This window comes from Asparagus officinalis, chromosome 1, assembly GCF_001876935.1.
Source record: "Asparagus officinalis chromosome 1, Aspof.V1, whole genome shotgun sequence".
In the NCBI taxonomy this organism is placed as follows: domain Eukaryota; kingdom Viridiplantae; phylum Streptophyta; class Magnoliopsida; order Asparagales; family Asparagaceae; genus Asparagus; species Asparagus officinalis.
In genome coordinates this window covers 3,128,484-3,200,572 of record NC_033794.1, presented here as the reverse complement: position 1 = coordinate 3,200,572, position 72,089 = coordinate 3,128,484, and the positions used below count along the sequence as shown (strand labels likewise).

The 72,089-nt window shown below is 38.1% G+C and overlaps 4 protein-coding genes across 14 annotated transcripts in view; 2 read left to right on the top strand and 2 right to left on the bottom strand.

Moving 5' to 3' along the window:
- LOC109846508 (DNA topoisomerase 6 subunit B) overlaps positions 1 to 1,391 on the bottom strand; it is a 7,181-nt gene extending 5,790 nt beyond the window's left edge. Inside the window, exons 1-6 of the mRNA XM_020415783.1 lie at positions 1,296 to 1,391; positions 1,148 to 1,200; positions 659 to 756; positions 467 to 572; positions 193 to 330; positions 1 to 6 (exon numbers count right to left, since the gene is read on the bottom strand). The exon at positions 1 to 6 is cut by the window's left edge and continues 46 nt beyond it. Coding sequence (XP_020271372.1) covers positions 1 to 6; positions 193 to 330; positions 467 to 572; positions 659 to 756; positions 1,148 to 1,200; positions 1,296 to 1,389 — 495 coding nt within the window. The 5' untranslated portion in view covers positions 1,390 to 1,391. The remainder of the gene's footprint in view (positions 7 to 192; positions 331 to 466; positions 573 to 658; positions 757 to 1,147; positions 1,201 to 1,295) is intronic.
- On the top strand, positions 2,491 to 7,531 carry LOC109846497 (30S ribosomal protein 2, chloroplastic-like). Of its 2 annotated transcripts, none has more exons than XM_020415770.1 (4): positions 2,491 to 2,922; positions 6,303 to 6,404; positions 6,499 to 6,795; positions 7,171 to 7,531. In XM_020415770.1, the coding sequence occupies exons 1-4, from the start codon at positions 2,605 to 2,607 to the stop codon at positions 7,207 to 7,209; spliced, it is 756 nt and encodes a 251-aa protein (XP_020271359.1). In that variant the 5' UTR covers positions 2,491 to 2,604; the 3' UTR covers positions 7,210 to 7,531. The 2 variants fall into 2 exon arrangements, with proteins under 2 accessions (XP_020271359.1, XP_020271351.1); XM_020415762.1 differs by lacking the exon at positions 2,491 to 2,922 and adding an exon at positions 4,673 to 5,103.
- On the bottom strand, positions 33,194 to 36,732 carry LOC109846471 (F-box/kelch-repeat protein At1g57790-like). Of its 6 annotated transcripts, none has more exons than XM_020415715.1 (3): positions 36,421 to 36,732; positions 35,289 to 35,605; positions 33,194 to 34,378 (listed from the first exon to the last, which is right to left on the bottom strand). In XM_020415715.1, the coding sequence occupies exon 3, from the start codon at positions 34,295 to 34,297 to the stop codon at positions 33,272 to 33,274; it is 1,026 nt and encodes a 341-aa protein (XP_020271304.1). In that variant the 5' UTR covers positions 34,298 to 34,378; positions 35,289 to 35,605; positions 36,421 to 36,732; the 3' UTR covers positions 33,194 to 33,271. The 6 variants fall into 6 exon arrangements, with proteins under 6 accessions (XP_020271304.1, XP_020271311.1, XP_020271316.1 ...); XM_020415722.1 differs by having other exon boundaries at positions 33,194 to 35,420; positions 35,536 to 35,605; XM_020415727.1 differs by having other exon boundaries at positions 33,194 to 35,420; positions 35,569 to 35,605.
- LOC109846441 (linoleate 13S-lipoxygenase 2-1, chloroplastic-like) lies at positions 44,120 to 64,605 on the top strand. 5 transcript variants are annotated; one of them, XM_020415685.1, is made up of 11 exons: positions 44,120 to 44,589; positions 46,638 to 46,912; positions 51,836 to 52,076; positions 52,704 to 53,027; positions 53,269 to 53,354; positions 53,818 to 53,928; positions 59,682 to 59,983; positions 60,664 to 60,930; positions 62,791 to 63,274; positions 63,547 to 63,863; positions 64,577 to 64,605. In XM_020415685.1, the coding sequence occupies exons 1-10, from the start codon at positions 44,220 to 44,222 to the stop codon at positions 63,838 to 63,840; spliced, it is 2,754 nt and encodes a 917-aa protein (XP_020271274.1). In that variant the 5' UTR covers positions 44,120 to 44,219; the 3' UTR covers positions 63,841 to 63,863; positions 64,577 to 64,605. The 5 variants fall into 5 exon arrangements, with proteins under 5 accessions (XP_020271274.1, XP_020271291.1, XP_020271280.1 ...); XM_020415702.1 differs by lacking the exon at positions 64,577 to 64,605 and having other exon boundaries at positions 44,121 to 44,589; positions 51,839 to 52,076; positions 62,791 to 63,256; positions 63,547 to 63,947; XM_020415691.1 differs by lacking the exon at positions 64,577 to 64,605 and having other exon boundaries at positions 44,121 to 44,589; positions 51,839 to 52,076; positions 63,547 to 63,947.

Genomic DNA, 72,089 nt, shown 5'->3' with positions numbered 1-72,089 from the left:
ATTATCCTGCAGCAAATAATAATTAGGACAGTTAGTTGAGAAGGATATTTGGCTTTTGTGTCTGGTAAAGTTGTGTCATTCGTGGAATAAGAATGGTAGAATCAACCACACATTTGACAGCAATAACAAGAAGAATACGAAAAGGCATAAGAGAAAGTAATAGGAATAACTCAGATGGACAAAAATGTACACCTTGCAGGTAACCCTGAAGAATGATGCTTCACCTCTTCCTTTTGCTCCCTTTGATGATGCTGGCTCTTTGAGCTTCTTACCAAGGGCAGCATTCTTAGCTTGAATTTCTTGATTGCGGGCTTCTTTAGCAAGCCGTTTCTAAATGCCATAAATAGTACAATCAAGATGGTTGTTTTCAGAATATCTGAATTCTAAAGGTGAATATACATAAATTAAAAAAAAATGAAGCATGAATCTTTACTTTGATTCATATAAAAAATACTGAACTACACACCTCACGAGCCTTAGCTGACTCAAAGTCATCATACAGTTCTTCATCAACGCGCTCCCGATCGATGAGACCTATCATTGTATTGAACTTGCTTTTACTTATCTCCTCTCTGCAATGCAATCCAACCGAAGAACTCAAACAATCATAATGCTTATGATCCAAGCACAACAAATGGTCAAAATTATTAGGTCTTACATTGTTATTTCAATGACTGGGAGTTCGGAAATAGACTCTGCTGAATCCAGAGAATTTTCAACAAGCTCTCGAACTGTTGTGTACAGAGATTTTCCAGGCTACATATAACAAAAATCAAATTTCAATCAACAAATCTTCCAAACTCCAATAAACATCAACATTTCAGTAGCAGCACGCGTTAGACTTCACTTTGCTAATATTCCTACAATAGTTGCTCAAAATGCTGGCCGCCCGCGACAAAATACATGGGAAATATCAGCTTAATAAGAAGCTTCTAAGCTATCAGTCTCAACAAAACACTCATTTTCTACCCTCCGAATGCACTTCAAGAAACTCAAGCATGTCTAATGTCCATTTCTACAGGTACTAGATTTTCAAAGAACATTGGTCATCAATATTAGCTCAATTTGCACTGAGCAACATCCAAGCATTCAACAAAACTTCTACTACTAGTTTCAAAATGGACAATAACACTAGAGAGGAGCTCACATTATCGAATCCAGCAATGTTTTTGTTCTCGGCGAAGAACTCCGCCGGGGATTCTACAAGACAAACAAGTTCACCCTCAAATCACTTACAAGTCACAGATCGATTGAAGAGAGACGAGTAGAAAAATGAATGCTGAGGAGGAAATTACTTTGCTTTAGCACGCTCTCCTTGGTCTTTTTGGGCGCCTTCGATCGGCCTTTCTTTGGCTCCTCCGGGCTCCCGCTGCTGCCATTGAAATCCATCCAGATCCAGAGATCGACCGCCAATAATATGATTGAGGATCTAGGGTTTGGGCGGAGATCGCCGGCGGCAGTTAGGGTTAGGGTTTTGGCAGTGGATCGAGGGGAAGAAAGTTAGGGCTTGGAGAGCGGAGAAATGGCGGGCTGGGTTTTTTTCATGTTTTAGGAAAAGGGGCACGTTGTAATTAAATGGGTTCTTTTATTTTTTTTTAAGGTGGCCGCCCCAAATTTGTAACCGCTTACACATTACCACTCTTAATTATCCGAGTTTCATAAAGCCACTTTTATGTGCCATTTCGTTAACATATAGGGGCTGTTTGGTTCCAACTTTTTTAGTGTGAAAACAGGGGAAAGCCTGCCACAGTGTCCCATCTGTGGCAGGTTTCACCCCAAAATCGCGCCAAAAAAAGCTGTTTTGGGTGATTTCTGACAAGTTTCTGACAGTATGGCAGGGATTCAACAGAAAAAAATGAGAACCAAACGCACCCTGAGCCACCTGTGTCCTGTTTCGTCCTTTTTTTTCTGTTAATATTATGAAACACACTGATGACGTCCTCTAGCTGAAATTGTTGGTGCAAGAAAATAAGTTTTTCTTCATTTTGTTACCTGAGTCCTGTTTCGTCTATTTTTTCCGTTAATATTATAAAACATACTGATCACGTCCTCTAGCTAAAATTGTTGGTGCAAGAAAATAAGTTCCTCTTCATTTTGTTGTTTTTTGCAGCCTTTGTTATGAAGTCTTAAATCGAAGGACTATAGTAAATGTTTGTTTTCTTTATCATGGTGACCTTTAATAAATATATGTATTATGTATGTGTTACTTATGATTGAATGCTTGTTCGAGATGCCAAAATATTTACGGTTACCATATCTGCATTTTCATTTGACTCCTTTTTTTTTCATGTCAGCCCTCAACGTGCGTATTGTACACATAGAGGTAAAATCGCCAAACAGAAGTATATTAAGGGTGGTTTTGCGAAACATAGTTATTAAGGGTGGTAATGTGCAGTATGGTCTAAAGTTGGGGGTGCTCGCCGAGGAAAAACACCCAAAATTTGTTCCCAAATTATTCTCTAAAATCCTCCGCGGGAGAGCAGAACGGAACCCGACTTATTTCTCCGTCCCGGGTCGTTTTTAAAGGATAACGCTCTCCTCTATCCAATCCTTCACTCTGAAAACCCCAAATTTCCCCCCAGAAACCCTAATTTTCGATCGAAAATGACAACAATCTCTTCTCTATTTCCCCCCAATCTCTTCTACAACTCCAAAACCCTAACCAAAACCCCGAACGCATTGGTATCTACATGGTGTCCGAGCGCTCTAGCTTCCTCTAGAAACCCTCGACCTTCAAATTCTTCAGTTTCATGCTCAAGCCCTAGAAGAAACAAGCTGGTGGTTTTGGCGGCAACCGCGGAAGCGACGGCTCAGGATTCTGAGGTGCAGAGGAGGCTGTATATTGGGAATATTCCAAGGGATGTTGATAATGAGCAGTTGGCTAAGATTTTTGGGGAGCATGGATCAGTGGAGAAAGCTGAGGTATTATCTCTTTTTGAATTCTTTTTGTTGTTTTTTTTTTGTTGAATTAGAAAGTTGCACTTTTTTTTCCTAGTGTGCGTTTTTGTTTGAGGAGGGAGTGTTATGAAAATGAATTTGTTTCCTACTTTTTTTTTTATCATGGGGGTTTGGGAGTTCCAATGCTAGCTTGACGAATCAACCATAGACTTTTTTCTATTTTACATTTGATAACTGTACCATGGTTGCTTGAGTGGAGATGGAGGATATGATCTACCTTTATTTACTACTATGTTCTCTTTGGTAGAAGTGTGAGGTGAAACTGGATATTCTTTTCTACACTAAAAGATGATTACTTTAAGCTTCGAGGAAATTTATTCTATGTTGAATGAATTGTGAATGTTTAGTAGGACATAAGACCTGTGATCTAATCCTAAAGACAAATTTTGAAAGCCCCTTTACTTAACTGGCTGGCCTGAGGTCGTAGATGACTTGAACATGGCATCCTATATCTATATTAAAAATGATTGAAATAACATCATTTTTTGGCGCAACCTTTGTCTAGTGGAAGTATCAACCCTCACAAAGCCGCGAACTCGCGGGTATCGTGGTGGGGCTGAAAAGAAAACCTTTCATGTTTTAGGAAAAGGGGCACGTTGTAATTAAATGGGTTCTTTTATTTTTTTTTAAGGTGGCCGCCCCAAATTTGTAACCGCTTACACATTACCACTCTTAATTATCCGAGTTTCATAAAGCCACTCCCACCATAAGGCTGTGGCTCGTGCGTTTCGCGGGTATCGTGGTGGGGCTGAAAAGAAAACCTTTCATGTTTTAGGAAAAGGGGCACGTTGTAATTAAATGGGTTCTTTTATTTTTTTTTAAGGTGGCCGCCCCAAATTTGTAACCGCTTACACATTACCACTCTTAATTATCCGAGTTTCATAAAGCCACTTTTATGTGCCATTTCGTTAACATATAGGGGCTGTTTGGTTCCAACTTTTTTAGTGTGAAAACAGGGGAAAGCCTGCCACAGTGTCCCATCTGTGGCAGGTTTCACCCCAAAATCGCGCCAAAAAAAGCTGTTTTGGGTGATTTCTGACAAGTTTCTGACAGTATGGCAGGGATTCAACAGAAAAAAATGAGAACCAAACGCACCCTGAGCCACCTGTGTCCTGTTTCGTCCTTTTTTTTCTGTTAATATTATGAAACACACTGATGACGTCCTCTAGCTGAAATTGTTGGTGCAAGAAAATAAGTTTTTCTTCATTTTGTTACCTGAGTCCTGTTTCGTCTATTTTTTCCGTTAATATTATAAAACATACTGATCACGTCCTCTAGCTAAAATTGTTGGTGCAAGAAAATAAGTTCCTCTTCATTTTGTTGTTTTTTGCAGCCTTTGTTATGAAGTCTTAAATCGAAGGACTATAGTAAATGTTTGTTTTCTTTATCATGGTGACCTTTAATAAATATATGTATTATGTATGTGTTACTTATGATTGAATGCTTGTTCGAGATGCCAAAATATTTACGGTTACCATATCTGCATTTTCATTTGACTCCTTTTTTTTTCATGTCAGCCCTCAACGTGCGTATTGTACACATAGAGGTAAAATCGCCAAACAGAAGTATATTAAGGGTGGTTTTGCGAAACATAGTTATTAAGGGTGGTAATGTGCAGTATGGTCTAAAGTTGGGGGTGCTCGCCGAGGAAAAACACCCAAAATTTGTTCCCAAATTATTCTCTAAAATCCTCCGCGGGAGAGCAGAACGGAACCCGACTTATTTCTCCGTCCCGGGTCGTTTTTAAAGGATAACGCTCTCCTCTATCCAATCCTTCACTCTGAAAACCCCAAATTTCCCCCCAGAAACCCTAATTTTCGATCGAAAATGACAACAATCTCTTCTCTATTTCCCCCCAATCTCTTCTACAACTCCAAAACCCTAACCAAAACCCCGAACGCATTGGTATCTACATGGTGTCCGAGCGCTCTAGCTTCCTCTAGAAACCCTCGACCTTCAAATTCTTCAGTTTCATGCTCAAGCCCTAGAAGAAACAAGCTGGTGGTTTTGGCGGCAACCGCGGAAGCGACGGCTCAGGATTCTGAGGTGCAGAGGAGGCTGTATATTGGGAATATTCCAAGGGATGTTGATAATGAGCAGTTGGCTAAGATTTTTGGGGAGCATGGATCAGTGGAGAAAGCTGAGGTATTATCTCTTTTTGAATTCTTTTTGTTGTTTTTTTTTTGTTGAATTAGAAAGTTGCACTTTTTTTTCCTAGTGTGCGTTTTTGTTTGAGGAGGGAGTGTTATGAAAATGAATTTGTTTCCTACTTTTTTTTTTATCATGGGGGTTTGGGAGTTCCAATGCTAGCTTGACGAATCAACCATAGACTTTTTTCTATTTTACATTTGATAACTGTACCATGGTTGCTTGAGTGGAGATGGAGGATATGATCTACCTTTATTTACTACTATGTTCTCTTTGGTAGAAGTGTGAGGTGAAACTGGATATTCTTTTCTACACTAAAAGATGATTACTTTAAGCTTCGAGGAAATTTATTCTATGTTGAATGAATTGTGAATGTTTAGTAGGACATAAGACCTGTGATCTAATCCTAAAGACAAATTTTGAAAGCCCCTTTACTTAACTGGCTGGCCTGAGGTCGTAGATGACTTGAACATGGCATCCTATATCTATATTAAAAATGATTGAAATAACATCATTTTTTGGCGCAACCTTTGTCTAGTGGAAGTATCAACCCTCACAAAGCCGCGAACCGTATCAATTGCATATATTTTAGCTCTCATGAAAATTCTTTCTTCATCATTTGTTCATTGTAGTGCAAAAAAGTTTCACTAGGGGTAATCAGTCTGTAGCCATTGAGGGCTAATGTTTCTTTTGAAGGATAATGCCACATGAACATGATCATGCTGGAAATCATTCTTGAAATGAGATGGAGGTGACTACTTTTAGAGTTTTCAGTAAACTGGATATTCATGTCCAACCGTAGGAGTGGTATTTCCGTGGCTGTCCCTCCAAATAATTGGTGCTTCATTTTGATGTATTATGATTTTATGTTTTTCATGCACTTGCACTCAAACTTCTTGTGGGCAATTGCAACTGACGTGCCTTTGATTGTTACTCCTTGTTTGTAGATTGTAGTAGACACAAGTGAAGTTAGATTAGTAATTGGTCCCTGTGTAACTTCAGAGACCCAAATGACGAAAATCACACTAAAAAAGTTTATCTAACCTGGACCGTAATTCATTGCAAACTTTTGTCTTTTCCTCCCATATTTTTCCATTTGTTCATAAGTTTAGTTTTAGTGCGTTCTTCCTTTATTGTTCCTCCTCTAGTTCTTTTTGGTGGCTTTGAGAAATGACGTGGTACTTTATCTTTCATAGGTTATGTATGATAAATACTCTGGCAGGAGTCGGCGCTTTGCTTTTGTCACAATGAGCACAATAGAGGATGCCAATGCTGCTATTGAGAAGCTTAATGACACTGTTAGTTTCAATTAACTTTTTTATGCATGTTCATTTTTGTTCAGCGCCTTGGTTTAAGGAACATGCCTAAAATAGTGGTATCACGTACCAACAGGAAATTGGAGGCAGGAAAATCAAAGTGAACGTGACAGAAAAACCCTTGCAGCCTGTTGATTTGTCGCTTCTTCAACCTGATGATGAATTTACTGACAGTCCTTACAAGGTTTATGTGGGAAATCTTGCAAAGACAGTTACCTCTGAAATCCTTAGCAAATTCTTCTCTGAGAAGGGAAATGTTCTCGGTGCAAAAGTGTCCCGGGTGCCTGGAACCTCAAAATCTAGTGGCTTTGGCTTTGTCTCATTCTCCTCTGAGGAGGAAGTTGAAGCTGCTATATCATCATGTAACAATGCCGTAAGTTCTGAACCTCTGTACCACATTTATACATTCATGATTGATAGGAATTTTCATACACGCTTCATGTATGACTAGTATTAATCATGACAATCAGAAGATAAAGAACCATTGATTGGTATGCATTCGTTTCGTACATGTTTCATTTATGACTAGTACTAGGTCCATGTACCTTTGCCTTAGTAGTAGAAGCTTACAAACCATTCCGCCCTTGCATTTATCACTATCAGTGATGAAATTTCACCACATTGTTACATGTTTTTGCGTCATTTTGCCTTGCAACAACTATGAAATGTGTAAAATTGGCAAATTGCAGTTACGACACCACATAGCGACATCGTAGTTTACCTTTCTAATATTTATCTATTTTTTCAGTTTTTGGAAGGGCAACGGATCCGTGTCAACAAAGCCTAATGCTGATGAAGCTTTGGAAGTCTTCAAAATGCCTGTATTTTTGTATATTAGGATAGGCTTTGATGGAATTTCCAAAGACTTATTTTCTCAGAAGCAACAAATATGAACAGGATTGCAGCTGATGCATCTTTTGGAATCAGTTTATATGTGCGACCCCTTTTTGGGACTGTCAGCTTGTTCATTTTGCATTGCTAAAATGTGGGCAGAACTCCACTTCTGTGCTTTTGCTTGCCACTTCGTCGTGATGTATTTATTTTGAGTAACAGTGCATTGTTGTGGAGAATGAGAAATGAGAAACACATTTTGTTCTCATCATTTTTTTCTCTTTTGTTCTTCGCCGGCTTTTTTCTGTTCTTCTGTTTCTCTGGCTGATCAGTATGATCTATGAGAAGGACAGCGAAGCCTCAGAGGATCCTTGTGTTATGACTTTTCTAGTCTTAAGCATTTCCATTGAATCGAGCAATTAAGTTGCAACTTTATCCGCGTCCAAGAAGATGAAATTGCTTGTTATAACCTAGTCCCGTCAAGGTCTAGAAAATGTTTTCTATTTTGTACATAGTAATTGCACCAGTACAAGTAACCGGAGCATCCAAGTATTCAAGTAGTAAATGTACAAAATAATTATCGAATATGACTGAATAGTTATTTAAACAATTATCGAACTATTTGTTAATTATTTGGTTCATTTATATCCCTAGACGTGTTAGCAATTTACATAATTTGTTGGACTGCTTTTAAAATATTATAGATTTGATGGACTAATATTAAAATAATTCTTAGTTTTTTGTGGGGGCCACTCATTAACATTGAGATAATCAATTACTAATGTTAAATTTTTTACGATGGGCACATTAGCATTGGCGACGGATCAAATCCGTCGTCAATACTTATTGGCGACGGATTCAATCCGTCACCAATGTTCTCCCGTCGCAAATAAGTATTGGCGACGGGAAACATTGGCGACGGATTTGATCCGTCGCTAATAAGTATTGGCGACGGATTTGATTCGTCGCCAATAAGTATTGGTGACGGGATTGTTCTCGTCGCCAATGCCCAGTTTTTTACTAGTGTTGATGAGTGAGCGATTTTCATATGTGCCCCTTATACTATCATATATCGCCGACCCTCCCAACTAGATAGATGAGCTATGTGCGTACGTACCCCTTACATTACTATATATCACCAAACCTCCTAGACTATAAAAATAATTTGCAGCAGGCTGAATGACTGTAAATTAATATCTCCAGCTGTGCATTAATTTTACGCGATGGAAGAAAAAATTAAGGGAAGAACAAATTAAGAGTGAGTGAGTTAGTTTACAGCCAGCCCCCTCTACAGATCAGTCCCTGCTCTCTGAAGCAGGAATCATCCATACGGGCGTGGCCTCTCCGCACAAATCGCCCTCCAGGCACCGAAGGTGCGCCGAAACAAACCCTTCCTCCAGGTCGAAACAATACACGCACCCGTCGTCGTCGTCTTCCACGTAGTACAGGCAGTTCCCTTTGATGCCGAGTTCAGGCGACGAGCACGAGGCCGTCGAGCGGCCGCTGCACCCCAGCAGAAAGACGATGGCCGCCGATGCTGTCGACTGCAGCCCATTCTTGCTCTCTGAAGTCCCTCTTCATGATGGAAATATGGACTGTTTTCCCCGTGTGATCATAAAACCGTTCGATGAAAAACAACTCGCCACAGGATTGCAGCACGTATATCTGGAAACTACCATCCACTCCAAAAGGATACTCGGTATTATCGGCTCCAAAATATTTACTCCGGGGTTAGGAGGACAATCGATCGTTGCGAAGTTCCCTTCGCGCGTTACGCCGCAGAACTTGTCGTCATCAAAAGCAGTAATACAATGGATCGGGTTATTGCAGCCGAGGTCGTATTTGTACTCCGTCCATTGCTGCTCATGATCTGAAGGTCGGCAGAATAAGAACGTGCACTCCCGTTTGTTGGCAACTAATACCCTGCACTCTGGACTCGTTGGTGATGAAGAGGACAGGATGCAGTCACAGTCTTCGAGATCCCATGTCGGTGGTCGAGGCAGTACTACCTTGGTCGCCGTCATCAGATCTCGTAAATAACAAGAGTCGTCGTGAGGGTTCATGGTTAAAAGCCATCCTTGAGGAGTTGGGATGAAAATATCATCTTGAGCCTGGGAAATATTTTTAATGCAAGATCTTTCTCCTGTCAAGCTGTAGAAATATTGTTCTTCTATTCCGTCTGGACTCTCACAGAAGATGTTGGGCGCAGAGTCACGCCCACCGCCGCGGAAGCGATATCACCTGAGAGAGAGTCCTGACTTTTGTTTGCACAAAGTACAAGTCAACCTCGAAATCTGTGTTTCGCGAAGGAAACCTAGACTCAGTAGCGAAATATCTCAGCGAAGTGAGATATCCACTCTTCCTCTCATCAGCGCAAGACCGAATTTTGAGGGATCCTACAAGCAATAGCCAACAACCCAGAAAAACAGTAAAAATACACGAGATTTACGTGGTTCGGCAAACTAGCCTACGTCCACGGGAGGGGGTTTCACTATGAGGAGAATACCAAACTTAATACAAGTTTTATCTCAACTCTCTTTTCTTTTCTCTCTAAGAAAACTCACAAACCTAATTGTTTTCTCCACAATTTTCCCACTTAATATTTTTCCCCACACTAAAACACCTCCACCACCTCTCCTATTTATAGGAGAAAACAAAGGGGAGGTGGGGCTGAAGAGTTGGCGGGCTGATGGGGCGGGAGAGAAAACTCCCGCGGGAAAAGTCCCGCGCTCAGGAGCTGCAGCGGGAAAAACTCCCGCGCTCGGGAGCTGGGAGCGGGAAAGATTCCCTAACCGTAGTTCTGCAATCATTCTCCAACATAGTCTCCACCTCACCTCCATCACTGCCCCGCAGGGCCAAACCCTCTTGGGCAAATCAACACGGGCTGATATGAAGCAAGTCCAAGCAATGCTGGAACTTGCTACCTGTGACCACCTTGGTTAACATGTCCGCGGGATTCTCATTTGTATGCACCTTCATGAGAGAAATATCGCCTTCCTCTATGACATCCCGCACAAAATGATACCTGACATCGATATGCTTGGTACGAGCATGGTGAACTTGATTCTTCGCCAAGTGAATCGCACTTTGACTGTCGCACCACAGGTTCCACGCTCTCGATACTGCTCAATCCCCAAGTCCGTCTAGAAACGGTTGTCCCCACAGCCACCAATGCTTACTTCACTCCTCGCGTCCATAGCCATGTACTGCGGCGCTCTGTTGTAGAAAGTGTGCCACTGTAGGGCCTGCAAGCAGATGATGCGCGAGACACGTAACTGGAGCTTCCAATGTATGCCTGAATAATAGCCCAGTAGTAGATAAGACGTCTATGCTAGATGCGCCCGCATAATCTGAGTCTACATACTCCGTCGACCTGAACATGTATCTGCCACCAAAACAGCAGACGCCGTATCCGCGGTAGCCTTTCAAGTACCTCAGGACCCATTTCAAACCGCCTTCCCAGTTGCGCACTTTTCCAGGATTCGCCATGAAAATCTGCTGACCAAGACTAACACGCCTGTGAAATATCCTGGGCGTGTACACACATTGCCGTAATCAAACTGCCAACTGCAGCCTAGCATAGGGAAGTACGCTCCATGTGTGCCTTATCTTCCGCTGTAGTGGGAGATTGTTTACCTGAAAGCCTGAAGTGTTGAGCCAATGGAGTCACCACCGACTTAGCACTTTGCATCCCGAACCTCGTGATCACCCGCTCTATGTAGCCCTTCTGACTCAAGAACAATCGCCGATTCGCCCGCTCTCTTCTAATTTTCATACCCAGTATTTTCTTTGCAGCGCCCATGTCCTTCATCTCGAACTCATTGCTAAGTTGAGATTTTAGCTTATCTATCTCCACCTTATTTTTCGATGCAATAAGCATGTCATCCACATATAACAGGAGATAGATATAATCACCTCCACGAAGCTTCCGAATGTAAACACAACAATCATAGTCGCTTCGGGAAAACCCATGCTTCAGCATGAAGGAGTCAAATCGCTTGTACCACTGTCGCGGAGATTGCTTCAATCCGTAAAGTGACTTCCTCTTTTGGACTTTATTTGTTATTTTTAACATATTTTTAAAAGTCTCAAAAACTGTTTACAAAAACCTGTAAAAACCCCATGTATCAGTTCGCGGTCGACCACCTGTAGTTCATAATTCATTTTGCCTTTTTATGGATCACGGTCGACCGTGACGGTCGACCGTGGCAAATCCAGAGACTTTCGCGGTCGACCGCCTGCTTTCCATAGCCTTTCTTCAGCTTTTTGTTGCTCGCGGTCGACCGTCACGGTTGATGCGGCATAAACATGTACCAAAAAGGTTGCAAGTGCACAACCGTGTCAAGTTATAGTATTTAAGATATCGATCCCACGAGGAAGGTGTTTTGTAGAAGAAAATATAAAATTGGTTCTTATTTCGTGTACGTGACAAATAGGAGTGATGAGTAAATGTGATTGTGGAGAGATAATGAGAGTGAAAGTGATAGTGTGTGAAACGGCGCAAAATTTAAGTGAGAGTGGATGTGACAAAGAAGGAGTGTGATCAATAAGGTGAGAAGGAAAAAAACTTATTTCGTGTACGTGACAAATAGGAGTGATGAGTAAATGTGATTGTGGAGAGATAATGAGAGTGAAAGTGATAGTGTGTGAAATGGCGCAAAATTTAAGTGAGAGTGGATGTGACAAAGAATGAATATGATCAATAAGGCAAGAAGGAAAAAGAAAATAAAAATCAAGAATAAAGAAAATAAAATTCAAGAATAAAAGAAAATGCAAGAAATTAAAGATGGTGGATTCAATTATAGATATGGGTAATCTACAATTGAACCCACTTCTTAGAAAAGGGTGATTCCCTAGAGGGTTCTAGCCTAAAGGCGAATCAAACAAAATAAAAATAAACAAAAAGAAAAACTAAACCCAAGAGGGTTCTAGCCTCAAGGTGAATAGTATAAGAAATTAAAATCTAACTACAAAATAAATTGCAAAATCTAATTACAAAATAAAATTGCAAGAATTAAATGCAAGAAAATAAATCTACTCTATAAGCATGAAATAAATCTAAGGCAAGAGGGTTCTAGCCTCTTGGCTATTTAACAAGAAAAATAAAATCTAATTACAAGCATGAAAATAAATCTAACTAATAAGCAATAAAAGAGAAATAAAAGAGAAAAAGGAAAGAAATGCAAACCTTCAAATAATTCTCCATCTTCATCTTCATCTTCATCATCCAACAAAGAGAAGAAGAGAAAAATTTAAAGTGGTGAAAAAATTATTATTATTAATTGCAACTAAAGTTACAATTTTGGAAGGCCTTCTCAATTAAGAGTAGCCCTCCTCTCCAAAAGGAGTTTCAAAAATTTTCACACCTCTAACCCCTCACTCTCAACCCCTATTTATAGTAAACATCAGTGAATGAGAGCCATTGGATCAAACTTGAGCCCCAAGACAAGCAAAATCAGCCATTGACGCGCGCTACAGTAATCTGGTATCGATGCAGGCATCGATGCAGGTATCGATGCCAGCATCGATGCCCACATCGATGCCGACATCGATACTCATTATTTCCAAATTCTGATTTCACGGATAGCTTCGTCTCGTCGAGATAGGCGATTTTCATATATTATATGTTAAATTCCGCCTTCCGGATTAGGAGATATCGTCGTTTCTTTGTGGCCAACCATTTTGAATATGATTTCTTTTCATATTGGATTTTTGATTTTCTCCGGCTTCTACAGGCTACACGACTTCATTCTGGGCTTTTGGATAATTTGGAAATTGATTTTCCAATGTGCTTCTTTGCTTCATTTCTTCATTTAATCAAAGTCTTTCCGCGACCCCATTCTGCTGTGGTGTAGATCTAACTGTCCAGTGTCTAGCAATGCCCTCCTGATCACAGAACTCCTTGAAGGCACCATTTGTGTACTTTGTACCGTTGTCAGATCTCAGCGTCTTCAATTTCTTTCCCGTCCTGTTCTCAACCATCGCCTTCCACTTCTTGAATGTCTCAAATACCTCATTCTTATGCTTCAGGAAATAAACCCAAGCATATCTTGAATGATCATCTATGAATGAGACAAAATATCTGGAACCACCCTTGGAAGTTGTCGAAGCCGGACCCCAAACATCCGTGTGCACATAATCTAGTATCCCTCTGCTCTTGTGCTTGCTCCTCAGAAACTGGACCCCGTGTTCCTTTCCATACACATAATCCTCGCAAAAATCCATGCAAGGTTTCTTCAGATTCTTTAGCAAACCCTCTTTACCAAGCAGATCCAGACCCTTCTCTGACATGTGCCCAAGCCGCCTATGCCATAACCGTGTGTGCTCACATGGGTCTCCACCACTTCCTTCAGCTCCAACTGCTGCATCTCCTGTCACCGTCGTACCCGAGAGAGTATATAGATTACCGTGACGAACACCCTTCATCACTGTTAAAGCGAACCCGAACAACCCTCTTCACTTCCGTTCTCTGTTACAATCTGCTAACCCAGAGCCAAAAGCACCGCACTGAGCATGAGATCTCTTCGCAAGCCGGGAACGTGTTCGTACCGTTCCGTTTCAGGGTTCGGAACCACTCCATCAGCATCTTGATTTTGATTATTACCTAGCCCCGACCGTTTTACAAGCATTGGTTGTCCACCATCAATACGCGTGTCACATCAATGCTCCTGAGTAGCTAAACCACTTCCTTTTGGACACATGCTTAAGCAGCAACCAGAATCAAGAATCCACTTTCCCGGAGGTATCCTCGCCATCGTGGAATCTCTCTCTTACCCTTCATCACTGTTAAGGAACCCCGAACAACCCTCTTCACTCCATTCTCTGTTACAATCTTGCAACCCCCGGAGTCCAAAGCACCGACTGAGATGAGATTCTTCCGCAAGCCGGGAACGTGTCGTACGTCCGTCAGGGTTCGAACCACTCCATCATGCATCTTGATTTTGATATTACCTAGCCCCACCGTTTTACAAGCATGGTTGTTCCCCATCAATACGGTTCCACCATCAATGCTCCTGTAGGTAGTAAACCACTTCCTATTTGGACACATATGGTAAGAGCAACCAGAATCAAGAATCCACTTCCCGGAGGTATCCTCGCCATCCGTGACGACATAACATTCCTTATCGCTCCCATCCTCTGAAGCGTAGCTCGCCTCTTCCTTGCCTTCTCGTCTTTCAGTCTTGTTGTTGTTCTTTTTCCCACCTACTCTCTTGTTAGGACAATCGACCTTGAAATGCCCAACTTCACCGCATTTGAAACACGCTCGTCCCGCAAGAGGTCTCGATTTAGATCTAGACTTTTCTCCCTTGCCTTTTCCTCGCTCATTGCCTCTTCCTCTGGCAAACAGTCCCTGTGCTTGTTCTTTGTTACTACCAGTGGTCATATCACTAGTTGCAACTTTTCGAAGATCATCCGCTAGAAGCGCCGCTCTAGTCTCATCCATCGACAAAGTATCACCCACAAGCATCAGTGTTTGCACCAGGTTCTCATAAGACTTCGGCAGAGATAAAAGTAGTAGAAGCGCCTGATCCTCGTCTTCCACTGTCACCTCAATGTCTTTCAAATCCGATATGATCCTATCGAACTTGTTGATGTACTCCCGGATTGACGAGCCTTCCTCCATCTTGCAAGTATACAATTTGGATTTCAAATAGATCCGGTTCGTTAGACTCTTTGTCATGAAGGTGCTTTCTAACTTCAACCACACACCCGCAGCCGTTTCCTCCCCGTCTACCAAGAAAGCTACATCCCTCTCAAGGCATAGGATAATCGACGCTCGTGCTTCCAGATCCAGCTCCTCCCAATCCTCATCAGACATAGTTTTGTGCTTCTCTCTTCCAGCCATCTGAATAAGGGCTCTGATACCAATTGTTGGGCGCAGAGTCACGCCCACCGCCGCGGAAGCGATATCACCTGAGAGAGAGTCCTGACTTTTGTTTGCACAAAGTACAAGTCAACCTCGAAATCTGTGTTTCGCGAAGGAAACCTAGACTCAGTAGCGAAATATCTCAGCGAAGTGAGATATCCACTCTTCCTCTCATCAGCGCAAGACCGAATTTTGAGGGATCCTACAAGCAATAGCCAACAACCCAGAAAAACAGTAAAAATACACGAGATTTACGTGGTTCGGCAAACTAGCCTACGTCCACGGGAGGGGGTTTCACTATGAGGAGAATACCAAACTTAATACAAGTTTTATCTCAACTCTCTTTTCTTTTCTCTCTAAGAAAACTCACAAACCTAATTGTTTTCTCCACAATTTTCCCACTTAATATTTTTCCCCACACTAAAACACCTCCACCACCTCTCCTATTTATAGGAGAAAACAAAGGGGAGGTGGGGCTGAAGAGTTGGCGGGCTGATGGGGCGGGAGAGAAAACTCCCGCGGGAAAAGTCCCGCGCTCAGGAGCTGCAGCGGGAAAAACTCCCGCGCTCGGGAGCTGGGAGCGGGAAAGATTCCCGCGCACGTGGGTGAGCCCCCCCACGATCACAGAAGAAGACCAGCCATGGGCTTGATAGATCTTCCAATGACCTTGACGATTCTGATTTGGTCTCCCCTTCCATTTTATTTTTCTAAGAGTAATATATGGGAAAATAAATCTGAAAGCTTCCTTGTGTGATAACCTGTGAATTAATGTATATGTAGAAGAAAAACATTATTGTAATATTCTTCTAAATTAATGAAACGCGAAGCTGCAAGACATCAGTACATGCACGAGTAAACGTTAAGGAAGAAAATCTCGTTATGTTTAGAATTGGACATCAGTACATGCACGAGTACTTATAAACATGGTGCGCGTAACTTCATGGTGAAAATTCTCAAGGTTAAAAAAAAAAAGTTACCACCTGTAGAAGTCGAACGAAGAGATGTCCGGCTCTATTCCTTCGCAACAAATAAAACACTTATGCGAGGTAGCCCGTGGATTTATAAGGGACATCACCGAGTTAGATCGGGACTAGGATTCCTACTCAAAGTTTATTTTAAAATTTTAAATTTTTTTTATTTCTCGCAAGTCTTCAAACTTTAGGTCGGACTGGACTAAAGAGTCGGACTCGGATTTAATTCCAATCTGGTCTTCGAAATTTGGTCTTGTTCTGGCCGAGAGATAGAAGTCCGGATTGGATGGGATATTCAATCCTATTACAGACCCAGTTGGTCGTGCCTAGTACTAAGATAAGGACAGAAAAGGTGATTTTGGATTTTTATTGGATTAAGAATTCAATACTGGGTTAGAACTCCTAGCTGGCCAGCCGATTGGAATTTAATCGCAACCATTGATTTATCTAGCGGGTGCTATTACGATTTTCTTCCCCTGTTAGGTTATGTGGAGCCTAATTTTCAGACCCGACCCAATTCGCTTAAGTGATTAGGGTGCAGCTTGTAATCTATTCGGAATATAGTGAAATTTCCGTAATTTATCTTTCCAAATTACCCTAAAAGCCAAGTTATATTTGTACTTCAGTTTTCAATTAACAAGCTTCTCACACAGGTTATGCACAAAAGTACCATACGTTTTCATGTTTTGTTCTTACCTTGTCTGTAAGGAAATTATGATAAAAACTAATGAGCGTCTTTTGTATTAATTATAACCAACTATTGACGAAAAAGAAGACACATAAACAAATACAATTTTTTTTAAACGGAACATAGAGCACTTTTATTAGCTTATTATAAGATTAAAACATTACTTCATATATAGTGGGCCTTGAAAAAAGTAATGGGCCTTAGCTTCTTTGTTTGGGGGGCTATCCTGTGAAATTAGACTCATATGGGCACAATAGAAAATATATGTATTTATATAGAAAAGAAGAGGACACATAGATCACTCACTCACAGAAACCAAGAAACCATCGAGAAAAGGTACACTGCTCTCTCTCTCTCTCTCTCTCTCTCTCTCTCTCATGTCTTCCTGCAGGAGGATTGAATCGATCAAAATGGGTTTGAAAAATAATGAAAAGAATAGGAGGTGTGGCGTTTGCAAGGGGGAATACCCTCGAGAAAACATAGAGGCCCATAAAAGCCCAATGCGGGCTTTCGCCCAACGGCCAGAGAAGGGCGGCGCACCGCTGGATAAGCTCTCGAACGGAGGCTACGAGCATGTGCTCTTCTACGGCCCCACGAAAGAAATGGTGCGGAACGTGGCAGAACGAGAGCAGAGGAACAAGAGATCGACCACCTCATGTGAGCCCGGAAGAAATGATCAGGTACTCTCACGGTGGCCGAGCCATCACCGCTCAAGAAGTGATCCTGAACGCCTTTGCCCTTCGGCAAGCTCAGGCACATCCCCAGCAGAACGATAATGGCCACGAATTAGGTGAATCTTTCTTGGTCCCTTTAATTTTTTCTTCTTGTTTATTAATTTCTGACAAGCTTCATTAAGGTTGACCCAATTCGCTTAAGTGATTAAGGTGCAGCTTGTAATCTATTCGGAATATAGTAAAATTTTCATAATTTATCTTTCCAAATTACCCTAAAAGCCAAGTTATATTTGTACTTCAGTTTTCAATTAACAAGCTTCTCACACCGGTTATGCACAAAAGTACCATACGTTTTCAAGTTTTGTTCTTACCTTGTCTGTAAGGAAATTATGATAAAAACTAATGAGCGAAGTACCATACGTTTTCAAGTTTTGTTCTTACCTTGTCTGTAAGGAAATTATGATAAAAACTAATGAGCGTCTTTTGTATTAATTATAACCAACTATTGACAAAAAAGATGACACATAAACAAATATTATTTTTTTTAAACGGAACATAGAGCACTTTTATTAGCTTATTATAAGATTAAAACATTACTTCATATATAGTGGGGCTTGAAAAAAGTAATGGGCCTTCGCTTCTTTGTTTGGGGGGCTGTCCTGTGAAATTGGACTCATATGGGCCCAATAGAAAATCTATATATTTATACAGAAAAGAAGAGGACACATAGATCACTCACTCACAGAAACCAAGAAACCATCGAGAAAAGGTACACTGCTCTCTCTCTGTGTGTGTGTGTGTGTGTGTGTGTGTGTGTGTGTGTGTGTGATGTCTCTCATGTCTTCCTGCGGGAGGATTGAATCGATCAAAATGGGTTTGAAAAATAATGAAAATAATAGGAGGTGTGGCGTTTGCAAGGGGGAATACCTTCGAGAAAACATAGAGACCCATAAAGCCCAATGCGGGCTTTCGCCCAACGGCCAGAGAAGGGCGGCGCACCGGCTGGATAAGCACTCGAACGGAGGCTACGAGCAGGTACTCTTCTACGGCCCCACGAAAGAAATGGTGCGGAACATGACAGAACGAGAGCAGAGGAACAAGAGATCGACCACCTCGTGTGAGCCCGGAAGAAATAATCAGGTACTCTCACGGTGGCCGAGCCATCACTGCGCAAGAAGTGATCCTGAACGCCTTTGCCCTTCGGCAAGCTCAGGCACTTCCCTAGCAGAATGATAATGGCCACGAATTAGGTGAATCTTTCTTGGTCCCTTTATTTTTTTTCTTCTTGTTTATTAATTTCCGGCCAGCTTCTTAAGGTTGACCCAATTCGCTTAAGTGATTAGGGTGCAACTTGTAATCTATTCGGAATATAGTAAAATTTCCATAATTTATCTTTCCAAATTACCCTAAAAGCCAGGTTATATTTGTACTTCAGTTTTCAATTAACAAGCTTCTCACACAGGTTATGCACAAAAGTACCATACATTTTCAAGTTTTGTTCTTACCTTGTCTGTAAGGAAATTATGATAAAAACTAATAAGCGTCTTTTGTATTAATTATAACCAACTATTGACGAAAAAGATGACACATAAACAAATATCATTTTTTTTTAACGGAACATAGAGCACTTTTATTAGCTTATTATAAGATTAAAACATTACTTCATATATAGTGGGCCTTGAAAAAAGTAATGGGCCTTCGCTTCTTTGTTTGGGGGGCTGTCCTGTGAAATTAGACTCATATGGGCCCAATAGAAAATCTATATATTTATACAGAAAAGAAGAGGACACATAGATCACTTACTCATAGAAACCAAGAAACCATCGAGAAAAGGTACACTGCTCTCTCTCTCTCTCTCTCTCTCTCTCTCTCTCTCTCTCTCTCTCTCTTCTCTCTCTCTCTCTGTGATGTCTCTCATGTCTTCCTGCGGGAGGATTGAATCGATCAAAATGGGTTTGAAAAATAATGAAAAGAATAGGAGGTGTGGCGTTTGCAAGGGGGAATACCCTCGAGAAAACATAGAGGCCCATAAAGCCCAATGCGAACTTTCGCCCAACGGTCAGAGAAGGGCGGCGCACCGGCTGGATAAGCACTCGAACGGAGGCTACGAGCAGGTGCTCTTCTACGGCCCCACGAAAGAAATGGTGCGGAACATGATAGAACGAGAGCAAAGGAACAAGATATCGACCACCTCGTGTGAGCCCGGAAGAAATGATCAGGTACTCTCACGGTGGCCGAGCCATCACCGCGCAAGAAGTGATCCTGAACGCCTTTGCCCTTCGGTAAGCTCATGCACATCCCCAGCAGAATGATAATGGCCACGAATTAGGTGAATCTTTCTTGGTCCCTTTAATTTTTTCTTCTTGTTTATTAATTTCCGACCAGCTTCATTAAGGTTGACCCAATTCGCTTAAGTGATTAAGGTGCAGCTTGTAATCTATTCGGAATATAGTAAAATTTTCGTAATTTATCTTTCCAAATTACCCTAAAAGCCAAGTTATATTTTTACTTCAGTTTTCAATTAACAAGCTTCTCACACCGGTTATGCACAAAAGTACCATACGTTTTCAAGTTTTGTTCTTACCTTGTCTGTAAGGAAATTATGATAAAAACTAATGAGCATCTTTTGTATTAATTATAACCAACTATTGACGAAAAAGATGACACATAAACAAATATCATTTTTTTAAACGGAACATAGAGCACTTTTATTAGCTTATTATAAGATTAAAATATTACTTCACATATAGTGGGCCTTGAAAAAAGTAATGCGCCTTCGCTTCTTTGTTTGGGGGGCTGTCCTGTGAAATTAGACTCATATGGGCCCAGTAGAAAATCTATATATTTATACAGAAAAGAAGAGGACACATAGATCACTCACTCACAGAAACCAAGAAACCAAGAAATCATCGTCATCATCAGAGAAAAGGTACACTGCTCTCTCTCTCTCTCTCTCTCTCTCTCTCTCATGTCTTCCTGCAGGAGCTGAGAATAGATTGAATCGATCAAAATGGGTTTGAAAAATAATGAAAAGAATAGGATGTGTGGTGTTTGCAAGAGGGAATACCCTCGAGAAATCATAGCGGCCCATAAAGCCCAATGCGGGCTTTTGCCCAACGGCCAGAGAAGGGCGGCGCAAGCCAAAATGACGGGCTTTCGGAACACTTTCTCGATTTCGGCTTGTAGCGCAAGCCAAAATGACGGGCTTTCGGAACACTTTCTCGATTTCGGCTTGTAGCGTAGAGGGAGAATCGACTTTTCATGAAAATAACTGGGATTGATGAACTTGAGCAAGTCAAACTATCACTATCAATCGACACGGCCCCACAAAAGAAATGGTGCGGAATGTGACAGAACGATAGCAGAGGAACAAAAGACCACCTCGTGTGAGCCCGGAAGAAATGAAATACCCTCGAGAAATGAAATACCCTCGAGAAAACATAGAGGCCCATAAAGCCCAATGCGGGCTTTCGCCCAACGGCCAGAGAAGGGCGGCGCACCGGCTGGATAAGCACTCGAACGGAGGCTACGAGCAGGTGCTCTTTTACGGCCCCACGTAAGAAATGGTGGGGGAACGTGACAGAACGAGAGCAGAGGAACAAGAGACCACCTCGTGTGAGCCTGGAAGAAAAGAAATACCCTCGATAAATGAAATACCCTAAAGAAATCATAGCGGCCCATAAAGCCCAATGCGGGCTTTCGCCCAACGGGCAGAGAAGGGCGGCGCACCGGCTGGATAAGCACTCGAACGGAGGCTACGAGCAGGTGCTCTTCTACGGCCCCACGGTGAGTGAATTGTTAGCATATCTTTTATGCTTGCTCACATATGTTTGCCATGATATTCATTTCATATATTCCATATGGCATTTTGATAGGGGGAGCAATCCCTATATCTTTTTATGTTTGATACTCACCCGTGCTTATTGATAGGGGGAGCTTTCGCTCTCTTAATCCTTTTGTCCCCTTTTTGATGTTGTCAAAGGGGGAGAAATATTGTGAGTATACATTTATATGCATATGTATTATCTTGTATATGTTCATTTCTTTCATGCATATATTCCTTTTTGTAAATTGTTTGTCATCATCAAAAAGGGGGAGATTGTTGGCCTTCTTGTTTTGATGATGATTTACAAACAATTTACTACTAATGTTGTTTGTCTAGTGTTTGTGCATTCCTATGTATTGTAGACAAACAACGTAGTTGGAGGATGGATGGATTGCGCCATAACGACGATATCAAATGGAGGTTGGCGGAATTGTGGAGTGAAGCAACATGCAATTTATAGTTAAAGATCAAGTTCAAGCTTCATCCGCATGTGTACCAAGTTGAGCTACAATGAAGATCAAGATAAAGCTTGGGTAATCTAATTTAGATTTTATATTATGTGTGTTAAGTACCTTAAGCTCAATATCATACACACACACGTATTTGATTTCTATGTATATATATAGTTATATATATACATGCATGGTTTTGGGTTTTTATGTTTTGAACACTTTTGCAAAATAATGAGATTTCATAATTGGGAAATGCAAATTGGAAAATTCTTTTTGTAACATGTTCAAAATATCATTTGCAAACATTTCTCAAAGTTTCATCAAGTTTGGAATTGATTTGTTATGTTTAAAGGAATTTACAAATTCACGTTTTCGTTCGTGCACATGTTCGTGCATGTTTTACAAAACTGATGAGTTTTTACAAATGAGAAGTGATATTTGAAAAATTCTTTCTCTGACATGTTTACCTACATGTTTAGAAACTTCCCTCAAAATTTTACTATTTTTGGAGTTGATTTACTATGCCTAATTGATTTTACAAAATCGTGTATCACAGCAGATTTTCAGAAACTGTATTTTTGTGTTCAAACATTTATTTCTCTCAACTGGGAAATGATTTTTCAGAAATTCTTTCTCTAACATGTTATTATACATGTCTTGTTTTGGTACCCAAGAACTCTTGGTACCAAAAGATTTAGGGACATGACCCCTATCATTAAAGCTCAAAGCCTTAGGGTTATGAACCCTCTTAGGCACATATGGTGCACTAACATGGTCAAAACAATATTCATTCAAATGACCCTTCCGATTGCAATTTGTGCAATGAAAGAGATCCATTTGTTTTTGTGGACCATTAGCTCGTGCACGGGAATCATTTGCAAATAAAGATTTTCTTTTAAAATTATTTTGCAAATGAGAAACATTCTTAAACAATGGTCTATTTGGAACATATTGCAATTTAGAAGCTTTTTGTATATCAAAACAAAATTTAGCAAGATGTCCAAACCTACCACAAACATCACATTTAAAAACATGTGGTCTATTGGAAGCATTTGTCAAATGAGATTTTCTTTTCAAATCAAAGCAATATTTGGCCAAATGACCAAAACGACCACAATAATCACACTTGAACACACTAGCATGCTTATGATGAACTTTGTGAGAATGAGCATGTGAATGTGTAAGTGTACAAGATGAAGAAGCTACATGAGATGCACAAGGAGCATTAGAATTCTTAAGTTTGTGTGCATCATAACAAAACTTAGCTAAATGACCTTGACGGCCGCAAATAGAACACTTATAAGTTTTGCTATACATGTGTGCATAATGAGTGGATGATCTTGATTTAGCACACATATCCATAAGCTTCTTATGATTATTAATGCATATTCTCAAAGTTGAATCTAAAGATGAAATACTATTTTTCATAAGATTCAAATCTTCATTTTTAGGCACATATGCATTTTTAGAAGTAGAACATAAATAATCATTTATAAAGGAAGCAGTATTATTTTGTATGTTCTTTACTTCTAACATGGCATTATCTCTTTCATGAGTTAAACTAGCAACGTTTGAAGTTAAAGAAACATGATCCAATTTTAATTTTTCATTGTTTTCTTTAAGGATCACATTTTCATTAGAAATAGTTTCAAACTTAGATGCTAACAACTCATGATCGGATTTCAAAATTTCATGCTTGCTTTGTAAATTAATGAAATCATTTTGCAATTTGTTAAAGGCATGTAATAATTTTTCACTAGCACAAGCAAGTTCATCATTAGGTAAATCATTTATGGTTTCGAACTCGCAAACCTCACTAGGGTTATCGCCTAGTGGCCGTGTGCATGATGCCCCTTTTGAATTTGAAGCGGGATCCTCCAAAGCTTGTCGGATCGCCTCCAAGTCTCCTTGATGCGCTTCTATGAATTTCCATAATGTATAAGCGCTATCAAAAGAATCAAGCTTGTTAGACATAAATGAATCAAATGCATTTAATAAAAATTCTAACATAAGCTTGTTCATAATAAACATCTTTTTATCATGTTTGCTCCACTTGGATTTCTCCAACGTGGGCACAATATAAGCACAATCAATGATTTCCCATAAATCGATATTTTTAGATTGAACAAATATTTTGAATCTAAAACACCATTGAGCATAAGGGAAAGCATTGAATTTAGGAGCAATACTAGAATCATAGCCTAAACAAGATGCATCATTCATATTCATAATTTGTAAAAATATATGCAAGCAAGATACAAATAAAGCTCAAAATTAGATTAGCACAATAAGCTAACTTGGATCTTTAACTCAAGGCGATTAGACCTTAAATCAAAGAGCACCAAGCTCTGATACCAATTGTTAGACCCTAGAGGGGGGGTGATTAGGGTCTTATGCTAATCTAATCCGATTTAAGTGCCAATTAAAATTAATTAACAAGTATATTCTTGCAAGATAGATATACAAGAGTTATGTGCAAGAATAAGCAATATGAACAAAGGTAAATATCCTAGCAATGATATATACTATGAGATATATGCAAGGATATATGAGCTAACACAAGATGATATATCCTATCAAAGAGATATACAATATGATATATGTATAGGATATGTAAACTAACACAAGGGGTAAACAATCTAAACAAGATAGTGGATGATATAGATAATGAGCTAATGACAATGGCGATATAAGATATGAACATAAATATGAATGAACGCCAAAGCACACTCAAACAAGCAATATGATCACGGAGTTCGGACCTTCCGTCCTACGTCTCCGCTCCCCACTCCCGGGGAGAAATCCACTATCAACCGGGTTTTCTACGTTCACCCGAATAACGTTTACACCTCACAGTATCGGTTTTCAACGCTCACCGATCAACGTCACTCCTCACACTCGGTTTCTAGCTCACCGAAAACCTCACTACACACTCGGTTTCTAGCTCACCGAAAACCTTACAACACTCACAAAGTAAATACAACAAATTTGTTCTCTACAATAGATGAGAACACAATGAAAGCACAACTCAAAGTTACAATCTCTCACCACCCAACTATACTATGTATGCAAATACTATAAGCTCAATGTGGGTGTGTGTAACAATGAGTAAAATAAAATCTAACTCAATTAACAAACTAGCAATAATAAGAATATGAAAATCAATAATGAAATTGCTAGAGAAAAGAGTTAGAAAACTTCTCTAAGAACACAAGAAGAGGATGAAGGGGATTGAGAATGAATCCCTCAATCTGCAGTGAAAACTTCCTCCTTTGTAAACAGAAACCCAAACTCAAAACAAACAGTAAAACCCTAAACCCTTGCTTAAACTTTTCTTTTCTTTTAAAACATTTCTTGGTTAGCTTGAGAGTTGAAGACAATGGGGTATTTATACCCTCTCACAACTCAGCCAACAAACCAGAGCAAAAGACAAAACAGCCCCAAGGCAACGGTCAAAAAACTAGCCGTTGGAAGCTGAAAACAACATCGTCGGTCGACCGGAAAATTCGTCGGTCGACCGAAAATTTTCATCGGTCGACCGGACCGGTCGACCGACAGGCTTTCTGTCGCCCAGTGAACTTTTGACCTCAGGTTCGGTCGACCGGTGCGGTCGACCGAAAACTGATATGAAAACTGTTTATCTGATTTTGAAATGCTGTTTAAAAATATCAAATAAATTCCAAAAAATGTAAAACTTTGGGGAATGATTGTAGACATGATAATAAACATGCTACAACGACTGGTTTCGAAAAAGGACTTCCCAAATGAAAAATATCATCATTTTACAAAATAGTCCAAAACATGAAAACCTGAAAATTGATATTTTGATATTTTGACTTAAACAACATTTTGAAACCTTATGAAATGATTGTATAGACTTGATAAAAGATATAACATGTTGTTATGAAGTCTATAATCTAGAAATACAATATTTTCATAAATTTGCATATTCTATGCAATATATTCAAAACACTAAATATGATTTCATTAAATATAAGCTTGTTAAAGGTGAAATCATATATAGGCATATAAACATGAAACAAAATAGTATTTTCCAATTCTATTCATTTGTTTCATAGTAAAACTTGAAAACTATCAAACCAAAACATATATGTATATATATAACTATATATATACAAATACCAAAACGTGTATGTGTGTATATGATTGAGCTTAAAGTACTAACACACATAATATAAATTCCTAAACTAAATTACCCAAGCAATGATCTTGATCTTCAATAAGCTTGACTTGGTAATCTCGCGGATGAAGCTTGAACTTGATCTTTAACTTTGAATTGCAAGGCTTCACCGACATTCCGCCAACCTCCTTTGGATATGATCGTTGAAGCTCTATTCCATCCATCCTCCAACTACGTTGTTTGTCTACAATACATAGGAATGCACAAACACTAGACAAACAACATTAGTAATAAATTGTTTGTTAAACATCATCAAAACAAGAAGGCCAACAATCTCCCCCTTTTTGATGATGACAAACAATTTACAAAAAGGAATATATGCATGAAGGAAATGAACATATACAAGATAATACACATGCATATAAATGTATACTCACAATATTTCTCCCCCTTTGACAACATCAAAAAGGGGACAAAAGAATTAAAAGAGCGAAAGCTCCCCCTACAAATAAGCATGGGTGAGTATGAAACAAGTATAGGGATTGCTCCCCCTATCAAAAAGCCATATAGAATATATGCAATGAAGATCATGGCAAAACATATGTGAGCAAGCATACATGAATATGCTAAAAATTTACTCACATACATGAAGATAATAAGAACACATATAAATATGTCAATATGAAAATAGTGTCTCATTAACAAAAAAATATAAAAACCATATAAAAGAATAGATTTATGAAATCAAAAGAAGAGGAACATGAGAATCATGCAAAAAGTTTTCAAATGAAAACAAATCAACCAAAAGAAATCATAAATCAAAGTTTATATTCAAAAACAATGTTTGATCAATAAAGAAAAATTTTTCTTTACATAACTTGATCAAACCACTCATAGAATACATTATAAAGCACGAATAGATGATCCATTAGCACAAACACATAAATATCATCATATAAGTGAATTATAATGAATTCAAAAGTAACAAATCAAAACACAATTTTTAAGAGAGGCAACAATTATATCAAGCTCTTGAGCTTGTTCCAACCCATATACATATAATCATTTAAGCATCCGGTAAACATGATTTGGGAATAAACACCCAATAAATCCGGAGGGTTATATAAGTACAAACCTCTCATCAAAATCAAAACTAGGAATTATGAAAACAAAAGAATTTGACCAAAGAAAATTTGTTTTCATAAAAAGTTTCAAAGCATAATTTTCAAAAAACCAAGAAAAGGAAGAATAAGAATACTACAATTCTTGGTTTAAAATTTAAATTTGTTTTGGTACCCAAGAACTCTTGGTACCAAAAGATTTAGGGACATGACCCCTATCATTTAAGCTCAAAGCCCTAGGGTTATGAACCCTCTTGGGCACATATGGTGCACTAACATGGTCAAAACAATATTCATTCAAATGACCCTTCCGATTGCAATTTGTGCAATGAAAGAGATCCATTTGTTTTTGTGGACCATTAGCTCGTGCACGGGAAACATTTGCAAATAAAGATGGTTCTTTAAAGTTATTTTGCAAAGCGGAAACTCTCTTTAAATCAAAACAAAACTTGGTCAAATGACCAAATCTACCACAATGATCACACTTAAACTTTTGTGGTCTTTTAAAATCATTTGGCAAAAGTGAGGTCTTTTTCAAATCATAGCAAAATTTTGCCAAATGGCCAAAACGTCCACAAAGATCACATTTGAACACATTAGCATGTTTATGATGTGCATGATAAGCATATGCATGTGTATGTGATGAAGAAGCTACATGAGATGCACAATGAGCATTAGCATTGTTATGTTTGTATGCATCATAGCAAAATCTAGCAATATGGCCTTTACGACCGCAAATTGTGCATTTGTAGACTTTGCTATATATGTGTGCATGATGAGTAGATGATTTTGACTTAGACTTGACACACATATTCACAAGCTTCTTATGGTTGTTAATGCATATATTAAGAGTTGAATCTAAAGAAGAAATACAGTTTTTAACATTGTTCAACTCAAAGAAGAAATATGGTTTTTAACATTGTTCAACTCATCATTAGGCATATTAGCATTAACTTTAGAAGTAGAACATAAATAATTATTTATAAAAGAAGCAGTATCATTTTTTATGTTCTCTACTTCTAACATGGCATTATCTTTTTCATGAGATAAGCTAGTTATAGATGTGGTTAATTTTTTATTTTCCAAAATTAACATGTCATTGTTTTCTTTAAGCATGGTATTTTCTTTTGCAATGACATCCAATTTTGACACTAGCTCCTCATGATTGGATTCTAAATTATCATGGATGCAATAATTTTTCACTAGCACAAGCAAGTTCATCACTAGATAAATCATTAATGGATTCGAACTCGCAAACCTCACTAGGGCTATCGCCTAGTGGCCGTGTGCATGATGCTCCATATGAACTTGAAGCGGGATCCTTCAAAGCTTGTTGGATCACCTCTAAGTTCCCTTGATGTGCTTCTATGAATTTTCATAAATTGTAAGCACTATCAAAATGAACAATCTTGTTAGAACGAGAGAAATCAAGTGCATTAAGCATATATTCTAACACAACCTTGTTCATGGTAAATAATCTTTTAACATTTTTATTCCACTTGGATTTCTCCAAAGTGGGTGCAATATAAGCATCATCAATAATTCCCCATAAATCAATATTTTTAGATTGCACAAAAAGTTTAAATCTAGTAGCCCATTGTGCATAGGGGAAATTATCTATTCTAGGAGCAATATTGATGACATAACCTAAACCATGCATATCCATAATATAAAGGGCAAGCAAGATACAAATAAAGCTCAAAATTAGATTAGCATAATAAGCTAACTTGGATCTTTAACTCAAGGCGATTAGACCTTAAATCAAAGAGCACCAAGCTCTGATACCAATTGTTAGACCCTAGAGGGGGGGTGATTAGGGTCTTATGCTAATCTAATCCGATTAAATACCAATTAAAACTAATATTAAAACTAATTACAAAATATCCTAGCAAAAATAAAATGCAATAAGATACATTAGCTAGGATAAGGCAATATGAACAAATGAATATATCCTATCAATGAGATATTACAAGTATATGAGCAAGGATATATAAACTAACACAAGGGGTAAACAATATGAACTAGATAGTGGATCATATAAATAATGAGCTATGGACAATGGCAATATAAGATATGAACATAAATATAAATGAACGCCAAAGCACACTCAAACACACTATATGATCACGGAGTTCGGACCTTCCGTCCTACGTCTCCGCTCCCCACTCCCAGGGAGAAATCCACTATCACAACCGGGTTTTCTACGCTCACCCGAATAACGTTTACACCTCACAGTATCGGTTTTCAACGCTCACCGATCAACGTCACTCCTCACAATCGGTTTTCTAGTTCACCGAAAACTTCACAACACACTCGGTTTTCTAGCTCACCGAAAACCTTACACCACTCACAATGTAACAAATATAAATTTGTTCTCTATAATAGATGAGAACACAATTAAGCACAACTCAATGTTACAATCTCTCACAACCCTAATATACTATGTATGCAAATACAATAAGCTCAAGTTGGTGTGTGTAACAATGAGATAATATAATCAAATCTAAACTCAATATAAAAACTAGCTTTAAAGAATGATAATCAAATAACTAAGCAAATGTAAAGCTAGATAGAGTTTAGAAAACTTCTCCAATAGATGACAAGATGGAGAGATGGAGATTGGAGCCCAAACAAGAAGATGATCTCCTCCACTTGTGAAAACAATCTTCAAACCAAACAAACACTAAAACACACTTAAACCCTTGTTTAAAACTCTTTAAACTTGTTTAAAACATTTCTTGAGTACCCTTAGAAGTATGAGGGCATGGAGTATATATAGGCTCATGAAACAAGCCCAAAAACCCAAGAAAACCAAGCAAAAAGACAAAAAAATGGATATATCAAAATCTGGAAAATATAGCCGTTATGCTACAGTAACCGCGTCCAGAGACATGCCCGGTCGACCGGAGTTACTGTAGCAGTGTGCAGTTGTTTTGTAAAATCAATTTAAAATAGTAAATGAACTCCAAAAATTATGAAATTTTGTGAGAATGTTCTAGACATGTAGAATAACATGTCAGACAAAGAATTTCTGAAAAATCTTTTCCCAGTTGAGAGAAATAAATATTTGAACACAAATTTACAGTTTCTGAAAAACTGTTAACATATACGATTTTGTAAAATCAATTGGGCACAGTAAATCAACTCCAAAAATAGTAAAATTTTGAGAAAAATTTCTAAACATGTAGATAAATATGTTAAAGAAAGAATTTCTTAAATATCACTTCCTATTTATGAAAACTTATCTGTTTTGTAAAAACATGCACGAACGAAAAACATGATTTTGTAAATTCCATTAAACATAACAAATCAATTCCAAACTTGATGAAACTTTACGAAATGTTTATAAACATGAAAACAAACATGTTAGAAAAAGAATTTCTCAAATTGAATTTCCATTTGTGAAAACTCATGTATTTTGCAAGTATGTCCAAAACATGAAAACCTAAAACCATGCATGTATATATATAACTATATATATACATAGAAACCAAATACGTGTGTGTATATGATATTGAGCTTAAGGTACTTAACACACATAATATAAAACCTAAACTAAATTACCCAAGCTAGATCTTGATCTTCAATAAGCTCGACTTGGTACACTTGCGGATGAAGCTTGAACTTGATCTTTAACTTTGAATTGTGTAGGCTTCACTCCACTATTCCGCCAACCTCCATTGGATATAATCGTTGAAGCGCATATTCCATCCAACCTCCAACTACGTTGTTTGTCTATAATAAATAAGAAAACACAAATACTAGACAAACAACATTAGTGGTAAATTGTTTGTTAAACATCATCAAAACAAGAAGGCCAACAATCTCCCCCTTTTTGATGATGACAAACAATTTACAAAAAGAAATATATGCATGAAGAAAATAAATATATAATTTATAATTCACATGCATATAAACAAGAAAGAATATACTCACAATATTTCTCCCCCTTTGACAACATCAAAAAGGGAACAAAAGAATTAAGAGAGCGAAAGCTCCCCCTACAAATAAGCACGGGTGAGTATAAGACCGATGAAAATTTTCGGTCGACCGACGAATTTTCCGGTCGACCGACGAGTGTTCCTTCAGCTTCCAACGGCTAGTTTTTTGACCGTTGCCTTGGGGCTGTTTTGTCTTTTGCTCTGGTTTTTTGGCTGAGTTGTGAGAGGGTATAAATACCCCATTGTCTTCAACTCTCAAGCTAACCAATAAATGTTTTAAAAGAAAAGAAAAGTTTAAGCAAGGGTTTAGGGTTTTACTGTTTGTTTTGAGTTTGGGTTTCTGTTTACAAAGGAGGAAGTTTTCACTGCAGATTGAGGGATTCATTCTCAATCCCCTTCATCCTCTTCTTTGTGTTCTTAGAGAAGTTTTCTAACTCCTTTCTCTAGCAATTTCATTACTGATTTTTATATCCTTATTATTGCTAGTTTGCTATTTGAGTTAGATTTCATTTCACTCATTGTTACACACACCCACATTGAGCTTATTGTATCTTTCATACATAGTATAGTTGGGTGGTGAGAGATTGTAACTTTGAGTTGTGCTTTCATTGTGTTCTCATCTATTGTAGAGAACAAATTTATATTTGTTACATTGTGAGTGTTGTAAGGTTTTCGGTGAGCTAGAAACCGAGTGTGTAGTGAGGTTTTCGGTGAGCTAGAAACCGAGTGTGTAGTGAGGTTTTCGGTGAGCTAGAAACCGAGTGTGAGGAGTGACGTTGATCGGTGAGCGTTGAAAACCGATACTGTGAGGTGTAAACGTTCCTTGCATATATATACATATATATATATATTCATCATATAGGATATATTTCACTTTGTGTATATTGCTTATTCTTGCTTATAACTCTTGTATATCTATCTTGCAAGAATACAACTTGTTAATTAATTTTAATTGGCATTTAATCGGATTAGATTAGCATAAGACCCTAATCACCCCCCTCTAGGGTCTAACAGAAATACCCTCGAGAAATCATAGCGGCCTTTAAGGTCTAATCGCCTTGAGTTAAAGATCCAAGTTATCTCTTTGTGCTAATCTTGTTTTGATTACACTCGAACGGAGGCTACGAGCAGGTGCTCTTTACAGCCCCACGCAAGAAATGGTGGGGGAACGTGACAGAACGAGAGCAGAGGAACAAGAGACCACCTCGTGTGAGCCCGGAAGAAATGAAATACCCTCGAGAAATGAAATACCCTCGAGAAATCATAGCGGCCCATAAAGCCCAATGCGGGCTTTCGCCCAACGGGCAGAGAAGGGCGGCGCACCGGCTGGATAAGCACTCGAACGGAGGCTACGAGCAGGTGCTCTTCTACGGCCCCACGCAAGAAATGGTGGGGGAACGTGACAGAACGAGAGCAGAGGAACAAGAGACCACCTCGTGTGAGCCCGGAAGAAATGAAATACCCTCGAGAAATGAAATACCCTCGAGAAATCATAGCGGCCCATAAAGCCCAATGCGGGCTTTCGCCCAACGGGCAGAGAAGGGCGGCGCACCGGCTGGATAAGCACTCGAACGGAGGCTATGAGCATGTGCTCTTCTACGGCCCCACGCAAGAAATGGTGGGGGAACGTGACAGAACGAGAGCAGAGGAACAAGAGACCACCTCGTGTGAGCCTGGAAGAAATGAAATACCCTCGAGAAATCATAGCGGCCCATAAAGCCCAATGCGGGCTTTCGCCCAACGGGCAGAGAAGGGCGGCGCACCGGCTGGATAAGCACTCGAACGGAGGCTACGAGCAGGTGCTCTTCTACAGCTCCACGCAAGAAATGGTGGGAGAACGTGACAGAACGAGGAACAAATTAAAGACCACCTCGTGTGAGCCCGGAAGAAATGATCAGGTACTCTCACGGTGGCCGAGCCATCACCGTGCAAGAAGTGATCCTCGGCGCCTTTGCCCTTGGGCAAGCTCAGGCACATCCCCAGCAAAACGATAATGGCCACGAATTAGGTGAATAATCTTGGTCCCTGTTATTTCACTAAATAGAGCATACATAAGCGGGAGTCTTTTATCTGTTAATTTGTAACTAACTTGTTAGTTAATATGAGATTCTTCGTATATATAGATGCTTAATTTCTTTTTCCTTCTTTCTTTCTTTTAATTTTTAACTACTGTTGTTATTATTATTATTATTATTATTATTTTTGGTGATGGTTTTACTGATGTAGCACAAGTTTAAAATTGCATGCAAGAAGCGGGGGAAAAAAACAAGAAAACCAAATGTTGTATGAGAGTACGTTAGCTGAGTGAGGAAGGGAATGAAGTTGACAATTTTCTATCTAAAACCCCAATAATATACAGGGATATTCGAAAGATCCACAATACTCAGAGCGACCCCCCGTCGTCAGGTTGTAAGTGTATATACCCCCCTCACTCGTCTTCTTCGGTCCCGTAGTAGTAGTAGTAGACTTCTTCGGAACGAAGTAAATTCGACCCTCGGAGCACCTTATTTCCGCTTCAATCTCCTCCGGAGTCCCAAGCAGCCTCGAAAAGAAAACAATGTCATCCAATTTCTTCGGCGAATTAGCCGATACAAGAGCCATACGGGGCCCGATAAATAGAGCACGAGCCTTCAAGTCTGTAAACTCTGCCCACCCCTCCGCGGGTATGAGCTCGAAAACTCTTACCGTCGAGTTCTGACCGCCAACGGTAATCGCTCGAACGTTACCTCGATCCCCGACCAAATAGCTCCCTCCGACTGTAATCGTCGGGAAGTTCTTAAGTTCCACAACAATCCACGCGCCTTTGAGCATGTCAAACGCCCCGATATTTCCATCCTTTCCCAAGCATAAAAAATATCGACCGCAGTCCACGGGGTTGGAATGAGGCGACATGACAAACGGGATGTTGTTTTCGTACCTGTATCGTCCCCAGCCCTCGCCGTTCCAAAAGTAGATAAGCACGCTATCCTTGTACGCGCTCTCGATGGCGAATATGCAGCATTTATCGGGGGGTTGACCGATGAACTCGATTCCGGTGAAGCTTGGTGTGTGAACGAGCCCGGGAAACCTACGAACGGTGTCAGTGAAGGGGTTGACCAGTAAGACCTCTTCTTCCCGACAGAGCACCAGCCATCCGTCTTTGGAGGAATATAACCGAGCTTTCGATAGGTCAGCCGCGGGAAAATCGACTTTGAAAGACCTGTTTAGTATAGGACTTCTGTCTGCGGGATAAACGCGGGAAGTAAGTTTTTTCCAGTCTTTGCACACGCAGGCGAATCTAGGGTGATCCGATAGCGGAAGCTTTGACAAGATTGCTTCGAGGAGCTCGACCGGGAGGTCTAACCAAGATCTGTCGACTTCCATGATCAATAGATTTACTGTCCGCGAACAAGTTGAACATATAACATACTAGTTCTTCCTCAGAAAAGTTCTGAGCCTGCAGGCCTATATTGATAGTAAACAATCATATAATGTTAATTAGTCATATCGTGAAGAAAAGGAAATTAATTAAGCTCTTGATTGTTTCGTGTTCATTTACATTTTTGCTAGCTGAGAAGCAAAATAGTATTTGAAATAGTTGGCTATTGAAATCTCGGTTATATTCCTCACGATATGAGTTGTTAGGTAAAGTCTAGTTTATAGTTAAAAAAGATTAAGTTGCTCATTATCTTAATTAAGATCCTTTCTCGGTGGCGGTACTCCTATCCCTTCTTCAGAGTAATTGGACAATTTATCAACATGATGAGAGGTAAATCTTATGTGACATAAATAAATCTAGAAAACACATGGAAACTATGTCGAGGAGAACCTTGTAGATATCACGATATGAAATTATTTTTGGCTAGAATTCTATGGCATCCAAGATTTTGCCATTCACATAGGAGGACGGAAAAGAATAACAGAGCAAGCAAGTAGTAACAAAAAAATGATTACGGAAATAAAAGTTGGTTTATACCTGCATATCCGAAGAGAGGAATTTGAGGGAGGGTTTTTTTCCAATTTTAATTAATCCCCACTCTCAAATAGCCATGAATTTTCTTCAACCTTTGAGCTTTAACAACACGGGCTTTTCTTTTATTCAGGTAAAAGTTCTCACCATAATCTCTAAAATTAGTGAAGTATTTACCAATCCATTTAATGTCATCCAATAGATACAGGATTAGAGTAACAATGTTTATAAACACAAAATGTAACATGTTACACGTACTAATTAAACGTTAAGGAAGAAAATCTCGTTATGTTTAGAATTGGACATCAGTACACGCACGAGTACTTATAAACATAGTGCGCATAACTTCATGGTGAAAATTCTCAAGGTTAAAAAAAAAGGAAAAAGGAAAAAAAAAGTTACCACCTGTAGAAGTCGAACGAAGAGATGTCCGGCTCTATTCCTTTGCAACAAATAAAACACTTATATATGCGAGGTAGCCCGTGGATTTATAAGGGACATAACCGAGTCAGGGCCGGTTCTGAGATTTTAGGGGCCCTGTGCGAAAAGTAAACACATGGCATTCTCTATATACAAAATATCAACTAATTTAAATTTGAATCCCTAAAATGCTAGGGAACAAAATGTTACTGATCAGACATTAAAATGTTACTTATTTTTTTCATCTGGATAGTCTTTAACATACTTTTCATGTGTTATTTGCTCATCATCTCTTCGGTCACCTGAATAAAATGTTATTGATCAGAGATTCAGATAAATGCATGTAATCCCACCTAACATTTGCAAGATAGTATCATTCTCATCTAACAAGCAAAATCTAGCACGAAAAAGCACAAGAACCCACAACCAGCTTACACGAATAGCAAACTGCATTATTAACTAGCTAGAATAGAAATATAAAATATAAAAATTGTTTATTACAACTAGGTATGAATAGCTAATTACTTTTAAGAGTGCCTTAAGGCGATAAATAAATTTCAACACAGTACATTCATCATATAAACATCTAATTTCTTTATTAAAAGGGTATATCATGAGACCAACAATGAACACCTAAGTGAGACCTAAGTCGTTTCCAACATAACTCTCAGTACACCTGAAATAAGCTAAAATTCAAATATTATCATACATCATTTTTCTTCCTACCTTAAAAATGTCCTGCCTTTGCCAAATCAAGCATATTTTACTTACTTCGCTAGCAAATTAAATCTCCACTCCATATCGATGAGGTAAATTTATTACAAAAGGAAACTCAAACCCCAAAATCCAATTGTCATGAACCTTGAGAAATCCTTTTTTTTCAAAAACATCACCAATTTCTATGGAAAGAACCATTATTTACTCAATTGGGACATATGAGACCAAATTAATCCTCCAAAATGCAAACCCACATGAAGAACACTCCAAACTAGAATAAGACACAAATTTCCCCAAAAAGAGCAGCATTCTCATCTATAATGATACATTATCAATAAAATTACAAAAACCCACATCAGAAATTAACAAAGTAATTAAGGGAAGTATCAGAAGTACTGACCTCCATGGATTAGGAAGAGAAAGCTCCTTGAAAGTTGTGAAGGTTTTCAGCGGCCACAGGGAAGCGAGGAGAGCTGATAAAGGAAGGAAAAGTGAAAACTTTGGCTGAATTTGTTGGAAGTAGCGAAGAAGGCGACGAATGAGAAAAGGTAGAAATAATGATAGAGAGCAACATGGGTGAAGCGTACAAGGGGAGACTCGGAGGAGTTCGGGCTGGTGGTGATGGCGGCTTGGCGGGTCTGGGCCGGCGATGGGAGAGGAGATGGAGGCGATGGGCGGAGGCGGATGACTGGGTGCGGCGTGTGGAGTTGGGTGATGGCGCCGGCGTTGAGCGGAGGAGGCTTGGGGCTGAGCTAGAGGTGAGTTGGGAGGAGTGTGGGGGAAGAGGAGGAGGGGCCCTGGCCTCGAGATGGGTTTTCTTTTGATGAATTGATGAGGAGAGAGAGAATGAGAGGAGAGAGAATGAGCCGAGCGTGGGATTTGAGGGAAGCAACGGGGGAAGCACGAGGAGAGCTAGATGCGGGATTTGAGGAGTGAAATGACCTGACCTATAAAAAAATTTGGGGCCCCCAAAAATTGGGGGTCCTGTGCGGTCGCTCAGTTCGCACTGCCCCAGAGCCGGGCCTGAACCGAGTTAGATCGGGACTAGGATTCCTACGCAAACTTTATTTTAAAATTTTAAATTTTTTTTTTATTTCTCCATCGCTAGTCTTCAAACTTTAGGTTGGACTGGACTAAAGAGTCGGACTCGGATTTAATTCCAATCTGGTCTTCGAAATTTGGTTGCATGATCCAGCCCATTACACTTCATTTATTCCAAGTGGTTTTTAACTCTCTCGGCCAGTCTTCAAACTTTAGTTGGCCCGCTTATTGGCCCACATTGGATTGTATCATGTAAACGGGTTGGGCTTGAAAAAGGAACGGGCACTCACTTTCTGTTTGGGAATTTTTCGGTGAAATTATAGAAAATCCCTTATTAACCCAGCCCTCCTTCGTTCACCAGAAATAACCTTTGGTTCGTATCGAACTGTATTTTAAGTTCAAATCATATACATGTCAATACATAAGTGCAGATAATTATTGGGTTCGGAAGCTTTCTTTTTAGTATAAAGTTTACTTTTGTAAACATTGTAACGGAGAGGGTGTATTCTCTTCGTAAATGTTCGGGGATTTCTTTTTTGAATAAATTTCCGTAATTTATCTTTCCAAATTACGAATTGAATTTTTTCGCAAATATGCTACAGATAATTACTCAATACTCTTGAAATTAAGTACACATGTTGAGAAGTGAGAACCTTGTAGACATCACAATATGGGGGGAGAAATCGCTAGAATTTTATAGTATCGAAGATTTTGCTGCAATTTATTCACATAAAAGGATGGAAAAGAATCACGGAGCAAGCAGATGGTAATAGAAAAAAAGTTTACGGAAATAAAAGTTGGTTTATATACCTGCAGATCTGAAGACAACTCAGAGCGAAATATGCTACAGATCCTAGCGCTCTCACTTTCTTTGATTTGAAACGAATGCCTATGCCTGAAGAGAGGAGAGCCTCACATACATAAAATATATATATATATACTTTAATACATTCGTTCGATGTTATAGATCCGAGTTTGATTGGAATTAGGAGTCTCGACAGACTGTGAGTCGGTTATGGACGCCCTCGAGCAAACGAATGGGACTTGTTAGCACCCATTGACGTTTGGCTCGGTCTTGTTCCGGCCGAGAGATAAAAGTCCAGATTGGATGGGATATTCAATCCTATTACAGACCCAGTTGGCCGTGCCTAGTACTAAGATAAGGACATAAAAGGTGACTTTGGATTTTTATTGTATTAAGAATTCAATACTAGGTTAGAACTCCTAGCTAGCTACCCGGTCGGAATTTAATCGTAACCATTGATTTATCTAGCGGGTGATATTACGATCCCCCCACCCCCTAAAGCGCAAATTAGGAATGAGCATAATGCACAGTGTTAGATTTAATGTGTCGCAATCACTCATTAGATAATGGATCATATACATTACAGGAACAAAATAGAACTTTTGTTAACCAAATGACAACCAAATGTAAACTAAACGATTCAAGAAGCACATTAGCAAGAGTTTAGCTCATACATTATGTATCATTGATTTATCTAGCGGGTGGTATTACGACCCCCCACCCCCTAAAGTGCAAATTAGGAAGAACATAATGCATAGTGTTAGATTTAAAATGTATCACAATCACTCATTAGATAATGGATCATATACATTACATGAACAAAATAGAACTTTTGTTAACCAAATGACAACCAATGTAAACTAAACGATTCAAGAAGCATATTAGCAAGAGTTTAGCTCATACATTATGTACGCTTGATGCATCATCTTTGAAATTGGAGAAGATTTATAAACGTGAGCAGTGGTTTACATCTGAAGAAAATTTTATCCATTCAAGTCTCAAATGTAAACAGATGCATTCAATACTTGATGTAGAACACACGACAGACATGCTTATGTCAAAGTGGGTCAGTCGCAAGCTCAAACGCGGGCCCGATCGAGGATTATAACTTGCTACGAAGAAATGGCCATAACTTTCAAACCGTACGTCGGAATTAGACAAATTATATATGAAAATCGACTATCTCGACGAGGCGGAGCCAACTAAACTGACCCTTAAGGGTTCAGTTTGCTTTCTCCGTTTCGCCAAATTCCTTACGGTTTGAGAGATATCTGGATTTTGATCCGTTTTTACTATTTTTAGTAATGTTTTAGGAGTCTATATTGATTAGGAAACAAATCCGATTTGATCTCAGGTTTGACCGGTGGACTTTCCTACTCATAAGGAGTCTTTTAGGAGTTTTAATGTTTTAGGAATTCTTTTACTATTTTTGGTAAAGTTAATTTGAGTCCTTATAGGAGTTTGAGTCCTTGTGGAAGTTTTGTTTCTTTTTCTATTTAAGTAGAGTCTTGTAAGCCCTAGAGGCATAACTTTTAATTAATAAAATTTATTTTTTTTCTTTAATATTTACTTCATGGATTCGAAAATTGTCCTATTGGTGGATTCCGAGGCTACTACTTCCGCGCTGCGTTAATACTGTTGCGGATCAGGAACGGTTGCAGACACAGAGGCTGTCACGGGTGTGTAGGCATCGAAAATTGCCTATAGGTCTCCACGAACAACTCAGTATTAAGAAATGACGATGAACGTCACCAATAGGAAACCGACGAACTACGTGAAACAACGGAACTTCGGAATGATGAAGATACGAACTGATCGGGAACCTCGTATCGTTCACAAACGGCGAAATACCCTTCGTGTCTCATTTGTTCAACTGATGATATAATCATTGGAGCTTATAGAACTCTTCGTCAGCTTTCCAACGCACTTGGACTCACTCAAATCTGAGTTCGGACGAAGAATTTACGGCGGAAACAATCAAACAGGCATAACGGAGTGTCTCAGGCTGAACTGGGGCACCCGAGGTGTCTCGGCACGGGCGAGACACCCTAGGGTGTCTCGGCCCAGTTTAAGACACCCTGGGGTGTCTCCAACGCAGAAATAGCCTTTTAGGCTGTTTTAACCGCCCGGACGTCCGTAAAGCCTATAAATAGAGCCCCCGGGTCCTCATTTTTTCAGATCTGGAATTTTGGAGATTAGGCGAAGCCCTGCCGGATTGAAGACTGAAGGTGCACGGATTTCAGAGAGGAGGAGGAGAGATCGGATCGAGTTCTTCAACGCAAGAGAGAGAGATTCGTCAGATCTACAGTTTCCCGGATCCGTTCCTTAGGATTATCCCGTTGCGGTAATCTTAAGAAGAGTGATTATCTGGCTTCGCCGAGATAAGAGCTACGGTTTCTCGATCCCTTCGCGGATAGACGAAGCTCTGCCTAATTTTTCAGCAATCAGATCTGATCGACGGTGGTCCACGGATAAACCCCGACACAGGCAAAGATTCCACGCAAGCAGAAGACCGATAAACGATCTCTGCGTTTGTTTGATAAAGTTGTAAACTTTTTATTTTCATTGTGTAAGGAGATCTTATAAAAAGATCAACTTTTTATTCGAGTTTATTGTAACGACTAAAGTTGTAATAGATTCGATAGCAATGAAAACAGCAACTTTCACCGCAAACAGGGTGTGCTCTTGAATATGCACAATTACTGCATTACCGTTCATTTTCTATTTCTTACCTCGTAAATTACCATAGAAAAGAAATTACTGTCCTTTCTTTCTTTTTTTAAGGTACGGTCAGTTCTCAACTGCAGCTGCATTGCTATGCAACTGGATGAGAATCAAGGGTAGTCATTGCTGCCCTCACACTCTTGACTTATCTTTTCATGTGGATTTCTTTCTCCTTCATGAAGTGGGTTTTATTTTATTTTTTTTTTGAGAAAATAAGTGGGTTTTATTTTTCTTAACATCTCTAAATCTTCATTAAATTTTAAAATTCCTTGCAGTTATCAAGGTCATGTTAGTGCTGCACTGGTCCATGGCATTGTCATTGTCACTGGACCACATTTGCATATATATGGTGAGTAGATCCCCGCCCCCCTCCTTTATTTTTTTCTCTTTTCTTTTTTTAAATCCTGAATGTGAGGAGGAAGGCTTAGGAGTAAGTTAAAATGATGAAAAGAGTCGGTTTTCTTATTTTGCCATGTATGGCAATTGTAATTAGGCAGTTATCTACTTACTCACTTGCAAATTGCTTCCTTATCTGGTCCACTTAATTTGTGCTCAAAACTTTTTTCTACTCCATACATGTGATGGATGTATCCTTACAGGTTCACAATAATTACTAGATTTATCGCAGCTCGCGAATTTGAGAATTGTCATGTATTCATTAAACGGATATCGAATTGTTCTACAGGCCTAGAGGCTACGGAGTTTAGACACGTATATATTATCTATTTTTGTTTGATAGAAACACCAAGCTTTCAATTCGAATGCATATAATTAATCGATAATGTCTGGTGCACTGAAATAGTTTTGAACGGAGATTCTGCATAGTAGTTTTCGAGAACAATTGCCTTTCTGCATATTAATTAGTCCAGACTCACTGAGGTGTTCCAGCAGGAAATAAGCCTGCAAATTTTTTTTTATTCAGAGATATGACGGAATTAATGCGACTCGTATGTGAGGCAATATGCCCTCGCATCTTCAAATGACTTGGGAAGCGGAAGCAATGTCGATGTTTGTGTGATAACCTAGGCACGCGTCATTTGATTAATATTCAATTTTGCACTTCATTTACTTTCATTTTGTGCTTTTCTTTATTTCCTTTTCTTTCTTCACCTTCTTTTTTTTTTCCCGGGGCACTCCAGCTAGGGTAAGGCAGAGTATTTGAGAAGCCACCAATCGCCAAGTCCGACGACTTACGACAGTTATAGAGGCCACTCAGTTGCCAAGGGGATATACTGGTTACTAAGATAACCCCGTTGACGAAGTCAGTGGAAGTAGCCGGAGGTGTGATGCTATGGAAGAGTGAGCAGTTCCTGCTCGATCGATGTCTTTCTTGAATCACAGATTCGATAAAGCGAAGATCACATTGATCAGGGTCAGAATCAGCGAATGTCCCCTTTCGACGTGTAACTTCGTGCGACGGTGAGAAGTGTGAATAATGTTATTTGGACCAGACTATAGGAGACGTCAAATGAAACCTACAGGTCTCGGCTCTCGCTGTCTGCTGAAAGGAGTGGTGACCCTGCACTTTAGTCCGACTAAAAAACTTTTTGGATGTATCTTGGACATATTAACTCATGATGCATGCTTTCTTTTGTACGCATCAACCAAGGATCCGGAAACATCACGATCAAGGCAGCTGGATTTTGCAAGTGTACCCACAAACTGCTCAATTATGTAGTCATGTTTCATTACTTGGGTTGCATATAGACAGACGCCATCGATGTCTCTTGATCAAGCACACTACAAATATGTGTCCTATATAGTCTAGTCCAACTTTCAACTTTTTCACAAAAACCTCTGAACTTTCAACTTTTTCCCCCGTACCCAACTTTTGATGATAAATAACTAACTAAATGGGTAAATTTCTTCTTACACCACAACAAGCTTTGGAAATGTTACTAAACCCCCAGTAACTTTGGAAATTTCAGATAATTAATCCCCAGCCCATTTGATTTTTTTCACTTAAACCCCACTAAACATAATTTTTCTTATGTGTGTGATGCACGTGCAGAAACTACACTCCACATAGATTCTACGGCCGTGAGCACGTGGTAGGGAATAATTCACCTGAATCACCTCCATACGATGAGGTCACATATTGCTTACATCAGATTGTTCCGTACAGACAAGATTAGGTTTATGTGGTGGCCAATCATGCCCCCCAAATGCAATTATCATAACGGATTACATGAAAATGGAAGCAAAAGATGACACAAAATTTTAAGGTAATGATTAATGAACCAAAAAAGTTAAGATGGGACAAAATTATGTTTATGTGGTGGCCAATCATGCACCCCAAATGCGGATTACATGAAAATATGGAAGCAAAAGATGACACAAAATTTTAAGGTAATGATTAATGAACCAAAAAAAATGGATTTGGATCCTCTCCACTACAAAAAAGTAGTGGAGAGATCACTACTTTTAATCTCAAGCGTTGATTATTTAGTAGGCGGTTATGATACAATCTAAATCTAACACTTACCATACCCTTGTGTATTGCACTCATTCCTAATTTGCACTAAAAGAAAAAATCATAACCATCAACTAGATAATCAATAGCTATGATTATGTAGTGGTCCCTCCACTATTTTTTTTGTAGTGGAGAGGATCTGAATCCAAAAAAGATGGGACAAAATGCATGCATGCATGTAGATGTCAAGGAATAACGGCACAAATCAAACACTAAACGAATAACGGCAGCAATAAAAAATATCACAAGCAAGCAAACACCAAAATTTAACATGGTTCGGCAAATCGTGTCTACGTTCACGGGGCAATCCAGAGAAAAATATTTCACTATGAATCAAGAGTACAATCCCTCCAAGTTACACCTGAACTTGAGAATTAAATCACAAGAGAAAGATACAGTGTTACCTCTAGGGCATCAAAACCCTAAAACCTATCTTACCAAAAATCTCCAACTCCCGTGGAGAAATCAGCGCACACACACACAAATAATATCTCCTCTTTGTTATTGCTTTTCTTACTATTTAGGCAAGTCAGAAATAAATATCCTTACATTACCTTGACTACTTCAGATTTTGACAAAATCTATGATAATATTTATCAAGAATCTTAATTTCGTCAAATCTAAAATAATATACATGTGTGTATTTTTCCTCCAAAATTCAATAGCATATAAAATTTTTAGGGATCCTCTCTACTATCAAACAAACTGTGAGACTACATACTACGTACTTCTCATCTTCATTATCCATTTTCTTCAACGGGTCAGAATTAAAAGGAAATTACTACATCACATGTTAATTTTTCACCCAATAGAAAGCAACAATAAAAGTAAGAAGTACTATTTGAGAATATCTCCAACTACAAGAAAACGACATCATATAATATTTTGAAAACATGAGAAATTTGTAATGATACGAGAATAATCCACGGAATTCTAACCCCACCCCCAACAAATAAAGTCCACATATTTCTCATATTTGCTCTCCTCCACAACGTACGTACCTACATAGCTCACGGGACTCAATTCATGTATATATGCTCCGGCATTATATAGCTAGTTTCCACACAGCTTAACTCTCCTCTATATAAACTCTCTCAGCACTACAAATCAAACATCTTCTCTCTCACCTTATCTCCTAATTAAAAAAAAAAAGACAATGTTGACGCAATTTGTCCCCTCCCCTAATAACAAAACCCCTTCTATAGTCTTTCAATCTTCTTCTTCTTCCTCAAGCCGATCTTTACCTTTAATAAAATCTCTTTCGGTTCTCCAGAAAAGTAAACGGATCCGATGTGCGTCAGAGGCGGTGGACACCAAGCAGGTGGCGGCAATGAGCGCCACACCGGAGGCAGTGGAGGAGCAGCAGGTGGCACTGAGCGCGACGAAAGGCGACACGACGACGGTGAAGGCGGAGGTGAACGTAAAGATGTCAACAAATATAAGCTTGACTCGGGGGCTTGATGATATTGGAGATTTGCTTGGGAGGAGTGTACTGCTTGAGCTTGTTAGTGCCGAGCTTGACCAGGGTAAGTAATAATTTAGAACACACATTAAGAATAATTAGCGTCAACTTACATGAATAATACACTTTTTAATAAAGGGTTAACTACGCGTAGATTCCAAATTGGGGTGTAATGGAGGGGAATGGAAGGAAGGAGAACTTTTCGCCTTCCTTCCCCTTCCTTCCCTTCCCTAAGTCATCTCCCAAACACACTGTTAGGTTTGATATATGCACATAAACAATCTGAAAACTAAATGCTATATCAATTGAATATATATAATCTCTCCTTTCTTTTTTTTCTTATTTTGTTTTGGGTGGAAACAATAGACCAGTTGAGACTCCCCGTACCTGTTTTCATTTAGAAACTTTTAATGTCAACGAATGCACAAGTGAATCCATAATCCATTAAATCATTACCCTTCTATTTTTTTCCCCTATATAATAAAATCTATTTTTTTGTTGATTTACTTACTTTTACCTCCAACCCCATATAGTTGCATACCCGACAACAGTTTTCATCTACAGTGATACCAAAAAAACACTTGGACTTGTAGGTAAAAGGGCAAACATATAATAGACACCAGTTTTCGCTTACAAATTTGAAGACGACTCCACATGCGAATATGAGTAGGACCACATCAAGCATAGTAGAGAGTATAAGACTAGGATTGGGCGTCAGCCGGGTTTACTCGCGGGCTGACCTAGCCCAACACGTCATGGATCACGACCCGGCCCGGCTTGGCCAATAGTGGATCAAGCCTGACCTGGTTCGTGATATATTTGGGTCATGAGCCGGTCCGGGTCCAGCCCTAGATTCGAGACCAGAGAAATAGGTCTGGTCCACCATTGACCCTGACCGACCCAACGTGGCCCACCATTGACCCTGCTCGATGTAGAAGGACGGTCACAATGACAAGTAAATAAGACCTTACCTTGAAGAATTTGACGAATATAACTTGGAGGAATTTGATGTAGAATTGGCAGAACAACAGTATTCAGGCTCAGGATTCAAGCAGACAGGGTGGCGGTCGACCGTGGAAGTCGACCGCGTTCGTGTACAGTGCTTACTATGCGTTTGGATCAGTGGCGGTCGACCGCGCCGGTCGACCGCAGAAGTTTCTGTTTTCACCGCGGTCGACCGCAGAAGTTTCTGGATGGTCGACCGCGCCGGTCGACCGCAGAAGTTTCTGTTTTCACCGCGGTCGACCGCAGAAGTTTCTGGATTCGCTGCTGCTCTGGGATTGAGGGCGGTCGATCGTGACGATCAACCGCGACCATCCGTGATGGATCGCGGTCGACCACCGAAGCGGTTTGGGTATGGGTGCTGTTTCTAGACCTGTTTCGTTTGGGAGTTGTATAAATACCCTTAACTCGGTTTTAGGGTTTAAGGGAGAGGATTTTGAGCAGCTGAAAGAGGAGATTTGGGGCTTCTATTGTTGGAATCATTTGGAGAGATTAAGAGGGCTTATTTGTGGGCTTTGATAAGATTTGTAACCCTAATTTGTATTCCCCTTGATTTCAAATAGTAAAACTCCCCCCCTCTTTGCCCCGTGGACGTAGGCATATTGCTGAACCACGTATATCTTGTGTTCTTGCTGTGATTGGGTTGCTTGTGTTCTATTGTGGTCTATTATTGGTTCTTGTGTGTGCTATTGACTTGTCGATTTGGCTTCTGCGGCGCACAACATTTGACTCCTTGAACATTAATGGTTAACATATTTTTGTTTTCTTTTTTCCTCTTGTACTTGTAACTTAAATTTAAACTAAAGGAAATTTATTAACTTCTCGTGAACATTGGTTTTCCATAATGACAACAGACCAATTGAAAATCCTTTTAGATAGAAATGAATTTAAGTTCAGTTGGAAATTAATGTTAACTTGATAGACATTGTTAGTAATTTGTAATCCAGCAATTTAAATTATCATGTAAAAACTATTCTTGGTATATGGTATCAGAAAGTTTTAAGAGCTCTTAGATTCAAATCCCATCATAGTTTAAACAATATTAGTGACATTTTTTTTTGTCAAGAAATTGTCATTTTAATTTCTTTTAATTTGTTTATTTTTAACCAGAGACGGGCGATGAAAAAGAGACAATAGGAGCCTATGCTCACAAGAAGAAGAGCCAAAACAAAGGTGAGGTGAAGTATGAGGGTGAATTCTCGGTTCCTAAAGATTTTGGTGAAATTGGAGCAATTTTGGTTGAGAATGCGCATCACAAAGAAATGTATATCAAAGACATAATTTTAATGACCGGGGATGAGACCACTGCTCTTTATTTTGACTGCCGATCGTGGGTTCACTCCAAGTTTGATAACCCGGAGAAGAGAATTTTCTTCACTACTAAGGTTAGCATATATCATATTAATCTTTTTTTATTAGATTTTATTATTTATTTTATTTTTTTGGGAAATTGGATAATTATACATCTTGAGCGAAGATCGATCAATAAGCTTTCTGAAGGTAAACTATCAAAACTATATTTGCAAGATATGTATATGAAAAACTAACGAACAGGGTACCTTAAAAATGATAAACTACTGGGTTAAAATTACATTTTTTTTTTAATTTGATTTTATTGTTGTTTTATTATTATTATTATTATTTTGTTTGGCTCAATGGAGAATTGAATATGCCGCTGACCACTCTTCTGTTGGAAACTTACCAACTTTAAAGGTTATAGCAAGCAGATAAATCCGAATAAAATAAATAAGAGATAAGAAAACCAGGCTTGACGGGAGCAGTCGTGTAATCACTGTCCTAGAAGATTGAGAACCCGCCTATCGCCCTGACGCAAATGGTTCTCTCCCCCCTATCGGTAAAAGCTCCCGGAAATGGTAGGCCTCCGTACTCGGGCGAGAGTACAGAGCTTCAGCTCAGATGAAGAAGATTACCCAAAAAATTAATAACAAAATTTATAAAGGGGAAAAACAATTTTCTTTAAACCAGAGGAGAGGAGAAAAAACTTTTTTTTTCTTATGTTTTAGAATGTGAATAAGGGTGTATTTATAGGGTTGAGGGAGAGAGGATTCTTTTCAATTTTCCGATGTGGGACTAAAACACAAAGGCAAAATTACATTTTCTTAATAAATATCCAACAATCCCCCTCAAAAGGAAATATTGACTGAAAACTCAAAATGAATAAATAAATCAATAAATCACAAAAAGAAAATAGGTTGGGCAACCTTACGTATCGTGGATTCGGGAGAGGTAGCTTTCGGCTTTGAACATTTTCTTAGTGAGTTCATCGCCACTTGAGGGACATAATGGACTAAGCCTTGAATTAGGCCCCTTGAATCAGGTATTGATAAAAACACACACAATACGTCTTCATCTATTGAGCAAAGCGGGTTGAGCGTTAAAGGCCATGCTCACAATAAACTGACTCATGAGAGTTTCTAGGGGTTAACCCAGCCCCCCTAACCGCAGCCATCACGGTTCCTCTCACGTAGGTAAGTCCTCAAAGGATACTACAACTGTTTATTTAATACCCCCCATAATACACACGTTGGACTTATTAAGAGTAAAACTCAGCCTAGCCAGCTGTATCATAAGAGCATTATCATCATAGAGAAGGGGTAGTAGCACAAGCTACATAGTGATATATGAATATATCTGGGTCGATGCTCCACACGAGTGTCACTAGTCCAGCTTGTTTCTACCACATTGAACCAACATTGGGACTACGTCTCCAAATAAGGGTTGGGTTGCCGCTGTCAGTGACCTCATCTATGGGCTTAACCCCATCTCCCTCGATGAATCCAAAACCACACTCCTGGATAGACCCTTTGTCAAAGGGTCAGCAAGATTCTTTTCACAGACTTTACAAAGTCTAGAATCATAACTTTGCCTAGCAGGCGTTGTATTTATTTATCAAGTTCTTATTTTGTAATTAGTCCATCATATTGTTTGAAATTGACATTAGGTCATGGTCTATGATCATAAAAGATCATAGTCTATGTCTGAAGATGTAAACACATAGTGTTTGTGCAGATTAGGATTTGACCTTAATTAATATTTGAACATTTCAAACTAATGTGGAACTAAAAAACTACAGTTATATATTTACATGCATGCATATGCACATACATGAATGTAATTAATAATAGATACATGTAAAGCATTAAAGAGAACCTTATAATAGGATTTCGTATCTTAAAATATATTTCACTACATATGCATAATTTTTTTTAAAAAAAATTTCTATTATAAGAGGTTGCAAATTTGGTTGCCTTCTAAGGAGACCTTCCAAATTTAAATCGGTTGCCTACGAATAAGACCTTCCAAATTTAAATTGGTTGTCTACAAAAGAGACCTTCCAAATTTATGTTACCATTTTCTAGTACCACCTCTTATACAAATAATAATAATAATAATAATATTTGTACATACGTGCTTTAAATTTTACAAGTGCATTCTTGCATAAAACCTTGTAATTAATCATGTAACAAATGCAAGTTATCTAAAAGGACATATGAACATTTATTGCAATATCCATCATAACACCATAAAAGAGATGAACTTTACATTTGAAGATTTAAAATATAATCCACCATATAAAATAGAATTTTAAAAGATGCACCTCTTTGATTTGGTTCGCTCATATATTGATCATTTATCATTAGACAATATATGATGCAAGAAGCGTAATTAAATAAATGCATATGAATTTTTCTCATAATTTCGGTTCTTCTTATTCCTAACCAAAAACTCCTTAAGTGAAAAGATTAAAGTTTTACCCGGGTAGTTAGCCAGGTAAGGATAGTACTAGAGGTTGATCAAAGATCAATTAAGTACCTCGTTCCTTACAGAGCGCATTACGCAACCCCTAAACCTTGCCTTAGATACCAACTAATCCAAGAAAACTTGAACCGGTTCACTCAATGAGTTTTTGTTCCTTAATAGTATATAGAAACTTTAAAATATTTCCTGCAAGCATTTAATTTTTCAAGCAATTATAATGCAAACATATGTTGGATAAGGCCGAGGAGGGGTTTACCTATTGATGTTCGAACCTCATGATTTAAATGTCGTGAGAACAAAACCCATCTATAAAGCTTACACATTAAAGAGGATTAATGAAAATAAGCATTTAACAGCTCAAATTAATCAGCAATAAACATGAGCAATTAATCACAGAGATAATCTTTACTTTTAAAATGAGCAATTAATCACAGAGATAATCTTTACTTTTAAAATAGGCTTTAGAAACCAAATTTTCATAGAACAGTAATTGTATTTTTATGAACAAAGAAGAATAATTCTCTGATGAACAGTGCTTTATGTAAGCATTAAGCATATTTTTTTAAAATAAAATGAACATTAAAACTGTTTTTAAATTAACAATAACATTTTTTTTTAAATAAATAAATGAACAGTAACATCCTTAAAATAAACGAACAGTAACGTCATTTTTTAAAATGAACAGTTACATTCTTAAAAATAAATGAACAGTAACATCATTTTTAAAAAATAAACAGTAACGCCCTTAAAATAAATGAACGGTAACGTTATTTTTTAAAATGAACAGTAACATTCTTAAAAATAAATGGACGGTAAGTCATTTTTTAAAATGAACAGTAACGTTCTTAAAACTAAATGAACAGTAACATCATTTTTAAAAATGATCAGTACCATTCTTAAAAATAAATAAGCAGTAACTTTTAATTATTTATATATATATTTTTAAAATAAAACAACAAGTAATTAATCAAAAGATAAAAATAATAATTAGCAGAGACTATTTCGGGTGAACAGTAACAAAAAATTTTTTTTAACGAAAAATAACTGAAATAATATGAACAATAGTTTTTCGGGTGAATAGTAACAAAAAATAATTTTTTTTAAACAATGTTAACAGCAGATATATGAATAGATCTAGATGAATAGTAACATAAAAGATGAATTTTTTTGGATGAACAGTAGACTATTCCAATGAATAGTAACTTTAAAAATAATTTTTCCCCGGATTTAAATCAAAAGCTATAAACTTATCAATCTTCTAGATTGTTGAAAACTTACCAACTTTAAAGGTTATAGCAAGCAAATAAATCCGAATAAAATAAATAAGAGATAAATAAGAGATAAGAAAACCAGGCCTGATGGGAGCAGTCGTGTAATCACTACCCTAGAAGATTAAGAACCCGCCTATCGTCCTGACACAAATGGTTCTCTCTCCCCTAGCGGTAAAAGCCCCCGGAAACGGTCGGCCTCCGTACTCGGGCGAGAGTACAGAACTTCAGCTTAGATGAAGAAGATTGCCCAAAAAATTAATAACAAAATTTATAAAGGGGAAAAACAATTTTCTTTAAACCAGAGGAGGGGAGAAAAAACTTTTTTTTTCTTATGTTTTAGAATGTGAATAAGGGTGTATTTATAGGGTTGAGGGAGAGAGGATTCTTTTCAATTTTCGGATGTGGGACTAAAACGCAAAGGCAAAATTGCCTTTTCTTAATAAATATCCAACATCTTCTCTTTTTTTTGGTCAATGAAAAACTTTTATTCATTTACCAAAATATGGAAATTATGTACATCTCTATCTCAAAATTGAGAAAAACTAGTTTCTAAAAACAAAAAAATAGCTGAATCACAAAGAACTCAGTCATTCTTTATGTACATCAGAAATTGGACTATTCAAACATATTGTGTATATATCTGTTTTGATGATCATCACCAGTTGATCTACTCTCTTGAACCTCTGTTTGAAGCTCCTTCCATTCCTTTCTTCCCAAATCCTATACACAGTAGCCGCAAAGAGCTAATCTGCCTAGTGTTATACCAGTTCAACAACATACTCCAATCACATGTTTGCCAATCAAACTTTAGCCAGTTAATGATAGCTAACCATACATCTCTTGAAAAACTGCAGTCAAAGAAAATATGCTCTCTGTTCTCAATACCTGCACATAGAAGACAACTGTTTGTACTGATAAATCCTCTTTTTAACAATCTGTCTTGTGTTTGTAGTCTGTTCAGCACTGCAAGCCATAGCACAAATGAGTGCCTAGGGTAATTCAGTTTCCCCCATACCGTAACAACCTGTGAAACTCTTTTTAACAACCTGTGTTTGTAGTCTTTTTAACATCTTCTCTTTTCCTGTGAAACTCTTGGTTGTAGATGATTTCTAACACATGAATTCGTTGATATGCTAAACTCCATCCTTTTTTTTAGTCCAACTTAATTTTTATCAAAGCAAACACCAAATTTCCTATATTTGTTGGAGACTCACCACCAACGGTTATATACTTTGTTTTTGCTCTTATTGATCAAAGCAGATGTACTTACCGTCAGAAACACCCAGCGGCCTTCAGAAGCGGAGGACAAAGGAACTGGAGACCCTGCGCGGGGATGGGACCGGCGAGCGAAAGTGCTTTGAGAGGATATACGATTACGATACGTACAATGATCTCGGCGATCCCAACGTTGAGGGGAGAGCGAGGCCGGTCGTCGGTGGCTCTAAGCAGTTGCCTTACCCTAGGCGATGTCGGACGGGACGGCCTAAAACTAAGAAAGGTAACAAATTGGCGATGTGATATGAGTCGCACTTGCGGATTCGAAATTTTGGATACAAAAATAATTGTCGGTAAAAAATAGGATGATCAGTCTCATTATTGCTAGCCTAACTTTCGGTGCCGCTTTAACGAAATTGGAAGCCAGCTCACGCACATTCTTGACGCGCGCACGCGCACGCAGCCTACCATTAATTGTAGGATACGACATTACTTCAAAACTCAGATGTCAAATTGGAAATTTGTACTGTTGAATATGCTATATATAGTAAACGTACGTTTTCTCTGTAAATAAAAATTCCAATGATATGAATGCGTTATAATTATAGCAAGGGCCAAAAAATTAATCAATTTTATGAAAATTTTGAGACCTTGATTTGGATGATACATGATATATATATACATGATTAAAACGCTCTCAGGTCATTCAAAATCTTGCTTCTAGACAGTTGATATATGTAGTAAATTATATACCTCTCTTTTCTGGGTATATATGGCAAGTCGATCATTCTAGCCTCTAGCGACAACTTAATTAATTAGTTGTTAAACGAGTACATCACAAAATTATGCATACATAGCTTCAACTATCCATGAGCTAAAAAATGTATTTGTCCGTCATTTTCAACTGCAGATCCGCTGTCAGAGGAAAGGAAGAGCAACGTATACGTCCCAAGAGACGAAGCCTTCTCAGAAGTGAAGCAAAAGACCTTCTCAGCGAAGACTCTTCGTTCGGCGTTTCACGCCCTAGTTCCCTCCATTAGATTGTCGATCACCGACAAAAAGATTGGTTTCTCAAAATTCAATGCCATTGATAAGCTCTTTATGGAGGGTTTGCCTCTCTCAACTGAAGAGGGAGTGGGCGACCTCTTCCATGCAATCATGCCTAGGCTTGTGAAGACTATTGCTCAAGGTGCTGAAGATGTACTTAGATTTGAGACGCCGGCAATGATACATAGTAAGTTATATATCATGCAGATATACCTCTTTACTCTAAAAAGACAAAAAATAACCTCGAAATTGAGGGCAGAAATGTAACGCTGCCTTATTAGGAGCATAGGTGCATGCACGTTAATTAACAAAATTTTTAGAGTATATAAATGAGTATACTATCGTAGTGTGAGGGGTGTATCTATAATTAATTAACCCTTTCGGTATTATTGGTGAATAACTTGGAATTCGGTGATGTTGTGTTGTAGGAGATAAGTTCTCTTGGTTCAGAGATGAAGAGTTCGCACGGCAAACTCTGGCTGGCCTTAATCCCCTTAGCATTCAGTTGGTTACCGTAAGCTCAGATTTTCCATTTTGCTATGGATATATATGTTGGTAAAAAACATGCACAAAAATCAATCCGCCTATTTTTTATATTTGACTTCATAATCAACAAAATATTGAATTTTTGGGATTTTATGTGTGTGTGTATATATATATACTTACATATGCATGTGTATGTTTGCGTATACACGTTGTATTTATGCATATGTATGTTGTGCATATATGCCCGGATATATGTATGTATGTCTATATGTTGTGTATGTATGTATGTGTATTACATATTTATCATCTTTTTAAGCAAAGATATATACAGGGATCGATAATTAGTATGTAAATGTTAAGAGGAGGTATTCTGGCCGTTTTAATGTTAAAAACTTTTATTACAAACCCCTGGGAGGTGTTGCCTTCCTCATTTGTTCGAATTAATATCGTTTTGCTCCAATACTTATCTCAAAGTTTATTGCACCGTGCAGGAATTACCATTTTTCAGCGAGTTGGATCCTGAGATCTATGGTCCTGCAGAGTCTGCATTGACTGAGCAAATAATCGAACGACAAATTAAAGGAGATATGACTGTGAAAGAGGTTTAAAAAGCAAATTAATTTTATTCGCATGATCATAACATATGATAGAGAAATTAAGAGTCTGTTGGACTGGCATATATATATATACCAGTGGTTGGCTTCCGCTGACATGACGCAATCCAGATTACAAAAGTGCCTCTTTCATCAACTTGCCCAGATTGAAATTTGTGGTCTGGATCGTGTCGCATCAGCTAATTTCAACGAGCCGAGGTTTTGAGCCCCATTTTTTTCAATATGACATGCGCTTGTAGACCTTGATTATCAAAATAGAAACATGCACGAGGCTATTTTGGATATACCCGCGGTATTATGGGATATAGTCATCTATGCATACACACTGACATAAACATTTTATTAGTACCTACACCTTCTGAACTTCAGACGTCATGATTATTTTTTCTTAGGTTTAGTGTCACGCAGAAACACGTGACTGATAAATTTTTTTGCCCTCAGTTTTGATGGAATTTGAAGAACACAACACTCTACACAAAGGAAACTTTTATTGATAGAACACTTGAGAATACAACACTTGTTCTTACAAGAACACCTCACTTTCACACAATTCCTTTATTTTGGTGGACACTCACACAAGGCTACACTACACACTCAAGCTTTCAAGCTTACTTCTTGCTTGCTTGCTTGCTTTCCCAAATGAGAGCACAAGACCCCTATTTATAGTTGTTTAAGAGGGCTAGGAAGTGTGTAGAAGAGTTAATCCTAGCCATACATTACTAAGAAGTTTCTAGAAGAATAAATACTAGCCATACACTTGTATCTTCCTAGAAACTTCATGGTAGATATTTTGTAGGATGTTACTAGAAAGAAGTTCTAGAAAGTTGTTCTAGAATAATCTAAGTTGGTGAGGAATTCTAATACTCCCCCTCATCACCAACTTTCATTTCTCTCAAGTCCAAGCTTCTTCTTAAGCTTCAAAAATGTCTCTGTCTTTAGTGGCTTGGTGAAGATGTCAGCGATTTGGTCTTCAGACTTGCAATATGACAGCATCACAGTCTTCTTTTTAACTTGATGTCGGATGAAATGATATCTTGTCTCTATGTGTTTGCTTCGTCCATGTGCTACCGGATTTTTGGCAAGTGCAATAGCTGACTTGTTGTCGATGAGAATCTCTGTCGGTGCTTCTTGTTGGTGTTGCAATTCCTTCATCAGACTCCTGAGCCATATTGCTTGACACGCACATGTCGATGCTGCTATGTATTCTGCTTCGCAACTTGATAGAGCGACGACAGACTGCTTCTTTGATGACCATGAGAATGTTGCTGATCCGATATTGAACATGTAGCCAGATGTGCTCTTTCTTTCATCTAAATCTCCACCATAATCGCTGTCGGTGTAGCCGACTAATCTTGAATCTGCACACTGTGTATAAAATAATCCTTGATCAATACTTCCTCGGACATACCTAAGAATTCTCTTGGCTGCTTTGAAATGCTCCTGTCTTGGCTCCTCCATATATCTGCTCACCAGTCCTACCGCGAACACTATGTCGGGCCTGGTGATGGTTAGGTAGCGCAAGCTCCCGACTAAACTCTTGTATAGAGTTGGATCAATATAGCTTCCTGGTGTGTCTCGCCTCAGCTTCACTCCGACTTCTGCAGGAGTTGCGACTGGATTGCAGTTGCTCATGTTGAACTTCTGAAGGATATCCTTTGCATACTTCTTCTGAGAGATGAAGATTCCTTTCTCTGATTGCGACACTTCTACTCCAAGAAAGTATGACATTTCTCCAATGTCAGTCATCTCGAACTCCTTGATCATATTCTTTTTGAACTCCTCGAACATTTTCGGATTGTTGCCGGTGAAGATCATGTCGTCCACGTAGAGACATACGATCATGATGTCTTCATCCTTCTTCTTGGTATAGAGAGAGTGCTCATACGGGCTCCGATGGAATCCGTTCTTCTGGAAGTATGCATCGATTCTGGCATTCCATGCTCTGGGCGCTTGCTTCAGTCCATACAATGCCTTCTTCAGCTTGTAGACTTTGTCTTCTTGATTCTTCACCTCGTACCCTGGTGGTTGCTTGATGTAGACTTCTTCTTCTAAGTAGCCGTTCAGGAATGCAGACTTCACGTCCATCTGGTAGATCTTCCACCGGTTCTGTGCTGCCAATGCGATAATGAGTCGGATGGTGTCGATCCTCGCGACTGGTGCGAACACTTCTTCATAGTCAACTCCTTCTCGCTGACTATAGCCTTTTGCAACAAGCCTGGCCTTGTACTTCTCGATTCCGCCATCTTGATTTGTCTTTGTCTTGTACACCCACTTTACTCCGATTGGTTTATGGCCTTCAGGTAAGGTAGTGAGCTCCCATGTGTCATTTCTCTTGATTGCCTCGATCTCGTCATCCATGGCTTTTCTCCACTTATCTTCTTGAGCAGCTTCTTCATAGCTGACCGGATCACATTCTGCAAACAAGCAGAATAGTGTGTAGTCATCCATCATCTCGACAGGCTCTGTATCGTCGTACAGATCTCTTAGGCTTCTCATCCTCCTTGTTGCTCCCCCTGAAGAGCTTCCTTCACTTGAGCTGGATGATGTCGGCGTTGATGTTGGGGTTGATGGAGCTGGACTATTAGGTGGACTTTGTTCTGGTCTTCCAACCTCCTGCAAGTCATCATCATTATCTTCAAAGAACATACCTTTAATATTTTTATCTTCATCGGTCCATTTCCAATAATCTTCTTCATCGAACTCCACGTCTCTTGAAATGATCATCTTCTTTGTAACTGGATTGTAGAGCTTGTATGCTTTTGTCCTCCTCTCGTACCCAACGAATATGCACTTTTCTCCTCGATCGTCCAACTTCTTTCTTTTCTGCTCCGGGATGTGTGCATATGCAATACACCCAAACACCTTCAGGTGGTTGACACTTGGCTTGATGTTGCTCCACATCTCCAATGGTGTCTTGAACTTGACGCTCTTTGTCGGACATCTGTTGAGGAGGTAAACTGCACAGTCCACGGCTTCAGCCCAGTAAGTCTTTGGCAGGTACTTGCTCTTCAACATGCTTCTGACCATATCAAGAATGGTACGATTCTTCCGCTCTGCTATGCCATTCTGCTGTGGTGTGTAGGCGGCAGTGAGTTGATGAATTATCCCGTACTGCTTGTTGAAATTGTTGAATGCCTTCGAAGTGTATTCTCCACCTCGATCTGATCGGAGCACTTTGATGTGGTACCCACTTTGCTTTTCTACCATCTCCTTGAATTCTTTGAATTTCTCCAGAGCTTCGGATTTCTCCTTCAGGAAATAAACCCAAGTTTTTCTGCTATAATCACCAATAAATGTGAGAAAATACCTATTTCCTCCAAGAGAGATGACTTCAAATGGTCCTGCAATATCTGTGTGGACCAATTGTAGCAACTCTGTTGCTCTTCTTGACTTTCCAACTTCGAAACTTCTTCTATGTTGTTTGCCCTTCATACAGCCTTCACATAGCTGGTTCGGATGGTTGATTTGCGGCAATCCTTTTACCATTTTCTCCTTCCATAGAAGATTCAGGCCACTGAAAGCGAGATGCCCGAATCGTAGATGCCAGAGCCAAGTCTCGTCTTTTATGATTGACTTCAAGCACTTGACAGGGTCAGCATGAATATTTAAGGTAAACAGTCTATTTCTAGACATGTTCACCTTTGCAATAACTTCATTTTTATTTTTAATAGTGAGGGCAAGGTCTTTTAGATGTATATCATAGCCTCTTTCAAGGAGCTGGCCTAGGCTCAAAATATTATTTCGTAATGCTGGAACATAGTAGACATCAGAGATGTACCTGTTCTCGCCCGTCTTTGTCTGGATCATTATATTTCCCTTGCCTTTTACTGGAATCTTTGACTGATCTCCAAAAGTGACATCTCCTTGTACCATCTCGTTCAGCTCGGTAAAGAACTCCTTGATGCCGCACATGTGGTTACTGGCACCTGAATCTAGATACCAGATATCTTTATTCTTGCTTTCGCTCTCCTGGTATGTCAGCAGGACTGTTGAAGTGTCTGCCTGCTCCCTTTCTACAAAGTTACTTCTTTCTGCCACTTGATTTGATTTCTCCCAACATTCGTAGCTGAGATGACCGTATCTCTTACATTTGTAACACTGTGGCTGAGATCTGTCCTCATGGTAACTTCTTCCTTGTCCTCGTCCTCGTGTGCCACGACCTCGTCCTCGATCGAATGATCGTTCACGATCTCTATTTCGATCTTGATTTTCATGGCCTCCTTGGTACTGTCTCCTACGACCTTGCTGGAAGTTTGAGCCACCTCGAAATGAGCCTCTGCCTCTGTAGCCTCCACGTCCTCTTCGACTATCTTCTTTGATAGTCATCTTACTCTGCAAGGCTTGTTCTAGATTCTCCGCTTGATTTGAACTAATGTTTATATCTTGTTCATAAGCTTGCAGAGAACCTTGCAGCTCATCAATAGATACTTCGGAAAGATCTTTAGACTCTTGTATTGCCGGAATAATATATTTGAATTTAGAGTCTAAAGTCCTAAGTATCTTCTCCATAATTCTTACATCATTAATTGCTTCTCCATTTCTCTTCATTTGATTTGTTATTGTCTGAACTCTACTAAAATAATCCGATATTGATTCTGTAGCTTTCATCTTCAAATTTTCAAATTCAACTCTTAATGCTTGGAGGCGTACCTTTTTGGCTCTTTCCGCACCTTGATAGGATTTTTGTAAAATCTCCCATGCTTCTTTAGAGGACAGGGCATTGGAAATCTTCTCAAACGCAGATTCATCTACGCCTTGGAATATTAGGAACAAAGCTTTTTTGTCTCTTTTTCTGACCTCCTTCAACTCACTCTTCTGAGTGGCGGTGAGAGTTGCTTCTGCTGCAGGTGACTCCGGTTCAGTGTAGCCATTCTCTACGAGATCCCACAAGTCTTGCGAGCCGAGCAAGACTTTCATCTGGATACTCCAGTTGTCGTAATTGGTCTTCATCAGCTTCGGAATCTGTGGCTGGATCATGTTCGTCATCTCGTACACGAGCACCTTCGATTGGCCCAGCTAGATCGAACTTTGCTCTGATACCACTTTGATGGAATTTGAAGAACACAACACTCTACACAAAGGAAACTTTTATTGATAGAACACTTGAGAATACAACACTTGTTCTTACAAGAACACCTCACTTTCACACAATTCCTTTATTTTGGTGGACACTCACACAAGGCTACACTACACACTCAAGCTTTCAAGCTTACTTCTTGCTTGCTTGCTTGCTTTCCCAAATGAGAGCACAAGACCCCTATTTATAGTTGTTTAAGAGGGCTAGGAAGTGTGTAGAAGAGTTAATCCTAGCCATACATTACTAAGAAGTTTCTAGAAGAATAAATACTAGCCATACACTTGTATCTTCCTAGAAACTTCATGGTAGATATTTTGTAGGATGTTACTAGAAAGAAGTTCTAGAAAGTTGTTCTAGAATAATCTAAGTTGGTGAGGAATTCTAATAAGTTTGGCAATTTAATTAGTTCTTTTTTTCTTAATTAGATGGAGGGCAAAAGAGTAATTTGTCGTTATACGGTTCCCATGCACACGACATCTTGACCTGGTGATCGATGGAAAAATAATGTCACCTGGATTATATCTAGAGTTTAGGTGCTATAGTAAATTAGTTCCGAAATGCACCTGGCTACATCCCTCAGTACGAAAGATGCGTGCTCAATTAAGAAATATTCTACAAATATTACTCTTCTTAGTCTCCTCCGCTGCTTTTTTGCTATTTTCAGGCGTTGGAGCAGAAGAAACTTTTCGTGCTGGATTACCATGATTTGCTCTTACCCTTCGTTCACAAGGTCAGGGAGTTAGAAGATACAACACTGTACGGATCTCGCACGGTGTTCTTTCTAACTCCTGAAGGAACGCTGAGGCCTGTAGCCATTGAACTTACAAGGCCAAAGTCGCCGACAAAGCCTCAGTGGAAGCGCGTTTTTACGCACTCTTGGGATTCTACCGGGACTTGGCTGTGGAGGCATGCTAAGGCTCATGTTTGTGCTCATGATGCTGGGTTTCACCAACTTTATAGTCACTGGTACGTAATATAATGCTGGTTATGCCTTTTTCTTTGTTTTGTCTCGTGAAAATTGAAATTTTGCGTGAAGCTAAATATATATGCTGAGATCAGATTAAATGAAAAATGTGACCCCTCCCATCACAAGCAAGCCCCTTTTATGAGAAAAACTTGTAAGTCAATAATTCAATATGCTCATCAACATAATTATGATTATCTAGTACGTTCTTCTGACGAAAGTCAAATCATTAAAGAAACAACGTACACATTTTATTTTCCTTTAGGGGTTCTTAATTAATTAGATGTTGGTTTAAATAGTGTCCAATTGTGTACGTGTACTTCAATTAATTATAGGATCCATGTCTTATATGTATCTGATGATGTCTGTACCACTGCAATGCTGATCCTTAAGTGGTTCCGATTTTTCTTAAAATTAATATGGCTTAAGGGGATAATGTCAATATGTAAATTAATATTGGCATTCTTCATCAATGTTTTGCTTTTTTTCAATTTCTGTCCAGACCCATGATAAATTAAGAACAAAGGTTGTGTTAAATAACCGACAGTCGTGAAAAAAAAATCTAATCGGATCTTCATGATGTGAAGCCACAATATATAGCGACATTACTGCTAGACATGAATCTATGTATGGTTCAAACTCGAGCTCTTTTAGACTGAACCGCGTCTTTGTGAGCCCGCAGGTTACGGACGCATTGTAGTACAGAGCCATACGTAATAGCATTGAACCGTCAGCTGAGCGTGATGCACCCAATCTACCAGCTACTGCACCCACATTTCCGATACACGCTTGAGATCAATGCCCTTGCACGTGAGTACCTCATCAGCCATGGCGGCATAATTGAGACCAGCTTCTCTCCTGGTAAATACGCCATGGAGCTATGCTCTGTTGCATATGGTAAGCTGTGGCGATTTGATATGGAAGGATTGCCAGCTGATCTACTCAGAAGGTAAACTCACTGACAACTTGAGTTTCACTAAATTTTGATTTCTTGTTACAAGATTTGAGATAAAATGCATTTATTTCTCCAAGGTTTCTAGAATTGGCATATATCCCTCCAAAGTAACTCTTCTCTCCCCCATGATAGAGTGCCTAGAGAACTAATATAGTGGATTTTAGAAAAGAAACATGTATCTAATACACACACACGCATGAGATAGCGTAACAACTAGAGTAATGAATGAGAGACTAAACCTTTTTTTTACTATAGGTTTATATCAAGGGTTAGTCTTAAGTCCTTACCTTTTTGCATTAGTTATTGACCAATTTACTAAGCACATTGAGGATGAAATCTCATCGTGTATGTTATTTGTGGATAATTTAGTGTTAGTTGACGAAACTAGAAGAGCTATCATTTCTAAAGTAGAAAGGTAGAGACAAGCTCTAGAATCTAAAGTTTTTAGAATTTTAATAAAAAAAATAGAATATACGGAGTGCTATTTCAGTAAAACTAATAAAGAAAAGAGCCTATAGGACACATTGATGGTAAAAAAAATATCTAAAACTAATTATTTTTACCATTTAGGATCAATCATTCAGCATAATGGTGAGATTGAGATGATTTTGTTCATCGAATCAAATTAGGATGGTTGAAATGGAGGAGAGCTTCGAGAGTCTTATGTGATCATAGAATATCAATGAAACTAGACGGAAGATTCTATAGGACAGTTATAAAACTAACAATACTTTATGGGTTAGAGTGTTGGGAAATTAAAAAATAACACATGCAAAAAATGAATGTAGTAGAAATAAAAACGTTACAATGGTCTTGTGTGTATACACTAAAAATAGGTTAAAAAATGAGTGCATCTGTAGTAAATTAGATGTTACTCTCATTGAGGATAAAATGAGAAAAAATCAACTAAGATGAATTGATCACGTACAACGGAGACATCTTAGTGCACCGGTTAGGATAAGTAATAATATTATAGTTAATGGGGCTAAGAGATCTAGAAGTAGACCTAAAAGATTTTAATTGAAAGTAATTAAGAATGATATGATTATAATTAACTTTACGGAGGTCCCATAATAAAATAGAATGGAAAAATAAGATTCATTTAGCCGATCCTAAACACTTGGGATAGAGGCTTTGATGGTGCTGTTGTTGCTGTTTGTCTCTCAATATTTTCATAACTTGCATTTACACATATTTAGCTTTTTTTCATCATTTTTCTCCCTCCCAATGTTTCTATCAGTTGCATTTATACCTCTTTTTTCAGTTAATTTGCCTTTACAAGTGGGTCATGTGTTCTTCTTTCAGAGCAAATGTCTTGAATGATCCTCCCCCCTCTTCTTGTCCTTTTGTATCCATGATACGAACAAGATTCAACGTAGCCCAAAAATGGTTCATTCTATTAATATATTTATCATACGAGTACATAAGGAGGTTGAAGAACATAACACATATTCAATTACCAATTTTAAAGCAGTACAATTAATATATACTATCAGTGCAATTTGTACATGTCATCAGTGCAAACTGCAAATAATTAAAAATACCAGTGTAGTCAGAATATATTACTGCAATCATGAACTGGAAATATGTGCTGATATATGTCTCATGCATGTTTCTACTTCATTTTCTGCGTAAAACCCTCCATATTAGCTTCTTGTTTTTAGAAACTAGAACATAATGAATAGTACTCCAAATCGTCTGTCTTTGTCCGTGAAGTCTAGATTGTAGATAGATGATTTATACAAGTTGGAACTACCTACCTTGGGCCCTTTCATATATAGCTAAAAATCATTTTTGAGCTTAATTAAAATCATGTCCAAAACTCTAAATTAATCTCAACTACAATCTCTTCAGGGGAATGGCAGTGGAAGACCCATCAGCGGAGCACGGCCTCCGATTAACAATCGAAGACTACCCCTACGCCAACGACGGCCTCCTCATTTGGTCCTCCATCAAAAAATGGGTCTCCGACTACGTCACCCGCTTCTACCCTACAGAAGCCCAAATCCAACAAGACTCCGAGCTCCAACAATGGTGGACCGAGATCAGATCCCTCGGCCACGCCGACAAGCAACACGAGCCGTGGTGGCCAACACTGAACTCTCACTCTTCCCTCATTGAAGCTCTATCCACCATCATCTGGGTCACGTCTGGTCATCATGCTGCTGTTAATTTTGGACAGTATCATTTTTCTGGGTATTTTCCAAATCGACCCACCGTCACTAGGTTGAATATGCCCGTTGAGGATCTGCAGAGCGAAGAATATGAGAAATTTCTCCAGAAGCCTGAAGCTACGCTGTTACGTTGCTTTCCTTCGCAGGTACAAGCAAACCCTCGGGTACGGTGTAATTACATGGAGGGCTGTATATTCACGCTAATAACCCTGAGATTATTGATTGTACCTCTCCAAATATCTCCTGTGTGATTACAATCAATAATCTCAAAGATACATGCGTAGATTGATACACAGACTTTAGGGTGACCCAGAAATTACATCCTACCTCAAGGTAATTGGATGTAATTATTAACCCTTTCATATATTAATCATCATAGTTGAGAAATTTCTCCAGAAGACTGAAGCTACGTACGCTGTCACGTTTTCCTTCACAGGTTCAGGCGACCGTTGTCATGTCCATTTTAGACGTTCTTTCGAACCACTCGCCGGACGAGGAGTATCTCGGAGAGACTGCGGAGCCGGCGTGGGCGAGGGACGAGGAGATAAACGCGGCGTTCGAGAGGTTTCATGGGAGGATGAAGGAGATAGAGGGGATTATTGACGGCAGGAATAAGGATCCTGAGCTTAAAAATAGATGTGGGGCTGGGATTTGTCCATACGAGCTTTTGAAACCATTTTCGGAGCCTGGAGTTACTGGAAAAGGAGTTCCAAAGAGTATCACTATTTAAATTTTTGTAGGTCTATGAATTGAATATGAAGGAATTGTGTCCTTTAATCGAATGTGCAATTACTAATTATGAAATGGGACATTTAATGGAGATTTACAATCCGGTTATTTTAGGTAGTCATAGTGCTTTGCTAGAAGCCAACTATGATTTATGAACTTTATATTATAAAGTTCATTGCTATTATAATTGGGTCCTACGAGGTCACACCCTAAGAGTTTATGGACTGGATATATTGGGAGAATTATAATATAAAGTATATAATATAAAGTTATATAAGATATAACTTCGAAATAGAGTTTATTAATAATAAGGAGGTATTGTTAAATAAAGGATAAATTTATTTGTAAATGTTATAAAAGATAATATTTAATTATAGAATTAAATATAACTTTAATTAGTGGATTATAAATAGGAGTGGTTTTTCTTTTAGAAACTCGAATCCTATTCCACTTTCTCTATATACGTGAAAGTGTTACTACTTTCTCTCCCAAAAACCTTTCATCTTCAACCTAGCAGTTGATTTCTAAGGATCCAGATCTTTGCTCGGGTGGATCAACTAGAGGAGTTTTCAAGTGAGACTCTCAATCTCTCCATTAGAGAAGGCTTTGAACACGCATCAAGAGGTAATCGTTTTTCCTAATTCTTAATCCAATTGATTTATGCAATAGATCCTTCGTTTAGATGTTAGGAAAAACGTTTCCTGCAATTCCGCTTAGAGCATCTAAGATCCAACAAAATAAGCCTATATTCTAGAGTTTTTCTTTCCTTTTTTTTTATCCCCTTCAACAAAATTATGTGTCAGTATGAATATGTATGTACTAAAACTTTGAAAATGGAACCAATAACCATGTTTGAAAATGGAACCAATAACCATGTTTATTAGGTTATTTTTTATATTAATGTGGCTGAAAGCTTTGCTGGGAAGATTATAGTTATTATAATATATATATATATATATATATATATATATATATATATATATATATATATAATGAGTTTTTTTTATGGCGGTCATTGACGTAGGAAGGAGTTTCCTCGTATGGAGCTGATGTGGCTTAATCTCAGCCATAGATCTTAATTTGAATGGGTGTATAATGGGTCTGAGGCAATTTGCCAAACACCCTCGTGTGAAGAGTGTAGACAACTCATCACTCTCTTCTCTCTCTTAAACGCCCCCCCCCTCCCCCCAAGATCCCCAAATTCTCCAATTCTCCCTCCCTGTTCGAAGGACCCTTCCCTCGCTCCTCTCTCGACACCGACGCCGACACCGAGCTCCCCCCGTCATTGAGCTTGTTCGTGGACAACTTGTATTATGATTTGTGCTCAGTTTGCATTATAATTTTGTAACAGCCTGTAGCGTGTTTGAAGAACTTTGAGGAATGTTAGAGCATGTCAGAGCATTTTGGAGCATGTCTTCAGCATTTTGGAGTATTTTAGAGCATGTCAGAGCATTTTGGAGTCTGTAGCGTGTTCGAACAACTCCTGGCTGAGCTCTGTTTCCAGGATGATGTTTGTGGTGGCGAAACCATGTAACTTCTAGGATGATGTTTGTGGCTGAGCTCTGTTTCCAGGATAATGTTTGTGGCTGAGCTGTGTTTCCAGAATTATATGGGTTTTGTTTGTTGAATTTTGTTCAGGGTCTACATATTTTAAAGCTACAAGTCTTGTTGATGTTGGATGAGTTTCATTAAGGAATATGTTTAGTTTTATTCCCTTTGGTTGCATTATAATCTATCCATCTTAATATTTTTCAACATATTATTTTTCTTTCAGCTTAGCTATTATTCTTCATGGAAATGGTTGGATTCCCACCCACCCCACCCCACCCCATTTAACACCACATCTTCCCTCCTTTAATGCAGGATAATGAAAGTTGATCTTAAGTTTCCTTCCAAACCATTCTAGTTCTAATTTATGTCATCAGCCTAAAATACGCTCATCATAGTCCCCGACTGATCCAGCTCAATGGATAAGTAAAATTCTGGATCGATTTCCTTCCTATCTTAAAAATTCTTTTTGATAGATATGCATTCATTGCCAATGTTGTTCTTCCTAATAGTTCTGATGTGATCAATACATTGTTATGCAATGATATATTCTTTATGAAGACTCTTGGACACAACATTATACACTCGAGCAATAGTAGAAGGTGTCATTCTTTCTTCACTCAAATTCTCAATAATTCTCTTGCAAGTCTTTGAGCGATGCCTTTGCCTGTGGGAATAATGATTAAACACTTTATCAGGGCTCGATAATAGATGGCTTGGGTGCTCTCCCTCAAACTTCGTGACAATCCATGTCTTGGAGGAAGTCAACTTAATCTTCATTCTTGCGGGATAATCCACTCTAGTATCTGGACGGCGAATGATAAGTTTTCCACACTCTCTTATCTAATAACCTTTTTCTCCCTGCCTTGTTGCAAACAAAAACTTGAGAAATAATTTCTCTTGACTTTCTTGACTTATCGGCTGTTTCCTTGCGGATTCCAAAACTCATTTTTTGCATAAGAATTGTAATAGTTGTATGCCTCCTCTAATATAGTAAATTCTTTTCCCTCGTATGGCGCCTCTCCTATGAAAGTCATCTCATTCGGGCCTACAAGAGCTGTATAAAATTCACCATCAACATCCATAATATTTTGGGTATAATTTTTACTTAGTCCATGGGTGCACATCATATGTTTCAACATTCATTGTTATCTGAATGTTGGCAGCCATTCGCGGGCCAAAATTGAAAACCACTTAGTCCAATTGGGTATAATTTTCACTTAGTCCAATGGTTATTTCTCCTCTTAACCTTATAAAAACTCCCATATAACTTTATCCGAAATATTTTCATCCATTTCTTTAGTGATTAAATCTCATTTAGCACCTCTCAAATTCATTAATGATGTTTGCATGCTCAAGTTCATTCATAAATGAAGCCAAGAGTAGTGAAGGTCATAAAATCTAATAGCATAAAGAATAAACGAAAATAAATTTTAAAATGATCAAAATGATTACATGTTCGTGACACGTATAACTAAAAATGATCTCCTCGTTGTTATCTCACCATTTTCTCATTATTTTTGCTTTTCGCATTATTTTCTCTAAACTAATCAAAGTCGAAGCCAAAAACTCACGAATACTTATTGAATATTAAAATATATTTATTCCGCTAAAGAATTTAATTTTTAAGTATTATTAAAATTCATAAATAAAAAATATTCCTTTATATATTTATTCCGCTAAAGAATTTAATTTTTAAGTATTATTAAAATTCATAAATAAAAAATATTCCTTTATACTATATATATGATGTGTATTTATCTTTTTAAGTATTATTAAAATTCATAAATAAAAAATATTCCTTTATACTATATATATGATGTGTATTTATCTAAATCAAAATTTAATTAGAAAATAAATTTAAGATTATTTGAGTCTTAAAACCGGTATATAAAACTTAAGTAGAAATGATTATTTGATTAAGATTATTTAAGATCTAAAATTATTTAATTTTTTACCATTTTCTCATCATTTTCTCTAAACTAATCAAAGATGAAGCCAAAAACTCACAAACATGATATCATATATGCAATAATACAAATAATACCATGTGATCAATTTTAAACTTAATATACGAATCGAATATACATCTGGTCGCTAATACTCATTGAATATGATTGAATAGTTATTTGAACAATTATCGAACTATTTGTCAATTATTTGATTCATTTACGTCCCTAGATGTAACAATTTACATAATTTGGTGGACTACTTTTAAAATATTATAGATTTGAGGGACTAATATTAAAATATTTCTTAATTTTTTATGGGGCCACTCATTAACAATGAGATAATCAAATTACTAATGTTAATTTTTTACGATGGACACATTAGCATTGACGACGGATCGCCAATAAGAATTGACGATGGAAAAACTTTGGCGACGGATTCGATTCGTCGCTGATAAGTATTGGTGACGTATTCGAATCCGTCGTCAGTAAGTATTGGCGACGGAATATTGGTGACGGATTCGCCAATACTTATTGGCGACGGATCGAATCTATCGCCAATAAGCATTGGCGACGGATCGAATCTATCGCCAATACGTATTGGCTATGGAACATGGGCAACGGATAAAATCCGTCGCCAATACTTATTGGCAATGGATCGAATCCGTCGCCAATACTTATTGGTGACGGATGTGATCCGTCGCCAATGTTCTCCCGTCGCCCAAGGTTATGGGCGACGGAAAATCATTGGCGACGGATTTCAAATCCGTCGCTAATACCCCGTCGCTAATGCTCAGTTTTCTACAAGTGACATGTTCGCATTTCCACTATAATTCAAAGAGTAAAAAGCTATTTTGTAAAGAAGATTTTTCTTTCCTTTTTCTTTATCTTACTTTTCTCTTTCTTTAAGGACATTCTAGACTATTCAATGATTTGAAAATAATATTGAAACTCACATAAGAGGTGGCAAACAAGCCGACCCAACCTAATCCATATAAAATTTGAGCCGACCCGTATAATATTGACCCGATGCAACCCATCAAATAATCGAGTCAATCCATTTTATTAAACGTGTTATCCACCTACCCGAGTGACTCATTTAATTGTTTTATAGTTTTCAAGTACTTAACATAGAGTCCATAATCAAAGTTTTTACGGCCCTACTTATCATTCATAGGATTTATATTGTTTAGAAGTTTAGATATTTTTAGGATGTTTTTTGTAAAATTTGAATTTTGAGGATGTTTTTATAAAGTTTAAAGTTCTAGGGTGTTTTCTACAAATATCATTTTTTCAGTGAACTTTTTCTAATTTATAAACTTTATACTCTTTGTACATTTTGACTTTTCAGATTGTTTTTTTATTTTGAACTTTTTAAGGTGTTTTTTTAATTTTTCTTTTTGAATCTTTTAGGTGTTTGCTGTAAATACCAAAATTTTCATGTTGTTGTTTATAAGCTATAGATTTTGTACTATTTTTGAGCTTTCATATTTCTATCGTGCATTATTGTAAAATTTGACTTTTTAGGGTGTATTTTGTAATTTGTAACTTTCAGGGTGTTTTATTACAAATTTTAAATTTTAGACGTTGCTATATAAGTTATACATTTTCTACTGTTCATAAGTTTTACTATTTATGTGGTGTGTTTCTGTAAAGTTTGACTTTTAGGGTGTATCTTGCAATTTTAAAACTTTCAGTGTGTTTTTTTGTCGATTTCAAAATTTTCACGGTACTATTTATAACTTGTAGGTTTTGTACTATTCATAAACTTTATTTTTTGGGTCCTTTTTCTGCAATAGTTTGACTTTTTAGGGTGCTTTTACAATTTTCTAAACTTTTAGGGCCTTTTTGCAAATTTCAAAAATTTCGCGGTGCTGCTTATAACTTATAGATTTTGTACTTTTATAAATTCCGATATTTCTAGGGTGTAATTTTGTAAAAGGTAAATACTTTTGAGGATGTTTTTCAATTTTTCAAATGTTTAGGGTGTTTTTTGCAAAACCCAAAACTTTTAGTGGGGTTTTTGTCATTTATAAATTATAGTATTTTCACTGTTTGTAAGTTTCAATTATTCAAAATTTTAAATTTTGACCTATTTTGTATTTTTTTTTTGCAATCTTTGAAACTTTCAGTTTTTTCATGCATATTATGAAACTGTCATGGTGCTATTTATAAGTTATAAGCTATTAGTGTAATCTCAGTTCTACTAAGAAGTTGATGTACATAAATTTTCAAATTTGGAAGATGAACGAAATTTTCATTGACCAAAAAAGAGTTATAGGTTGTGTAGTTTTTGTAGATTTTGAATTTTCTAGGATGTGTTTTTGTTAAAATTTACTTATTTAGGGTTTTTATAATTTTAAAACTATCAGGGTGTTTTCTACAAATTTCAATATTTTCATGGTGCTGTTTATAAGTTTATATTTTGTACTGTATGAAGATTTTGATATTTCTAGGGAGTGTTTTCATTAATTTAATTTTTAGCGTGTATTTTGCAATCATTGAAACTTTTTGGGTGTTTTTTTACCAATTTCAAAAATTCATGGTGTTTTTTTAATAATTATAGATTTTTATTTTGTTTTTGTAAGTTTTGATATTTTCGTGGTTTTTGATAATTTTTGAACTTTTGAGTCTTTTTTATTTTTCGAACCTCTAAAGGTGTTATAAAATTTTTATAGTGGTGTACGTACTTAATGGATTTATAGTGTTTATAATTTTTGATATTTTATGGTGTATTTTTACGAATTATGAACATTAAGGGTTGAATGATATATGAGTTTAAGTTAAACAGATAAACGAGTTGACTCGTTTATGGCCCCATTAATAAATTATTAATGGGTTCCTTAGATCGACCCGTTTATGACCCGACTCATATAAAGTGACACATGCCTATTTAGAACCAGTCGGGTCCATAGAGTGCATATCCTACATCATATCTATTGTACTTCAATTTATAAATAATAATAAAAAAGTGATGCTTTTTTTTCGAAAAAATAGATATACCTAAAATGAAAGTGTCAAGTTTCTTTAATATATCTATACTACTACTACTATTACTACTATTAATATTATTATAACAATTTAAGAAAAGTTAATAAAAATACGAAGATCAAATAATAATGATGAAAAGATAATTTCTTATAGAAAATCATGTAGTCCCCATCCTTTCTACATTCACTGTAACTTTACATATTCAATATAAACAGAATAAAGTTATCGTTCATATTAAAAAATACAAAATATTTTTTATTAGCACGTGCATTGGCGAGTGTCAAATGTCTAATAGTAACTACAATTCTTTCATTAAGATCGACAATTTCAGCCATAAATGGAACATCAAACAATATTCGTGTGGCGCGTGGCCCTATCTGCATCTTTTGTCTCTAATAATCATGCGATCGTCCTTCACATAATGCCAATTTCTGCTATGTGTCCCGTGCAACACCCTCAATGATCTGACTTCTTGATTAATCTCAACAGAATGATTTTAGCCGCTTTGCAATCACATCGACATGTGGTGTGGGGGCAAGATACAAGATAAGGGGGAGAGAAAATGAAGTGCCATGGTCGTAGGATCATAGGCGTAGTCAGAATAGGCTTATCATTGGCGGCTGCCCAGGGTAAGAAAGTGGATGAAGGCCACCATCTGTACAAAGATCACAAACACTAATTATTAGCATTGGCTTGTTCTGTTTGATATATTATTCGAAGAAAAAAGTGCACAAGTAATGATTTTGTTATCTCGATGTTACATTATATATTAATTAGTTCACAAGCCAACAACTTGGAACTTGTCGTCAGATGTGATCTCTTGATATAAAATCAGAATGTCAATTAGTATATTTATTTTCTCCATGGGCACAATTTTGAAAGCTCAAACTAGTGTTTTAAAAGAAAGAAAAGAATTGATCATGTAATGTTTTATGTAAATATATGTACAACCTCTATAATTATTAACATACTTTATTTTTCGCCTAGGGCAAAAAAAATTCGTGGCTACGCCACGACGTAGGATTTTGCATTCTTCTCTTTTTGTGGAGGGAGTGATTAGACTGGTATGTTTTATTGACCAGAAATACTAACTTGGCATATCTTATCAGGAATACGGTTACAATAATGCCTATCTTAACTGGAGTTAAATTTGTGGCAACTAAACATCACGTGACTCATCACGATACGGCTTCTTAAATAACATGTCTGGGCTTAAACTGATTTTTTAATATTATTTTTAATTAGGTCTCAAAAAAGTAAGGATCAAATTGACAGTTCTTCTTCTTCCATTTAGGTTTAGAATTGAGTATAGTACACTGAAATTTAGAGACAAATTATTCAAGCTCAAACTTTCACTCGCGGCTAGCTTCAAGCATGACCGCAGGAAGAAACGAACAGGGATTAAATTGGAGGCTAATTGAGTGAGGAGGTTGAAGAAATCACTCCTAAGAGGTCCCCACTGGGCCACCTCCGTGCATAATGTTAGCTTGACTCGGTCATAGTGATCAGATCAATGATTCTCAATAGAGAGAATTGTGGAACGTGAAAACGTGAAAGGGTTATTGAGAGAAAATCTCTTATTGGGACGGATCTGGTGGGGTGAAGTTAGTGGGTTCAGCCCCTATAAATGGAGGAGTAATTCTCCTTATATAAGAAATGATAACGAAGAAAATAAAAAACCTCTTACCCATTAGCGGAACCCCCTTCAAAATTTGTTCTTCCTTCTTCTTTGAGCTCAATATGAACGTAACCTTATGATTAG

Bases quoted from the DNA above. Each gene is read 5' to 3' on its own strand.
- LOC109846497 (XM_020415770.1), top strand. From the start codon at position 2,605: ATGACAACAATCTCTTCTCTATTTCCCCCCAATCTCTTCTACAACTCC. The intron at 2,923-6,302 runs GTATTATCTCTT...TATCTTTCATAG, and splicing joins GATCAGTGGAGAAAGCTGAG to GTTATGTATGATAAATACTC. The intron at 6,796-7,170 runs GTAAGTTCTGAA...CTATTTTTTCAG, and splicing joins TATCATCATGTAACAATGCC to TTTTTGGAAGGGCAACGGAT.
- LOC109846471 (XM_020415715.1), bottom strand. From the start codon at position 34,297: ATGGAAGTCGACAGATCTTGGTTAGACCTCCCGGTCGAGCTCCTCGAA.
- LOC109846441 (XM_020415685.1), top strand. From the start codon at position 44,220: ATGTTGACGCAATTTGTCCCCTCCCCTAATAACAAAACCCCTTCTATA. The intron at 46,913-51,835 runs GTTAGCATATAT...TATTGATCAAAG, and splicing joins GAATTTTCTTCACTACTAAG to CAGATGTACTTACCGTCAGA. The intron at 53,929-59,681 runs GTTTAAAAAGCA...TGCTATTTTCAG, and splicing joins GAGATATGACTGTGAAAGAG to GCGTTGGAGCAGAAGAAACT.